The sequence below is a fragment of the Chrysemys picta genome, chromosome 6, assembly GCF_011386835.1.
Source record: "Chrysemys picta bellii isolate R12L10 chromosome 6, ASM1138683v2, whole genome shotgun sequence".
NCBI classification, from domain to species: Eukaryota; Metazoa; Chordata; order Testudines; family Emydidae; genus Chrysemys; species Chrysemys picta.
The window spans coordinates 127,577,075-127,647,828 of NC_088796.1; the positions used below are offsets into that span (position 1 = coordinate 127,577,075).

At 46.9% G+C, this 70,754-nt stretch overlaps 2 protein-coding genes across 3 annotated transcripts; one reads left to right on the top strand and one right to left on the bottom strand.

The window, feature by feature from the left end:
- Positions 1–27,425: 27,425 nt before the first annotated feature.
- On the bottom strand, positions 27,426–36,879 carry THAP1 (THAP domain containing 1). 2 transcript variants are annotated; one of them, XM_005278886.5, is made up of 3 exons: positions 36,577–36,879; positions 35,392–35,587; positions 27,426–27,994 (listed from the first exon to the last, which is right to left on the bottom strand). In XM_005278886.5, the coding sequence occupies exons 1-3, from the start codon at positions 36,645–36,647 to the stop codon at positions 27,557–27,559; spliced, it is 705 nt and encodes a 234-aa protein (XP_005278943.1). In that variant the 5' UTR covers positions 36,648–36,879; the 3' UTR covers positions 27,426–27,556. The 2 variants fall into 2 exon arrangements, with proteins under 2 accessions (XP_005278943.1, XP_005278942.1); XM_005278885.5 differs by having other exon boundaries at positions 35,386–35,587; positions 36,577–36,872.
- Positions 36,880–41,361: 4,482 nt separating this feature from the next.
- On the top strand, positions 41,362–56,673 carry LOC103306405 (transcription factor JunD-like). The gene has a single exon (XM_008172664.4). The coding sequence runs from the start codon at positions 42,632–42,634 to the stop codon at positions 43,808–43,810; it is 1,179 nt and encodes a 392-aa protein (XP_008170886.3). The 5' UTR covers positions 41,362–42,631; the 3' UTR covers positions 43,811–56,673.
- Positions 56,674–70,754: the final 14,081 nt, after the last annotated feature.

The window sequence follows — 70,754 nt, forward strand, 5'->3', positions numbered from 1 at the left end:
GCCAGCAGCAGGTCTGACTCCTAGGCGGGGGGGCCACGGGGTTCCACAGGCTGCCCCACCCCGAGCACCAGCTCCGCACTCCCATTGGCAAGGAACCGGCCAATGGGAGCGGGCGGGAGGTGCCTGCAGGCGAGAGCTGTGCGGAGCTGCTCGTGTGCCTCCGCTTAGGAGCCGGACCTGCTGCTGGCTGCTTCCAGGGCGCAGCGGGGTCCGCGATGCCAGGACAGGCGGGAAGCCTGCCTCTGCACCCCAGCTGTGCTGCTGACCAGGAGCCGCTGGAGGTAAACCCGAGCCCCAACCCTGCCCCCCAATCCCCTGCCCCAGCCCTGAGCCCCCCTTCAAACTCAGAGCCCCTTCCTGCACCCCAAGCCCCTCATCCCCAGTCCCACCTCAGAGCCTGCACCCCCAGCCCAGAGCCCTGACCCCCTCCCACACTCAACCCCCCCCGCCCCAGCCCAAAGCCCCCTACCACACATTGAACCCCTCATTCCCAGCCCCACCCCGCAGCGCTCATCCCCACACCCAAACCCTCTGCCCCAGCCCAGCGCCCCTCCCACACCCCAACCCCCTCATCCCCAGCTCCATTGGGTCACAGACATCAATAATTTTCTTCAACTGAGTCACCAGAAAAAAAGTTTGAAAATCACTGGTCTAGGTTTACTTGGACCTACCTCAGCATAGGGGGCTGGACTAGATGACCTCTCAAGGTCCCTGCCAGACCTACATTTCTGTGAGTCTAGGATTGTTTCCCCCACTGGCCTCACGGTCTAGTGTTAAATAACGAAACTGATGGGGCTTATAGCAGTTCCATAGGGGAGATTATTGAACAAGTTTCTAAATCTCATTCTGGAAATCAATGACTTCAAATGGGCTTTGGATCAGACCCATTCAGCCTCACTGTTCATTTTCCCAACCCATTCATCCCTCAGGCACCCCGAATGGAAGTCACTTAAACATATATCTACAAAAAGGGAGTTTAAAGTGCAGAGTTTTGCCCTTGCTATAGCAAGATGGACTGGCCAAAACCCTTGGCTTGCATCCAAATTAGAAAATACATTTCCAGTTTGAAATCTAGATATGACTTTCTCAGCGGTTCTCATGGGATACTGATTGTTTTTTGATGGCCACATTAGAATCTTTTGGAGCTACTCAGATCCTCGACTGATTTAGTTGTATGACAGTGACTATCCTGGTATCCCTATAACATCTTAATTTACCATCTGTTCAAGCTCATCTTTTTACTTTTTGATGCTAATGGGGCTTTTCATGGTGTCTGTCTTTTTGGCAGCATGCTCAGATCTATATCAGTGTGATGGGTTATATCCTTTATGTACCCCAGTCTGTTAAACAGCTCACCAAGTTCTTTAAAAACATCTTTTGCATCCCATTCAACAGGCAAGTTATAGCCCCATTTGATTATCTGCATTTGCAGGTTGCTTTTCAACTCAAGAATTCATGGAACTCCCTGTTCCATTACTTCAAACTGGCATCTGTAACAGACTTGCTAGTGTGGCTTCGACACATGGAACGGTGTGGTGACTGCTTTATGAAAGAATCTTAGATTTGGACTTTAACGCTGGGCAGTCACTAACCCTTTTGTACATGCCTGCTGTGATTATTTTACACTCTGCTCCAGTATGTATTCTGAAAGGCATTTTTTGTTGATTTATTGCCAAAGCCACAAGCCCATCTATTGTGGAACCTGGCTTTGTAACGGTATTAGGAGACTCAGCAGTCTTCTGCATCATCATCAGAGCTTTATTCTCATGTCTTATATTCAGGCATCCATTCTGCTTTTGTACTTCTTTGCAACTTGTGCTGCCAGAGATGCACTTTTGCAAAATGGTTGCTTTCACTGCACCTTTATCACACCCGTTTTGCTAGCCATCTTTGAGTTGTTTTGCAATTGCCTCCACATGTGTTGCAAACATATTTGATCGTTGTTATTTGTTTACCCTTGCAGTCTGTCTTTATGCCGTGGACTGCATTTATAATTAGATGCACTTCAGTTCTCTTTCCCTCTTGGTTAACTGGAAGTTGGGAAGCTCGGTTTTCACACGTATCAAATCTTTGCAAATTCAAGTCAATTTCTTGCAATAACTTTACTTTGAACTGGTTATCAGTTATACAAGAAATAATCTGGGTTCTCATTAGCCTTTCTGTTAATCGTTCAGATTCACATGATTTAGCCTTATTACACAGGTTTAAAACATAATGATCAATTATCTTATCTGGCAGTTAGTTTCCTTTAAAGCAAATGTGTCTTTCTTAAGTAACAGTTCTGTGTAGTTCCGTGTTCTTGACATTTTTAATGACCTTTGTCTAGCAGTTTGCAGCCCCATTTATGCTGTCACTGACTTGTACTGTGCGTGCCCCTGGGCTTGCCACGTAGAGTAGTGTGAAGGATCTTACCCTCTCTGGTTTCTCTGTTCTGTTCCTGGTCCAAAAATATTTGCAAGTGCTGCAGCTTCCTCCTCCAGTTCTCTGCTGCAGTCTTCCATGTAGAATAGAGATCGGGAAGCATTAATATCATTGTACAAGGCACAAGAAAGACCTCATCTGGAATACTGCTTACAGTTCTGGTCACTCATGTTCAAGAAAGATTCATTCAAACTGGAATAAGTTCAAAGAAGGGCTACTAGGATGATCAGGGGAATGGAGAGCCTACCTTACAAGAGGAGACTGGGAGAGCTTGGGTTGTGGGCTGGCCCTATGCTACACAAGATTTTGGCACCTGAGGTGGGGAGCTGAAATGACGCCCCCATGCCCCCTTGCTTGGGCCAAAACTTTGAAACTCTGGGTCCTAGTGGTGCCTCCCCCCCTGAGTCTGGCACCTGAGGTGGCCGTCTAAGTTCGCATCATGGTAAGGCCAGCCCTGGTGTAGCATAGCAAAAGCAGGCTCAGAGGGCATATGGTTGCACTCTAAAAATCATGGGGGTAAGCTAAGGGACGATGTTGGCACAGGAACAAATAGGTATAAAGTGGTCATGAATAGATTTAGACTGGATATCAGAAGAAGGTTTCTAATCAACAGAGGAGTGTGTTTCTGGAACAGCCTCCCCATAGGAAAAGTGGGTGCAAACAGCCTAACTAGTTTTAAATTCAGTTTGGTACATTTATGAAGGGGATTAGATGATGGGGTTGCCTGCCATAGCAGAGGATTGGACTTGATGACCCTGGAGGTCTCATCCATCCCTATGTTCCTTAATCACCACGGATGAGGTTGAGAAGTTTTGAGGACAGGAAATGAGAGACTCAGTTGGAGAAGAAGCTAGACAGAGAGAGAGGACAGTAGGTGACAGCTACAAGAAGAGGGAGAGAGCAGTTGGCTGCAGGATGCTCTGGCAGAAGGGGGATAAGCAAAGCAGGTCCAGGTCTAGGTAACACAGGAACAGAGTTATTCAGGTCTAACACTCAGAGCAGGAGACTCTCTGCCTCACTCATGTAGGGAAGGGACTCCCTGTAGGCCCAGAGCCAGAGAGCGAGGCCCTCAGAGTGGCGTTTGGGCTCAGCTGCCATTTCAGGATGGTATTTGACTCCCCAGGGCTTTTGATGCAGTTTGATCATGACGTCGTTTTGGGAACAATCTCAGGATGGTCATAGTGAAATGGGTAAATGTAACGGAGCTCTGGGCCTTGCTGCTCTCCCACACCATGCAGGGAGCACTTAGAGGAAGAGCCAGTAAGAGAGTGGCAGCTCCTGTAATGAAGTTTGGAGGCTGAAGTTTGATCCCCCTGCCAATGCCCACTCATCACCAGAAGAGACTGAGAAGAATCCAGTTCAACAGACTCCCCCTTTATCACAACACCTGCCCCAGGGACATCCATGGTAGCCCCTCAGAATCAGGGCTGTTCTGGGCCATTACCAGTCAGCAAAGGACTGTAGGGCACCTCTGGACTAAGTGCAGCTTCCTGGAACCTATCTCAATTCCACAGCAGTATTTCCAACTGCCCCCCATCAGCTCCTGTAGAGACAATGAGGTGAGAGTAGCTTTCCCACCCCACAGCACACACGATATTTTCAAAGCAGGGGCCCCTTCCTCCTCCCTCAACTCCCTTCCATAGCGTGAAGGCACTGTGGACTACTGTTCAATAGTGTCTCACTCCTGCATCCCCCCCCAGACCCCTCCCTCCCTCTCTCTCTGCTTCTCCCCTCCCCTATCCTCACACGCTGCCCCTCCTTCCCATACACACTATCTGTTCCTTCTTCCACATGCACTCACCCAAGCCCCCAGCTCTGTCTCCTTGTCCCTTCCCAGAGACATCCCATGATCACCACCATCCCTGTGCTTTTTTCCTTTCTCTCCTGACACTGCCATTCTTCCTCCGTTATTTTCTCTGTTTCCTTTTCTATTTTCCCTTTCTGTGCCTTCCCTTCCCTTCTATTGCTTCTTTGGTGCAGCTGCACCACCACTTGATGGCAGGGTTGGGACACTGCTGGCAGCAGCTCCTGGAGGCCAACTGTAGTAGCTTTGGGGCACGTCTACACTACAAAATTATGTCAACCTAAGTTACATCTGCATACAGCCAGCACAGTAATTCAATCGTTTTGTGTGTCCACGCTACGCTGCTTGTGTCAGCAGTGCCCGTTCTCACTAGCAGCAATTGCATCGATGCAGAATGCCCTGCACCATGAGTAGCTATCCCACTGTGCAACTTGCTACCATCTAGCGCAGGGTGTTTTGGGAAGGTTTGCAATGTCTCATGGGGCCAAAATGAGTTAAACTTCCCATCATGCAGTGTTCTCCATCCCATAATTTCACCTGCATCCCACAATGTTTTGCGCCTCTTTTCAAAATCCCTGCAAACCTGTACGTCCCCCCTCAATGTCCGCAATCTGTGTCAGAAGCCTGGATCCTGGACATCTCACAACTATTGTGATGAGCGTTGCAAGCCTGGGGAGCCTGATCCTAGAGTATTTGCAGAGCCGCAAGAGGAGCCCTGGGGAACATGGCGATTCCTTGGAGGCTAGATTGCTGTGGGACACAAACAATTCAAAGCTGTTGGCGGCATTCACAGAGCAGCTGCAGATGGTGGAGCACTGGTTCTGGGCCCAAGAAACGAGCACTGACTGGTGAATCTCATTGTCATGCAGTTTCAGGATGATGAGCAGTGGCTGCAGAACTTTCGGATGCACAAGGCCACATCCTGGATCTGTGTTCAGAGCTCGTCCCAGCCCTCCAGTGCAGCAAGACCAAAATGACCTCTGCACTGACAGTGGAGAAGAGAGTGGCGATTGCTCTGTGGAAACTGGCAACGCCCAATTGCTACCACTGGGGGCTATTGTGATACAAGTGTGCAGGGCCATTAATTTATGTCCTGCTATGAAGGACTGTGACTCTGGGCAATGTGCAGGACATTGTGGATGATTTTGTAGCACATGGGTTCCCAAACTGCAGTGGAGCGATAGACAGCACGCAGATCCCATTTTGGCACCAGACCACCTTGCCATAGAGTACATCAACAGAAAGGGCAACTTTTCTATGGTAATGCAAATGCTGATGGATCACTGGGGATGCTTTACCAACATCAATGTGGGGTGGTCTGGAAAGGTGCATGATGCACGCACGTTTAAGAACACAGGCCTGTTCAGAAAGCTGCAAGCAGGGACTTTCTTTCCAGACCAGTGGATTACCATTGGGGATGTTGAAATGCCAACAGTGATCCTGGGAGACCCAGCCTACTCCTTGCTCCCACCTCAGCACCACCAAGGAGCACTTTAACTAAAGGCTCAGCAGATGCTGAATGACAGTTGAATGTGCCTTTGGTCATTTGAAAGGTCGCTGGCGCTGTCTGCTCTTGAGATTGGACCTCAGTGAGAAAAATATCCCAATGGTTATAGCTCCTGCTGTGCCTTGTATAATACCTGTGAAGCAAAGGGGAGAAAGTTTCTCCTGGGATGGACAGCGGAGGTGGAATGGCCGTCTGCTGATTTTGAGCAGCCGGAGCTGTAAGAAGAGCTCAGTAAAGAGCTATTCAGCTCAGGGAGGCTTTGAAAGACCATTTCAATAGTGAGTCACAGTAATGTGTGTTGCTGCAGTGTGTTCTACCTGGCATTGCTCTTTTCCACCCCAGGATGAAGCTTGTAATGAGTGCTGTGTGTAGTAGTAATATAACATTGCAAATGCACCCCTAACTATTATCTGTGAATGATGTCAGCCCCAGCCAGCATACACTGTGAACTAGTAAGATGAATTACATTTTCATAACTAGACTTTTCTTCCATACCCATGGGAAAAAACAGTTATTCACCTTCTCGTAACTGTTGTTCTTCGAGATGTGTTGTTCGTGTCCATTCCAATCAGGTGAGCCACCACAGGAGGGAGTCGAGGACTGGGTGAGGCAGGGTCACGCTCCTGTCCAAGCTGTCCCAGGCTGAGCGATACACTGACGCGAGCCACGACTGAAGAGGTCGAAGTCTGAGTCTGGCATGCTGCACCACGTAGGATCAGGCAGCCATGTGTCTGATAAGCAGTTCCTTGCTGAGGTGGTGGGAAACAATCTGATGCCTCAAATGATATCGGTCGGGGCCTGAAACCTTGCTTCCACCAGGTATGCCCCGGCTCGGGTCGAGTACAGTACTGCCCCTATAAACTCTATCCTCTGGATGGGGGACAGAGTCAATTTTGCTTCATTTAGAAGGAGAACCAGGTTGTCGAAGGTGGCTCTGATTAATCTGACCTGAGCTTCCACTTGGGTCCTGGAGCGGCCCCGATCAGCCAGTCGTCGAGGTATGGAAACACCTGTACTTGGTGCCTGCGCAAGAACTCAGCAACGACTGCCATGCACTTGGTGGAGACTCGAGGTGCTGCTGACAGGCTGAATGGAAGAACGGTAAATTGGTAGTGGGTACTGTTGACCACAAACCTGAAGTACTTCCTGTGGGGCTGAGTGATTGTGATATGAAAATATGCGTCCTTCAAGTCAAGGGCAGCATACCAGTCCCCTGGATCCAAGGAAGGGATGATGGAGGCCAAAGAGACCATGCAGAACTTGAGTTTCTTCACAAACTTGTTGAGTTCTTGCAGGTCCAAGATAGGCCTGAGGCCGCCTTTAGCTTTCGGTATTAGGAAATACCGGGAATAAAAGCCCTCACCCCTTTGCTCCTGAGAAACCTCCTCCACTGCCCCTAAAGATAGGAGTGACTGCACCTCCTGGATAAGGAGATGCTTGTGAGAAGCGTCCCTGAAGAAGGAAGGTGGGTGGAAGGGTGGGAGGGCACAGAATTGGATGGAGTACCCCTTGTCTATCATGTGGAGCACCCAGCAGTCCAAAGTGATTTGGGACCATGCCTGGTAGGAGGACAGTCGGGAGGAAAAGGTAAGGTGGGGTAGATCCAGTTTTTGTTCTGGTGAACTGTCCTGGACTACACCTTCAAACGGCCAGTTTGGGGCTGGAAGGTGGTTTGGGTTGGCCAGAGCCCTGGTCTGAGGACGGGTGTTGTCTTTTCCTGCTGCTCCTGTTCCTCCTCCGAGAACCGTCCTGGCGGTTCTGCTGATAGAACCTCAGAGGAGGTTGTGGCCTGAAGTGTTCCTGCTGTATGCAGGCCCAAAGACCTGAGGGTGGCTCGTAAGTCTTTCAGGCTATGCAGCCTCTTGTCTGTCTTTTCAGAGAAAAGAGTCACACCCTCAAATGGGAGGCCCTGAATGGTCTGTTGGACCTCATAAGGGAGCCCTGAGACTTGGAGCCAGGAGCCCCTTCTCATGGCCCCCCCAGTAGCCATGACACTAGTGGCAGCATCAGCACCATCCAACGCAGCCTGGAGGGAAGCCTGGGAGACTAGCTTTCCCTTCTCCACCAGGGCTGAGAACTCTGCTCGAGAGTCTGAAGGGAGGAGCTCCGAAAATTTGGCCATCACTGCACAGGGGTTATAAGAGTACCTGCTGACGATGGCTTGCTGGTTCGAAATATGGAGCTGCAGATCCCCTGTAGAGTAGACCTTTCTCCCGACAAGGTCGAGTCGCTTAGCCTCCGTGGTTTTTGGGGAGGGTGGAGCTGGTGCCAAACCAGCTGCCTGAGCCAACGAAGGTGGCGGAGCCATTGTCTGTGCCGCTGTCGGTGCTGCAGTGCCGAAAATGCTGTTGGTACCGGCACAGTAGTCGGTGCCAAGAACGCAGTGAGCGCCGAGGTTGAAAGAGTCGTTGGTGCTGAGGCCAGTACCAGCAATGGTGCCCCAGCCAATGGAGTTGGCGTGTGGGTAGGCCCCAAGGTGGGCTGCGTGGTTGACGGCGGGACGAATGTGGCTGAGGCCACTGAAGATGCTGTGGAGAGGTGCCCTTGGATCCCTCCCTGGCTCTGGTGAAAGGCCCAGGGGGTCCAGAATGGCCACTGTGGTGGATTTTGCCACTGCGGTGGCCATGCCAGTGGCTCTCACCTGTCTCGCCTTGACCTTGATTGCCGGCTCCTGCTCCTCCGAGAGCAGTAGGAGTCAGACTCTGACTCCGAGGTCTCCAAGACTGAAGACCACAGAGGAGCGGAGCTTTGGTGCCTTGGGCATTAAAAGCTTGGAGAGCGACTAGGCTCTCTGTCCAAGTGAGCCGGTGCCAAAGGATGTGGAGATGGGGAATGCCTGGACATCATTGCCAGCTTCCTTCCTGACTTCACCTGGTTCCTCCCTTGTAGGGGGCGAGAACGGCGCCATAAGGTGCAGCAGATCCCGAGCAGCTTCAAAAGCTTCCAGCATCGAAGGAAGTGGCAGCTGCTGGCCTGTAGGGACTAGTGAACATGGGGGGCCCGGACTCAACTGCCTCGGCTGGGCAGGAGTCGACACGGCGCTAATGGGGGATCCCGAGCTGTGGCCCACCTGGGGTCTCCCTTCCTTAGATTTAGCAGGTGCTGACCACCTGTCCAACTTCTTTTTCTTCTGAGACACTGGCAAGTGAGACCAGTGCCTGCTCTCCGCTGTGCCTCGGGAGGTGCCGTGCCAGTGCCCAGTGTCCCAGGACGAGTCCTTTCTCAGCACCGAACTCGATGACAGTGCCGGAGCGCTCCATATCGACGAGGAAGTGCTAGGAGCCATGTCCTCTGAGCCCGGGTCCAAATGGGGGTGTAGAGCTGCCTCCATGAGGATCACTTTTAGCAACTGCTCCCTTTTTTAAAGAGTTCTAGGGAGGAACTCGCGGCAGATCTTACAGCGATCCTTTTGGTCACCCTCCCCTAGGCACCGTAAACATGAGGAGTGTGGATTGCTCTTTGACATGCACTTCGCGCAGACCACACCATTTTTAAACCCCGGGGACCATGGCATACCACGGCTCCAGGGAGTCGAAAGGGGGGTAGAGACCCCCAACAACGCTAATCACTAACTACTAAGATAAACTAATTAGGTACAAACAACTGGAGTTGAACATGCTTACTAAAGCCAGGGCTACGGGAAGTTCCAGCTAACCGTCACTGGTGGTAAGAAGGAACTGAGGGGGTGGCGTGTCGGCCGGGCTCTATATTTAGGCGCCATGAAGGTGTGACTCCAGGGGGCGCCCAGACTGACCCGACGGATGCGTCTATGGGAAAAATCTTCCACCTACTGGGCACGTGCGCGTGCACGCACCTGATTGGAATCGACATGAACAAACACTCAAAGAAGAACAGATACATTTGTAACTGAATAAAACGCAATAAATACAGGGAAAAGAACTTTTAAAGGGGAAAGAACAGTCGTTTCCATTTCAGAAACACACCAGGCGTGTCTTTCACAGGTCAGTGTATGAGCAGCTGTGATAGCCTGTACTCTCCCTTGGGGAGGCATGGTAGGGGTAGTGCAGTGGCCCTGGATGCCACATGGAATGTGTGTGTTGTGGGGGAGGTAGGGAGGTCCCAGAGGCAGTTCTCTATGGGCTGCAGAGGGAGGCGAGCACAGGACTGTTGAACCTGAGGGTCAGCAAGAGTCTCCAGCATGTCTGTTTGCTGCCTGAGAAGCACTACCATCTCCTGCTGCATGTCCCTCTCCTTTTCCTGCGCCTTTCTCCTCTCCGCTCTATCCCTGGCCAGGCTGTCCGCGAGGGTGATGCTCCAAGCCCTGTGCTCGGTATCCGAAGCAGCAGAGGGTTGCAGGATCTCTTGGAGCACGTCATCCCACATCTTCTTCCTTCTCCTCCTTATCTGGCTGAGCCGCTCCGCTGGTGTGGATGGAGAGACCCTCCAGGGCACATTTCCAGCTGCTAAAAATGCAATGAACAAAGGTACTATAGTGAGTGTAGTCACAAGATAAAAGGAAATTTGGTATACTTAACTCATTCCCTTTGATCCACACAAGTTACCAGCACTACATTCTCACTTCTCCTTGGGATTTATAGAGCACAGTGGTAGTCCCAGCCATGGTGAGTATGGCCCAGAGGGGAGTAGGCGGCGAGTTGGGACGATAAGGCAGGGGGTAGCTCACAGGCATGAGTTATGCAGATAGGGCAACTGAACTAAATACTGGCACCGTTTTCCACAGGCGGTGGTGATTTTAGCCAATATCTCACTCCTGAGGGCAATGGAGGCTGAAAGGGAACAGCTTCTTCAGGCTGGACTGCCTCCGACTCGGGTTCCTCCGAAGTATCCAGTAGCCCCCTGGATGTGGTGGTGGTGAGGTCTTCACGTAGGATGGCATGCAGCTCTTTGTAAAAGAAGCAGGTCTGCAGCTCTGCACCTGAATGCTTATTAGTCTCCCTTGTCTTCTGGTACACCTGCTGCAGCTGCTTGGCTTTCAAGCAGCACTGCAGCTGGTCCCTAGTCTTGTAGCCTTTCTCCCCTGTGCCCCGAGCAATCTGCTTGTAGATGTCAACGTTTCTACGACTGGATCGGAGCTGTGCGTGCACGGCATAGACTCTTCTCCCCACAGACCCAGGAGATCCAACACCTCCTGTGCTCTCCGGCCAAGAGCGTGTCTGCAGCGCGGAGCTGGCGTGGTCAGCTGGGCAGTTGCTAGATGTACTCAAGAGTTGCTAGGTGAGCTCTCCAAGCCGAGCAAACAGGAAATGCAATTTCACAAATTTGCGGGGCTTTAAAATGGAGGGGTGGCTTCCTGTGTACCTGGCCGCTGGGCAGCAGAGTTCAAAACATTGACCACAGCAGTAAGGTGGGGTATTGTGGGACAGCTCCTGGATGTCACTAACAGCCAATGTAAGTAACGCAGTATCTACACTGACACTGCGTCAACCGAATTACGTCAGTCTAAACTCTATGCCGCTCATGGAGGTGGAGTATTTATATCAGCGTAGCAGGTGAGTTACATCAGTGGGAGTGAAATTTTAGTGTAGACAGTAACATAGTTAGTACCTTGCATCGACCTAACTCTGCAGTGTAGACCAGGCCTTGATCCTTAAAAGATCAGGACACTTTTGCTTAGGAGACTAAGGCCCTGCGTCTGCAAACCTGGATGTGTTTAACTTCCTGCACCTGACAGATCCCATCAACTCCATGTGAATATTCACATGAAGTGTAATTTAGGAATCTAACTTTAGGCACCTAGGTTTGAAAATCTGGGCCTAGGATGATCATTTTGTGCAACTTTTCCACGGTGCTGATGGATCCCACAAAACCTGCTAAAAATTTATTCCGCGGGTATCCTCCATTTTGTCAAAGCTTGAGAACTCTGCACAAATGTTTGGCCCTGGTTATGTCAGCAATTCCAGCTGTAATGAACAGATTTTTCATGGCTTGTATATTGGTGAGAAAAGCAAACTACTGGACTCCGCAGGGAGGTGAACATGTAGACTAGCTCAGCAAGATCTGCAAGGGGAAATGGGGACACCTAATGGATTTGAGATGAAATTACATTGACTGTCAAATGATCATTAATACACGTTTAAAATGGGATGCTCCTTCAAGTTGCTCTATTATTTGCCACACATATAGTATATAATATGGCCCATATTATATGATTATTAAATTAAAGGCCGCATTATAAGGCAGACATGTAGAAGCACAAATAACTCAAAATTAGTTGACTTCTTGGGGAGCAAAAATGTAAGGTTGCAGTAGCATTATTTTTACAAGGATTATTAAATAATGTACCCCAAAATTACATGTAAATCCAGACCAACATTTTCAAACATGAGAGACCAAATCTAGGCACCTACACTGGGATTTCGAATAAAATTCAATGGTATTTCGCTGTCTTACTCCCTTAATCTCCTTTGAAAATCCCATCCCCAAAAAATGCTTATTTAGGAAAGTGGCCTGATTTTCAGAAGTACTGAGCATGCACAGTTCCCAGGATGCTTAGCACCTCTGAAAATCAGCTGCTTAACTTTAGGCCTCCGGGTTTGAAAATTTAGCTTAAATCCTATATTCTCTTTTTAAATTCTGATGACATTAGTAAATCACTTAAAGTTCATGTTGATTGAATTATAGCTATAGGGTCTGATTCAAAGGCCTTCCATTGTCTTCTGCTGACTTTGGATCAGGCCTGTATGCCCTTCCTCTCTGAAAAGGTTTACCATTTTTAAAATGCAATTCAATTTTCCTCAAAAATGGTTGAAATCTGGAAAGAAGCTGCAAAGGTTTGTGTAAGAGAGTGGCAGGTCACCCAAAAAATCACTTATGTTAAGGAGATTTTTAAGAGCAGGTTAGACAAACACCTGTCAGCAATGGTCTAGATCAGCAGGTCTCAAACTTTAGCTACCCGAGAAACCCCATTTTGATTTAAAACTTTTTGCAGACCCCAAAGCCCCCCGCTCAGCCTCAGGCCCCACCCCTATTCCAGCCCTTCACCCAAGGCCTTATCCCCACCCCTTTTTACCCCCGCTCCACCCCTGCCCCTCCTCTTTCCGCCCTTCCCCCAAGTGCACCCCATCCCTGCTCCTCCCTCCCAGCACCTCCTGCATGCTGGGGAACCAAGGGTACTCCAGGTGGTCCGCTGGCCCCCCGATCAACTCCTCCCACTCCCTCCAGCACCTCCTGAACAGCTGTTCCCTGGCATGCAGGAGGCACTGGGAGGGAGCAGGAGGAGTTGATCAGCGGGTCCAGTGGACCCCCTTGGAGAACCCTCACGGAGCCCCCAGGTGTCCGCAGACCCCAGTTTGAGAAACACTGCTCTAGATAATACTTAGTCTTGCCCTTAGTACAGGGCACTGGACTAGATGACCTCTCGAGGTCCCTTCCAGTCCTACAATTCTATGATTCTATGTTTGTTTATTAAAGGGTTTTACCCCCAAAATCTATCTGGTTTAAATTTTAAAATACATATCTTAAGAGAAAGGTGGGCCTGGGACTCAGGTGACCTGGATTCACTCCTCGCCTCTGCTACAGACTTACTGAGTGACGTTGATCAAATCACTTAATCTTTCTGTGCCTTTTCAGGGCTACAGTCTCAGTTGGGACCTATAGATATTACTGTAATAACATCAATGAGATAACTGTCTAAAAGGCAGTGTAACTGACTCCACTTGGGCTAACAATGGGGCTTGAGCCCACAGACCTTGGAGCTAAAAGCATGAGATGCTCTCACTTAAGCTAAAGCACATAGTTAATTAGCTAGAAGCAATAATAGATTCATAAGCCTCTGATGTGGGCCAGCCACTAGTAGAGGGAGCAGACATTTGTCTTGGGGTTAATGGTAGGGTGTGACAGCTGGGAGTGTCTGAGACGGAGCAGAGGAATTAGAGAGGGATGCTTTTCTATGATGAAGTGAGCAGGTATTTGTCAGGAGACGTAGCAGGAGGGTTCAGCAGCTGGGATGCTGGTTGGGACAACTGGTAGAGGAAATTAGCAGAAAGGAATGGTAGCTTCCCAGAAGTCATTCAACAACCAGACCTTCACATTCCAAGAAACTCACAGTGTGAGTCAGGTGCCAGCTTTTATTTCCTCTTTACCATTCTTAAGAAGGAGTGCTTGGATTATCTTCCTTCTCCACCATGTGTATTTGAACAATGATTTGAGAAGGCCTTGGATCACGGTGATTTTTGACAGTGTAGAGCCCCTGCGTCCCTCTGCTCATGTCTCGGTGATATCCCTGCACTATTGCATTAGGACTGGACACTCGTATGGTGATGGGGGGTCTTCTGGAAGCTGGCACACCCTTCACAACAGTGTATATGTTAATATTTCTAACAGATGGCACACTGCCCTCTGTATTAGTGCCTTTGCTTTCCTTACTAGGTTCCTCCTTTACAGAGGAATCCTGTTCAGGTTCCTGCACTGGGTCTTTTTGCTCAGGAGTCAAAGACTGAATTTCTGCAACAGCTCCTGACATTTCTGCTCCTGACGTAGGCTGTGTCTCACAGCTGTCAGGACTGTTTTTACAACCATTAGAAAAGGGCTGGCTCTCCTCTGCCTTTATCTTAGCTTGCCTTTCTATTTCCCTCATCTGCTTTCTGGCTTGATACCCCCTCCATGCAGCTTGGATTTGAATTGCAGCATGACAGATCCTGTGTCTCTGTGTCCTGCTTTCAAAGACATTTAGTGTAGGTAAGCCACTAGGCAACACAAAACCTTTCCTCTTGGTCTTGAGTGAAGACTCTACTTTTGGGAAGATTGCTATGGGGATAAAGAAGGTGCCTTCTCTTTTGTTAGTCTTGTGCTGGCTTCTTAAACTGTCACTTTTAGTGATGTTGCTTGGTGTCCTGGAGTCCCAATCCCACTGCTGATCCAACCTTAGAATGAGTGGGAATAGCTTTTTCTTGCTTTTTGCTCTCCTTTTTTTTTTTAATTGTAGGCCTTCATCCTTGCCATATGTGTTAAATCCAAGAGGCAATTCCCGTCGTGTCCTGTAGCCTCGAAAAACAGCCTGAATTTTGGCAGCAGCTTTATTCATCCTGTCAATCTCCCTTCTGACCTGATAACCTCGCCAGGCGGACTGAATGATTGTTGCTGACTGGTTTTCTTTTTGAAGTTGCTGTCGTGTTTTCCTTTGTCTGATTCTGCGCTGCTGGGATGGTGCCTCACTTTGGCACACAGCGTCGGAATGGAAAAACTTGGCATAACTTAGAAACTCTGGCTTATGAGCAGCATGGCTAGTTTTACAATCTTCACTTCTCCTTGTTGTCAATAGCCTGTGCCTTGCAGCATCTTTATCCACTTTCTCAAAGATAGCTGAGCGGGGTCTGTGCGTTTGCACAGTACACCTGCCTGGCAGTGTTGTGTTAATTCCTTGTATCCCTTTTGGAACATTGGCTGTTGTGTATGGAACATATTGCTCCCCTTGTCTGTAATGTGAAAACGTAACATATTTGTTAGAGACGTCTGAAGGCTCGTATTCGGGTGTCTCATCCCTCTTTACATGACTGGATGTTTTGTTGGCATTTAGGACTTTTTTCATGATCTTTTAGCAACAAGAAATCCAAGTGCTGTTACATCTGTTCCTTTCATGTTCCATGCCACCTTGCAACCTGCTTGGATTACAGAAAGAGAATCATGTTCAGCAACATGCTTTACCCCTACAGAGGAATCTCTCCATCAAGTGCAGTGTGCTCTCCAATGAGTGTATCAGTAACCCCAGCACTTGTGGCTACACGACTGGAGAAGCAAGATTTCTGTGCTCAAATCCAGATGCATAGCCTAACCCCAAACAGTTCTGCTTTCTGACCGCTACCGCCTTCTGTTTCTTTTACTAATGTTGCAGTCAATGTGGGCTTCCTTCTCCTGCTACTTAAAAATAACTTCGCCAACAAACTATCTTCTACTTGAGCAAGCAATGAGTATACCCGAACCAGCAGTGCATGCCTCAGGTACATTCAGCATTATGGGCACTAGTGACCAAGGAAGACACATCCTGCTGCAGTTCATTGCTTTCAGACCAGCTCCTCAATCAGAAATTTCAGACTCTTGGCGGGATGTTCTGTGCCATCTCCTTCGGTGGTATGAAGTGGATTGTACCAGAAAAATAAGAGTTAAGGTGATAAAACTCCTCTTAGCCACAACTGAGAGGCCAAGTGTTTCAATTCTTATTTCTTTCGACTATTTGCTACTGTGGTCTTTGGGTTCATCGCGCTGGCCAGACTCTCCATCCCCTCCTATTCCCATCACCCTTTCAGCAGCACTGTATGACCCAATGCCTCTTTCCATTTCAAAATGGAGCCAGGAGTGTTAAGCAGCTCCCAGTTTGGCTCGTATGATAGAAAACGAGATTTCATGCTCTCTAGAGAGCAATGAAGCATCGCTACCAGGCTAGCTGGGAATTCTTCTCAGTATCCTGAAAGGCAGGGCCGCCCAGAGGGGGGGGCAAGTGGGGCAATTTGCCCCAGGCCCCGCAGAAGCCCCCACAAGAGTTTGCAGGGGCCCCCACGAGAATTTTCGGCGGGTCTTTGGTGGCAGGTCCTTCCGTGCCGCCAAACACACCCAGAGCGAAGAACCGGAGCTTCTTCCGCTCCGGGTCTTCGGCGGCAATTCTGCGGTGGCTCCTTCATTCACTCCAGGATCCGCCGCCAAAGTGCCCCGAAGACCCGGAGTGGAAGGACCCCCGCTGCCAAAGACCCCAGGCCCCCTGAATCCTCTGGGCGGCCCTGCTGAAAGGGCAGCTGGGTACTCTCTTCCTGTCTGTTTCCTTCTTGTTCTGCACAACAATGTGAACTCCGGAACAGGTTATAGCTCTCCCCCGCTCCCGTGATATAGAGACACAAGGGCCTTCTGTACATGGCTGTCCACAGCCCCCTCAGCCCTGACACCCCTTCCCATGACTCTACAGAAGTCTGTCTGTGAGATCAGGATCTGTGTCGGCAGCTGGGGATTAGGAGGGCAAGAGTGGGCAGTGCGCAAGCCCACCATGGGACAGGTGGGCGGGAGGATGCCCATCTTACCCCCAGCACAGACTGCTCATAAAGAGAAACTTGGGGCTTTATAAATAAATAAAATAAATAAATAAATAATGGAGATATCCCATCTCCTAGAACTGGAAGGGACCTTGAAAGGTCATCGAGTCCAGCCCCCTGCCTTCACTACCAGGACCAAGTACTGATTTTGCCCCAGATCCCCAAGTGGCCTCCTCAAGGATTGAACTCACAACCCTGGGTTTAGCAGGCCAATGCTCAAACCACTGAGCTATCCCTCCCTTACCCCTTCTAACACAGACTCTCTAAAGCTGGGAACCATCTTTAAAGAGGGTCCTGGAGCAGCCCCTGGGGGTTCATTGTAGCCATGGGAGTTGCTGAGTTGGGGAGAGTCTTAGATACATCTTCACAACAGGAACAACTTGGGGGAAGCTCCACAAGAGATTCCTCAAAAGTGTTCCTCTCTCCTCTCCATTTCCCTGTAGGAGGGCTCGATCTGGTCTATCGCTGTTTGAAAGACAATGAGATGGCTTGGGATAGGACTTGGTCCTTCTTTCTGGAAGTGTCAGATAACGGTATCAAGCTAGGAGCCAAATTTTAGTTTGGCTTATTCCATTTAACATGTACATGGATATTATTTATTCCTACTGGAGAATCCTTTAAGATTAGACATGTGTTAGTGTTGACTGCTAAGCCTCTAGCTACTGGCCAGTGGCCTTGGGTTTTTAAACACCAAAAAACACCTTCCTTTGTGCTTGTAGTACACATGCCATGCCAGCAGGCCCATGGGAGAGCATGGTGGATCATGGCACTCGGTAGAGGAGTTGGCTCCTTTCAGCAGCTTCCACGGAAATCAATGCAGGCTACTGATTTAGGTGCTTAACTATAAACTTCAGCACCTAACTACACTTTCATATGTTTTGACAATTAGTATTTTTCATACATGAGCTACCATATTTGACAGTGCCATAGGTACCAATTCAGCAAGGGAGGAATCCCATTGACTTCAATGGGCCTACTCATGTGATTAAGGTAAGGCACATGCTTACGTGTGTCGCAACCCCACTTGTGTATTTGAGCTCAAAGAGGAGAGTGGAGGGAGCCAGACAACCCTGTGCACAAGAGGGGCCAAGGAGGTGTCAGAACTGGCAGTAGCCCTAGCTCCCCTGGCCGACAGAAGTTTTACTGACAAAAGTGCAGTGTAGATGTAGCCTCAGACCCTCTCTGGCAACCTGCTGCAGCACCCCTCCATGAACATGGCAACAATTTCTAAAGCCTCTACCCAGCCCTTATTTTCTAGTTTACTTGGGCTGAAGAACGTAACTACAGTAACTCTACGGTTACTTTCAATATAACCAGCCCATCTGAAACAATTTTTCAATCAACAAGTAGATCAGTGTTTCAAACAGGCCCGAAGAAGGCTACACCAGGGGCCAAGATAAATTCACCCCACTGTTTAATAAATAATCAATCAAACCATAAACAACAACAACAACTGGGTATTCAATATAGAAAATCCTCTAGCATTAAATTCTGCACTCCTGTGCTGCTAGAGGGATGATCATCTATGTATCAATATTATTCTATACATTATTTGATTCTTTAAATAATTTAAAATTATAACTTGATTTTAGTTTACCATAGATCTGCTATGGACACATTTCCATTTCCATTCAGTCACCGGAGACTGACATGCATGTACTGAAAACTGAGCTCCCATTATGACATCATCCGTACTATGACTTAGGCAGTCGGAGCTGAAAGCACATGTGGTTCCAAGCCCTTGTTACAGGAAAATAAGCATTGTTAGATTCATTTCAAGCGATGCTATTACCTTTATCTTACCCTTCTTAAGGCCTTATTCTGCACTACTCTGACAAGTGGGGCTGGGAGGTCTGCTGATGTGGGATTTGCTATAGCCCTCAGGGGGAAATCCTGGCCCCATTGAAGTCAATGGGAGTTTTGTTATTGACTTCAATGGTGTCACGATTTCACCCTTGGTGTTGGCTTAACTCAGCTCCCGGGGAAGTCAACAGGAGTTTTAATCATTGACAGAACTCTGTTTCCATGAAAGTCTATGTTGAAAATTCCACCGAGTGCCCTCAAACAACCCTTTGACTCCCAGTGGGAAGTGAGAGTGCTCAGAACCTGACAAGACCCAGCTCTTAATCTGTCCCATTATTTTATACATAAGAACAGCAAGATTCAAGTAGGATACAAAGACCCAAAACCCTGCCTTATAATTTTTAGTTACAAGATGAACAACCCTGCATTCCCTAAATAGGTATTTCCATTTGTGAAAACAGCAGAGGGTATTCTCATTTATAAGTCTACACAGATAGTAAAAATATTTCTATTTTCTTACACAAATTCAAGACCAATATGGTAGGAGTAAATATATTGAAATTATAAACAACTTTCTCACCTAGAGTACATTCCTTAGTCATGGTCTGATTATGTCTGTATGGTCTAAGAAATATAATATTGTCTGGTGAAATCTACATTTTATTTTGTTTCTATGTTTCACAGTTTTTTTCCCCACCACCTCTGGCACGTTTAAAAACAAATGATATAGCATTAATAGTCATCAGAATACAGCAGATCATAGAATTCTATGATTCTATGATCTGCTGTATTCTGATTCTATGATCTGCTGTATTCTGATGACTATGATCTGCTGTATTCTGATGACTATTAATGCTGTATCATTTGTTTTTAAACGTGCCAGAGGTGGTGGGGAAAAAAACTGTGAAACATAGAAACAAAATAAAATGTAGATTTCACCAGACAATATTAGTAAATGCGTATTGACCCCGCATGCACCTCCCAGAGCCAGTACATCTGAAACAAATGCAATGAATTGTGCACGGTTTTGTTTCTAAAGTACAGAAGAACAGAGAGGGAAATAAACAAGGAGTTTGAGGAGGGGGAAAGGGTAGATAATTTGGGAGCTTAAACCCTGACAAATTATTAATTCAATGAGTGAACAGAATTGTGAGGGAAATAGAGGAAAGGCAAGGTATTTTAAAAGGATAAGGCTAAGCACAAAAGGGAAAAGAGAAGAGATCAGAAGCAGCATTTAAGCCTAGAAAGGCTATATGAATAAGCAGAGAAGTCCCACCATATCTTGTTACATAGAAGATGGCATCAGTAGGTAGTATGTGGTGGAGACTGAATTCTGACCTAAGGACCAGCACATCATCATCTGCTGCAAGTATAAACTGAGTGTTCTTCTGAACGATAAGAATACTGGATGCAGAGATTTTTGTTTTGTATATGAATCCAGCTTGTCAGAAGGTATTTGGAATAACTTGGGAAAAGCACCGGTTACAGACAATAATTCAATATTCTTACTTATTATCGTTTTATATGCTGATGTCAATTACCTGACAGCTGTTATTTGGTATATGCATGGATCCAAAACATGAAGTCATCACTTCCTTAATACCAAGGCCATCTGATGAGGGTTCAAGTCATCAGGGAAGCAGAAAAGCCCTACAAGAGTTCTCAGCAAAGAACCAAACCAGAATGTCAAGAACCATGTCAAATTTTAGCTCGCTTGCAAATGAAACGTGTGATGGTGAAATTCTTTGGATAAGAATTAGAAATTGGACAAAACTAAAATCTCAGATCCACACAACTTCCTGACTTTCCTCCTCCCACACCAGTTAAAAATGAGTTTCACTTAGCCTTAGATACAACCAATCTCTTTCAAAGCCAAAACTGCTGGAGTGGGGAGACACCATTATTTATGTGGGCTTGGACAGAGACAGATGAAATTCCAGCAAGGTAAGATGATTTCCTAGACCTTGGCTTAATGAAGTCTGCTGTGATGACAGAAAGGGCTATGCTAGTGGGAGCAGCATGAGCGGACGGCAGACAGAGGACTGGGCAGGAAAGCAGAAAGAAGGGTAAAGCTAGAGGATTCCCTTCATTCAATGGGACAGTGACCCAGCATTTAATTAAAAAAAAAAAAAAAAAAAGTTCCATTGTGGTAACTGAGACGACAAATTTACCCTAATTGTAAGCTCAACTGTGAAATCTCAGGAGTGAAAGTTCCTAAGATGTCACAACCTATAACAACAAATGTTGATGGGAAAAGGTGCAAAAAGAGACAGACTGAATTGGTCCAAACAAAAAGGCTTACTGATAAAATTCAAGGACTTTATTACGATCATGCCTGCTAAACGAGAACAGAGTGAGACCGGAAATCAATGAACCAAAATGGAGTGTCAGAAATTAAGCCTAATTGAAGAGGGGAAAAGAGCCATCACTCTCTTTTGAGGTTCTTATAAAACAAAGACTTTGTGGAGGAAATGGACAGAGGCAACCATGACACTGGCTGACTGAAAGAAGGGGAAGGTGTGAGCTTCACCATCATGGCAGACATCCCCTCTGTCTTCTAGGTCCCCAGACCTTCTTCATCCAAAGCCTGAGATGTCCTGACCAGATCAGGCCACAAAAAGGGACCCAGATCACACCGCTATTTCCATGGTCCTCCCCATCCACCATGGGTCCTTTTCCTTCCCAGTGTTATTTCTTCTCTTTCTCCTTCCAGCTAATAAGAGTCTGGCTAGCTGGCCAAAACTGCATTTTTTGTAGCACTGCTGTGACCAGAAAGGCAGCTAAATGCAATGTCCTAAACAGCCTGATGGTGGTACAAGTTTGTCAGGTCTCTGAGGGGCTGATAAGACTGTGTGCTGTGTCTGTGTTTTTCCAGCAGCAAGACTGCAAGTGAAAGTCAACACCCGAGACAGAAGCTGCATTTTCTATCTTTGCTGTTCTTTTCTTTTCTCTTTTGTATGTGTGTTTGTTCTGTCTTCTAAGAAACAGAATCGGATTTAACAGCAGCAGGTCCAGGCCATCTCGACTAACTTATTCTCTCTTCCCCCAGACAGGCAGTTCTTTCCCTCTGTAATACCATCTAAGAGACTGTCAAATAATGGTGGGAGGTAGGAACTTTCTTCTTAAAACTCTCTCCGGCTGAAAGGGAAAAGGGGTGTTGTTACAATGAAAGCCATCTTTAACACCTTACATTTCAAATGCTTTAACTGTTCTCCCTTCTTTTCTGTATCTTTAATAAAAGGTTAAAGGATTTTTAATGATGTGTTTGCTATGGTACTAAGCAGGCTAAGGTCTCCGATACCAAACCTTGTTTAAAACAGTTTCATGCTGGATGGTTTCAGGGTCATGTTAACACCTTTGACTCTTTGAGCCCATATATTCCACCTAGTTAATACAACATTCCCCACCTTCACAGAATATTTGCTACTGAGGCAGGAATTCCTCTTTATTAAGCCACTACATACCCCAATAACATATGGACTCCTACCACTTCACAGAGCTCTAAGATGAAGTGAGAATTAGCCATTTACACAGGGAATCCTGCACTGAGCTAGAACCTCCTACACTAGCAAAAGGGAAATTGGGGGCAGCAGGAAGACATTTTTTGTTTAAAGGGGTGACAGTACAACAAGCAGAGCAGTGAAGCCAATTGTAAAAAGAAAGCTTTAGGAAGTAATCTATGACTCCAGATTCTCAGCTTTTTATTTTCACTCATTTTTGCCTATTTTAACAACTCGTAACTTCCCTGAATTTTCTTCTTCGTCGTCAAGGTTTTGAATTGCAGCTACATGTATTTGAGCAGAAATCACTTGTTTCATTAGCAATCAGAGAAACAACACTATTAAAAGCCTTCTCACAGAGCCTACATTCCCACACTATTTTCAGCCCCAAACATTTTTTCAGGAGGTGTTTGAGGCTGCTGCTACGTGCACACAGGAGACTTGCAGCCAGCAAAAACAGGAAGTCACACAGGCTGTTAGTTACAGCAGACCGTGTGAACGGTATGTGCATTCCATTCAAAGCCCCTTTAAAAGGAACTTTCCCAGTTTGTTTTACTCAGGTTTTCTTTTTTTAAATGAAGGGATGCTTGGAAAACTGGTCCATATGTTGACTGGTTTTACTTCAAGGTCCAGTAGTAGGCAGCCTCCACCTCTTCTTCACATACTGCATCGACTGCAGCATGCAAGTACCTTGGTGGTGGAGGAAATTCCAGTGAGGCAAGAATCACCTCTAGCAGGATGAGCTCTGGTTTTTGAATGTTAGGTTTTACTAAAAGCCTTGCCATAGACATCAGTGCTGCATGGTAAAGTGACAGCTGCTAGGGGCCTGGCAAAGATCATCATCTACTGCATTAGCTGCTGTAAGGAAGGAATCAAAGCAGGGAGTGAAGAGAAGCTTCCAATGGGAATAAAAATGCTTCAGGAGCATGACAGGCTGCCTCTCTAATGAGAAAACTCATTACTCACTATGGTACGAGGAGAAGTGAAAGCAGTTGGGAGCACAGTTCCTTCTCTACCTCTGTACTGGAGGTCAGATTGCATAAGGCAGCACACAGAATAGCAGTCACTGCGTTCTGGATCCAAAAATCACAGTACTCATTTGGGCCCTGTAGCAAGGCAGTGGGATACCCACAGCCCCGCTGAGGGCCAAACCTCCCCTAACACCAACGTGGGCAGAGCCATCGGGTCCGGCACCCACCCCTCAGAGGTCACGGCGCTGATCCGGAAGTATAAAAGCACCCCTGCAGAGTTCAGTGGAGAACAAGCCGGCGGAGAGAGCAGATGTCTGTGGCCGAGGTCCTGCTTGAGAGACAGCAGCAGGCCGCAACCGGCTTGCTGACTCACCAGGCCAGCCGAGCCTACCTCTCGCCCGTTACCTCGAGGAGGACTGGCCAAGCCTGCCCCTTTCCAGCTGTCCCGAGGAGGAGCCGAGCCTGCCCCTTTCCCGAGGAGGAGCCAAACCTACCCTTCGCTACCTACCCGGAGGAACCGATGCTGGTGGAGATCACCGAGGACACTAGTACGGCCCAGGTACCCTACGAGGGGGAGTGTGGAAGTAGCCCGGGGGCAGCTGACCCCAGTCTGGCTGCAGCACTGCCAGAGCCTATGTCAGTGTGTTGCAGCCAGGATCCCCACTGACAGCAGTGAGTTTCCGTCGCTGCTAGGGCCCTGGGCTGGGACGCAGTGGAGTGGGAGGGCCTGGGTCCCCCCTGCCACCCACTCCTTGGTGGCAGACTCCCCCTTTTCCCTGGCCTAGGGAGGCTGGGACCTCTTGCTCCTTGACTCAGCTCCTGCTTAAGGGCCTGGGTTCCTGAACTATTGGCTCAGCCCCTGCTTGAGGGCCTGAGCTCCAGACTGCGTGGTTGCTGCCCCGCCCTGATCGAGGGCCCGGGGCTTTTCCTGACCTATTGGCTCAGCCCCTGCTTAAGGGCCTGAGCCCCTAACCGTGTGTTTGCTGTCCCACACTACCGCTGGACCAGGACTGACGGCGGACCAGAGCGAGGCGGTGGGATACCCCACAGCCCCGCTGAGGGTCGAACCTTGGCCGAGACTTGTACAGGCCCCGACTCAGCAAGGTACTTACATGTTTAAAGTTAGGCAGGTGCTTGAGTACTTTGCTGAGTTGGGGACTTGAAGAGCAGGAATCTACAGAAAAATTCTTGTAAAAGGAACAAGAACAAGTTGATGTACTGTACCCCCCCTCCCCCCATCACCATACATGGTATCAGTAGGTGAACATTAACAATTCTTTAGAACGGACTATGCTTTTGTATTAGCCATTTTTGAACCTATATATTTCCCAGATTATTTTAAGTACTTAAGGGTAATAGCAAAAAACCTCAAGTATTGGTTTGCACACTTTTGTTTTATATTTTCCGATGCTTTTTTCCCTGCATCTGAAACCACAAAAACATCCTTTATAAAACTATTAAAATGACAAACAATTTGGCAAAGGGGGTGGGGGAGAATAGAAGTACCCCAAAGCTAAGTTTGCTTTAGCAAACTGTTTGCTAAGTTTCCACCTGGAACAGATATTGAATGTACACAATTAAGTTGAGACCTTAAAAAACTGAGTTTAACAAAAATGCTCTCAGATACTTAAATACAGGAACACTACCAAACAGTAATGAAAGCAGATACAGAATGGTTGATGCCAGAGTATCAAACTGTTTCTAAATACTATTTCTCATTTTGAAATGCCATGCTCAAAAGAGCAGCGGTAAGGAGAAAATGAAACATGTATTTTTAAAACCCCTCTTGAATTAGAACTGCTAATCAGAGCTAGAATTCACACTGCATAAATGTGGACACAAAAAAAAATCACTCTCTTAATCTCTAATAGATTTGAGCCGTGGAGAGGGTGTGTGTGTGTGTGTTTATTCCACTAAATCAAGGTCAGCACCAGCTGCTTCTCATTAAAAACGAAGATGATGAACCTAAATGATGTGATTTCCAAGTCTTATTAGACATAATCAAAGTTGTACTAAATGTGTCATTCTAAGGGGCCCCCCCAACCCCAATCCTGATTCTGCACTGATTTCAGAAGTCACAGTCGGATGCAATGAAAGTTGTGAGTGCTTAGCACCCTTGAAAAAAAATCAAGCCATTTATTTGGTGCCTGGTGTTCGGCACCTGAGTTTGAAAGTTTTAGTCGAAACCTGTCTCAGATTACCCGTTTGTAAAAAGGGGATAATACCGAGATCTGTGCTCCCCTCTGTTTTAGACCATATGGGAGCAAAGCACCCGACACCTCCACCACAGGAGGGAACAGAGACAACATGGTATAGTCCCACCTTCCACAAAGCGCTCTCACCCCTCTGCACCTGGCTCCCTGCATTAGAGACTGTGGCTTATCAGAGGCAGTGCTGAGAAACAGCCACTCTCAGCAGCCTGCTGCCCTTCCTGACCCCATTCTTAGCAGAAACCCAGCCTAACAGGGGTTGGATGGAACTTCCAATGCAGCGCTCCACCTGCTTCCTCTCCCAATAGCTACAGCTTCAGAGTCGGATATTTTGACATATTTCCATCCTCCCCTGAGGCTTTCCAAAGGAAGAGATGTACATACCTGGGGTGCATTTCATGGGGCGAACTATACACTTTCTCTACCTCACTGGAGTGATGTTCGATTGGTGTTTATACAATGCTCTGACAATAGAACGTGCAGAGGATCATTAGTTTGAGGTTAGAAAGTTATCCCACCCTGCAATACGCACAGAATAAAAGACAGGTGGGATTTTCAAAAGTGCCTCTGTTCCCACTGAAGACTCTGGAAGTGGGAACAAAGTGAGGCAGATAAGAAATGTTTTTGAAAATCTTGCCCCCCAATAGTCTTCACTCTCAGCTGAGATACTCTTTGCCCACCCAACTCCCAGGCCAAAACTCTGTTATACATTTTATACTTGTTTAACCTGCATCCTCCCCCTATTAAAAGCATGGCAGATTTAAAAAACCAAATGTAGATTCTAATTGTGAGATGTATTTGTAAAACATTTTTCCAGTTTATTAAAACTAAACATGGAAGGATTAGATTTTCATTGGTAAATGTCAGTAAATGACAATTTCATATAAATGAATGCAAAAATATTTCCGTCAATCAAAATTACTGCTTGAGAATTTATTAGTGATTTAAGGACATTTACTTTGTATATTTTGACATGTAATGTTGACAATTTGTGTTTTAACAGTTCTACTGCAACTCAAAAAAAATTAAAGCTTTATCTACTGTCATTAAACAATTATCTGACTCCGCCCCATAAGTTTGCACAGGAGTGAACATTTAAATCAGGCCTGCACAACACGCAGCCCACGTGGGCTCACTGTGCGGCCCGCGGGGGTTGAGTAGGTGGGCTCACTGTGTGGCCCGTGGGGGAGGTGAGTAGGTAAGCGGCGGGTGAAGGAGGGGGTTCCTCTACCCCCGTTACTTCCTGTACCCCCCGACCTTAGCTCACCTCCTCTCTGCCTGCTTCCCGGAACGCGCCGCTGCTCCGCTTCTCCGCCCTCCCTCGTCTGAGAGGGAGGGGGGAGAAAGCGGAGCGGCAGCACGCCTGGGGAGGAGGCGGAGCGGAGGTGAGCTAGGGTGGGAGGTCGCGGGGGGCCCGCAGGAAGCAATGGTGAGGGAGAAATGCGGCACGCCGGGGGAGGAGGCGGGGCTGGGGATTTGGGGAAGGAGTTCAGAAGGGGTGGAGTTGGGGCAGGGCCAGAGGCAGACGGGCATGGAAAAAAAAGGGGGAGAGGGGCGGCCAAAAATTTTTTTGCTTGGGGCGGCAAAAATCCTAGAGCTGGCCCTGCCCTCTCCAAGGGTTGCAGCTGTCTGGAGGTGCCTGCCTTCCACACCTTCCTCATTCACACCTCATTCATTCAACAGGGCAATTGATTACAAAGTGGGGGGAAGATCTTATTCTACTTCTAGCAAAAAGACATTTTTCTTTTACCTTAATTATACTACCTTAGGGGCCCGCTATAACAAATTACCGAGGTTCAATACTGTTTCGGTGGGGTGGCGCTGGGGAAGGAGGGTTTGTTTCCGCAGGGCAGGTGGCGCTGGGGGGGGGGGCAGGGGTGTTGTGTTTCGGCAGTGCTGGGGGGGTTGTTTCCGTGGGGCGGGTGGCATAGGGTGTGTGTGTTGTTTCGGGGGGGGGAGGCTGGGTGGTGCTGGGGGGGGTTGGCAGTGCTCGGGGGTTTCGGCCCTCAGCTGTTTTCTTTGGAGCAATATGGCCCTCGCCGCTTTACGAGTTGTGCAGGCCTGATTTAAATTATCAACAAAAAACCTTAAAAACAAACAAACATTGATATTTTCCATCAATATTACCAAAAAAGTCGAATTCTGCCAAGCCTAATTAAAAGTGTTAACAGTTGCAATGACAATGAACAAACAAACTGTGCTCTATTGAGTATTTTATAGCTTCTTTATTATTTTTAGAATGGTTTTACACACAATTAGAGAGCATTCGTTTTTAAACTGAACTTCTGTGTTAATCTGAAGAGGCTATTTGGCACTGCCCCTTTAAAATGAACGTCAATGTTTTTATGCAGGTACTTCCACGATTTCAAAATAGTCATTAGGTAGAATCACATAGCCTTTTCCTGCCACTATGTCTTTTTCCTTCTGAAACTGAACGATCTCTCGCAGTTTTTCAATCTGTCTTTCCTGACGTCTGCATCGCTGCTGCGCTGTCTTGAGCTTCTTTCGCAGTTTTTCAACTTGTTCCTCCAGCTGCTGAATTCTCTTTCTTTGATGTACTGTATCCTCTACAGTATAGTTGTGATCACAGAAAACGGCAAGATTATTAGGGGTCTGGAGAGGAGGCATTAATAATCCAATACTTGGATCTACCAATCTTGCATCTATTTGAGACAAAGGAAAGGAAGGCTGCGGTGGGGCAGGTGGTAGCAGAGTAGGGGGTGGTGGAGGGGGTGGTGGTGCGGCAGACAGATCTTCGGGTTGCTCTGTAAATTCTTCAGTCTAAAACAGCAAGACAGAAAGTACATTTTAATCTGTTTTGTGAACAGCATTCTAATTGCCACATTAATCTGTATGCGACAGTTGCAGCACCCAGCTGACAATGCACTACGCATGGCTGAAATTAGTAAATGAAGGTGATAAGCACCCCCCTTTTTAGCATTAATTCTGTTCGTGAAGTTTGATGGCCTACATTTTCAAAAGCGATTGGGATTTGGGGGACCTCAGTTTTCAATGCTTCGTTTGAGCCACCCTAAAAGCTTTCAGAAATGCTGAACACCCACCTGCTTAAAAGTCTCAAGTTGGACACCTAGAAATTGAGGCAACCAAAATCTCTAGTCACTTCTGAAGACTTTGTCAAAACACTTATAAAATTATGAACTGTCCAGTCTTTAACTCCACCACACGGTTGAAGGGTTATCAGCTGCAAGAACTCATTCACCCACTTTGACCTAGATACACTTAGTGTACTTACCTAGCCCAAGTCCCCCCAAAACAGGTAATGAACAGAGGGAAGACTTAAATCCTTTCTGCCCCAAAGATATAGAGAGCATTCAGAATTGCATCTGCTTGGACTCACATGAAACAGTGCTCTTGAAACACAACAGTAAGCATATCCAGTATCTAGCAAAAACAGCTAAGAACTTCTCGGTGAAAGATGCATTGACCTAGAAGTCAATTTTGTAACTGTCTGCTTTGATGGTCTCAATGCATTTAATGGCATTAACAGTGTCAGAGACAGAGATGCTATATTCTTCACCCAAGTACTTGTAGATTACATAACCTGTTACCCCTAGAACCTTGTGCTCTGAGGATTTGGCATGTTTATACTACATAAGTAGCGTAGATGCTTCCTACATCGACAGAAGAGGTTTTGCCATCGATGTAGATAATCCACCCCTCCAAGAAGTAATAGCCACAAAGAATTCTTCTGCCAACCTAGCTCTGTCTACAGTGAGGATCAGATTTACCTGTCAGGGTGCAAAATGTTTCACAGCCCTGAGCGATCGAGCTAGATCTAATATATAGGTGTAAAAGACCATGGAAATACAGCACTATCCAAGACATCCTAGCCAAGCAATTTAGTATCTGTTTTTAATCTACTGCCTAGACATTGCTCCTGCATAGACTATGATACTAAGCAGAGTAACTGGAAAGTCAGTTTTGCTTCCAGTGTTGATTTAAAGTTTCTTGTAGGTGCCCATGTATAATCGATCCGTATACATTAGCACAACCTCAATCTGACAATCCCAGTTGTGTGCCTCAGATAAAATGAACCTATGTTTTTGTCACAATGTATCTTTTAGCCTCACACATGAAGATGTCAAACATTTTGACCAGGTCAAACTTGTACTAGTCAACCGTAATTCTCAGAGCCCCCTTTGTGGGGAAGATGGCAAGGGAAAGAGGAAGGGGAAAGCATGTCTCTCAGTGAGCAATTCACCCTCCTTAGGAGCACTCGGGACAATCGCCAGACAACTAGACTTGCAGAAATTGGTATCCTCCAATTCTAGTCTTCCCCCTTTTGGCTGATGGCACATGGCATCTTTCATAAAAGATCTCCCTCTCAGTATACGTGGCCTTCTCCCTTGGTAATCCATCACTGACGTATTATGGGCGAATTCAAAGCATTTCTTATACCCAATTAAGTTTTTGTTCCAAAGATCCTACCAGGAAAAACGGCAACAGGTATTAAAATAAACAGTATTACACAGCTTTTTACATCAAGATAATCAATCTGAACCCTGCTCTGGGAGTAAGTTACCACTATCTATGGTCATTTTAAAACTGCTGCAAATGAGCTGGTAATATCAAAACAGCTCGGAGTGAACAGCTGTGCACATCGCCAAATCCACCTCCACAACTGACACTAACAGGCATCCTTACTAACAGTACAAAAAGAGGGGGCAAGGAACGAATGAGCAGAGAGAGAATTACACTCTGCTCCCTAGAAGTGATCCATCCACATGGGTTGAGGCACAGTGGCCAGATGCAGGAATCTGAACTGCCACTGATCCTAATATATTTGTCCTGTGGCATGGGCAGCAACTTGGTTAGAATATTCTCCATCTCACCCTTTCTCTTGTGTCTAATTTGGCTCCCACCATACTCATCTTTTCTATCAGGGAAACACAATCAAAGAAGAAAGTATAAATAAAGAGTATTTACCTGAAAGTTGCTCATCTTTTCTTGCACATGCTGTGTCTGTCTGTCTTTCTTACTAGCTGCCTTCCATTTTCCACTTACATTCCCTCTTTATTTCCAGGCTATTTTCTTTAATTTTCCTACTCTCCTGTGTGCCTCTCTCCCCATCTTTTTCCCCTCTGTCATCCCCCCATATCTCTTTGAGCTTTTTCTGCTGTTCTTCTGCTATTCTCACCATCCTTTCTGTTCCCTTCTCAAAGGAGCAAGAAAAAAGAGACTTATTGGTGCATGTTTTATCTCCCTTATAGAAGCTAGGAATCCTCCAAATCACTCCTGTTCCGTGCACTCAGTGTGCCGAAGGGGAAGAATTGAATAACCCGCTCTAGTCCCAAGGGTAGAGCCTGGATATGTCACGCGGTGGTGCAATGAAGAAAAAACACATGTGCTCTGTCAGGAGGAGCTACATTTGATGTTTGGAGGCAGTAACACTGCGTATGTAACAGACAAGGTGTGTGAGGGGTGGGGAGTAGGAAATGCAGAGGTAATATTATGTATACTTCTATTACACTCCACTTTTTCTTGCACTTCATTTTACCTCTCTGCTAAAGCATAGGCCAGCATAGGCTCATCTTTTCTGAAAAGATAGAAGAGTTCAACCTTAGAGCTATGGGATCAAAAACCCTGAATGTAGGAATTAATAAACAGTAGAGCTATCAATAATCACACTGTTAAAGAATAATAGAATACCATTTATTTAAATATTTTTGGCTGTTTTCTACATTTTCAAATATATTGATTTCAATTACAGCACACAATATAAAATGTACAGTGCTCACTTTATTTTTTTATTAAATATTTGCACCGTAAAAACAAAAGAAATAGTATTTTTCAATTTGCCTAATACAAGTACTGTAGTGCAATCTCTTTATCATGAAAGTTGAATTTACAAATGTAGAATTATGTCCAAAAAATTACTGCGTTCAAAAGTAAAACAATCTAAAAGTTTAGAGCCTATAAGTCGGAGTGTTGCTCTTTTAAGACGTCTGAATGAACGCTCCACATCTCATCCCTCTCAGATTTTGGATGGCACTTCGGATTCTTAAACCTTGGGTCGAGTGCTGTAGCTAGCTTTAGAAATCTCACATTGGTAGCTTCTTTGTGTTTTGTGAAATCTGCAGTGAAAGTGTTCTTAAAACAAACATGTGCTGGGTCATCATCCGAGACTGCTATTACATGAAATATATGGCAGAATGTGGGTAAAATAGAGCAGGAGGCATACAATTCTCCCGCACCAAGTTCACTCACAAATTTAGTTAACGCACTTTTTTTAATGAGATCCAACAGCATGGAAGCATGTCCTCTGGCACGGTGGCCGAAGCATAGGAATGTTTACTATATCTGACACACAAATACCTTGCAATGCGGGCTACAAAAGTGCCATGCGAACGCCTGTTCTCACTTTCTGGTGACATTGCAAATAAGAAGCGGGCAGCACTATCTCCCATAAACGTAAACAAACTTGTTCATCTTAGCGGAACAAGAAGTAGGACTGAATGGACTTGTAAGCTATAAAGTTTTACATTGTTTTGTTTTTGAGTGCAGTTATACAACCAAAAAAACCAAACTACATTTGTAAGTTGCACTTTCACGATAAAGAGATTGAACTACAGTACTTGTATGAGGTGAATTGAAATAGTATTTCTTTATCATTTTTACAGTACAAATATTTGTAATAAAAATATAAAGTGAGCACTGTACACTTTGTATTCTGTGTTGAAAGTGAAATCAATATATTTGAAACTGTAGAAAAACAGCCAAAAACTTAATACATTTCAATTGGTATTCTATTGTTTAACAGTGCGATTAAAACTGTGATTAATTGAGATAAATTTTTTTTTTAGTTAATCACGCGAGTTAACTTGATTAATCGACAGCCCTAATAAACAGCAGAGAGTGCTCTACAATTCCTTAGAGAACAATTAATATGCATACAGACATTTGCAAAAAGTATTAGGAATACTTTTGAAGAACTTATTAAATAAACTATTAGGCAGTAAACCTTTTGGTGATCCTTATATAGACTTCCTCACTTAAAAACATAAGAACAGCCACACTGGGTCAGGTCAATGCCATCTACCCCAGTATGCTGTCTCCAACAGTGGCCAGTACCAGAGCTTCTGGGGGAGTGTACAGAACAGTTAGAGGGATCCATCTCTGTCTTTCCCTCCCAGCTTCTGGCAATCTGAGGGTTAGGGTCATCTCAAGCATGGGGTTGCTTCCCCAGCCATCTTGGCTAGTTCTTTTTGAACCCAGTTATACTTTTGGCCATCACAACATCCCATGGCAATGAGTTCCACAGGTTAATTATGTGTTGTGTGAAAAAGTACTTCCCCTTGTTTGTATTAAACCTGCTACCTATTAATTTAATCGGGTAACCCCCGGTTTTTGTATTGTGGGAAAGGGTAAATAAAACCTCTCTATTCATTTTTCCACACCATTCATGATTATACCGACCTCTGTCACATCACCCCTTAGTCATCTCTTTTCTAAACTGAACAGCCTTAATCTTTTTAGTATCTCCTTGTATGTAAGCTGTTCCATACCCTTGATCATTTTTGTTGCCCTTCTCTGAACCTTTTTCATTCCACTATATCCTTTTTGAGATGGGGAATCCAAAACTGGACACAGAATTCAAGGTGCAGATAAACCAGGGATTTAATATAGTGACATCCTATTTTCTGTCTTATTTTCTATCCCCTTCCAAATATTTACTAACATTCTGTTACCCTTTTTGACTGCTGCTGCACGTTGAGCTGAAGTTTTCAGAGGTTTTCCAAGGTCTCTTTCTCCAGTGCTAACAGCTCAATTAGATATCCCATTATATATGTGTAGATGGAATTATTTTTCCAGTGTGCATTACTTTGCACTTATCAGTGTTGAATTTCATCTGCCTGTTTGTTGTTCAGTTTTGTGAGATCCCTTTGTAACTGCAGTCAGCTTCGGACTTAGCTATTTTGAATGAATACGTAGCAATTGCAAATGTTGCCATTTCACTGTTCACTCCATTTTCCACATCATTAATGAATATGTTGAACAGGACCGCTCCTGGCAGAACCTCTCGCCACGGTGAAAATGGACCCTTTATTTCTTATCTTTTAACCAGTTATTGATCCATAAGAGTCCTGTTATTCCAGGACTATTGTGTTTCCTTAAGGTCCCTCACTAAAGGCTCTTGTCAAAGACTTTCTGAAAATACAAGTACTCTACATCACCTGGATCACCCTTATACAGATGCTGGTTGACACCCTCAAACAATTCTAATAGATTGGTGAAGCATAACTTCCCTCTACAAAAGCCATATGGACTGTTCCCCAACAAAACATGTTTATCTGTGCACCTGATAATTCTGTTCTTTACTATAGTTTCTACCAATTTGCCTGTTACTGAAGTTAGGCTCACCAGCCTATAATTGCCAGGATTGTCTTTGGAGAGTGTTTTAAAAATTGGTCTTACATTAGCTATCCTCCGGTCATCTAGTACAGAGGCTTGTTTCAGCAATCAGTTACATACTATAGTTAGTAGTTCTGTAATTTTGTATTACTTCCTTCAGAACTTTTGGGTGAATACCATCTGGTCCTGGTGACGTATTACTGTTTAATTTATCAATTTGTTCTAAAATCCTATTGATGCATCAATGTGGGACAGTACTTCAGATCTGTCACCTAAAAAGGATACCTATCGAGAGTTATCTCCCCCACACCTTGGTTTCTTCACATACATTTCAGTGTAAGTCTGCAACAGAACATACACTCTTGTACACTTTAACACATATACACACTGCCTTCACATCTTCTCACTTTCTAATATGGCTTCAAAATATGCCTGTGTCACCTGGATTCTCCAGAGCGTGAGAAGGGCAGCCTCTCTCAGTTCCCTCCAAAACACATGAGAATCTCCTAAGCAAAAACAGCAGTTCCAAGATTCTTGCAGTCAGCAGCTAATTCCAGTCCCTGAGCTAATAGTTGACTGCTTAATTGGTATCTATGTAGAGTTGTTGTAGCCACATTGGTCCCGGGATATTAGAGAGACAAGGTGGGTGAGGTAATATCTTTTATTGGACCTACTTCAGTTGATGAAAGAGACTAGGTTTTGAGCTTACACGGAGCTCTTCTTCAGGTCTGGGAAATGTACTCATTCCCTGTCACAGCTAAATACAAGGTGGAACAGATCGTTTAGCTTAAGTAGTTAACACATACACCTCTACCCTGATATAACGCTGTCCTCGGGAGCCAAAAAATCTTACTGCCTTATAGGTGAAACCGTGTTATTTCGAACTTGCTTTGATCCACCGGACTGCGCAGCCCTGCCCGCCCTGGAGCACTGCTTTACCACATTATATCCAAATTCATATTTATCGGGTCGCATTATATCGGGTCGAGGTGTATTTTCAAGGGACCATTGAGGATGGGGACCGAGAGGTCAGATATAAAGTGATCTCTTTGTGAAAAGTGTTACAGGTGATACGGTGTTTTTGTCATTTATCAGTTTTCTGTATGGGTTCATTCAAGTGTGCAGTGATTGTCTCATTTCACCCACATAGTTGTTATTGGGACATTTAGCGCACTGGAGACATGTTAACAGGCTACTTCACCTTAAATGGTCTCTTGAAATATAGGTTAACTACTTATGCTAAACTACCTGTTCCACCTTGAAAGCTTGTCTCTCTCACCAACTGAAGTTGGTCCAATAAAAGATAGTACCTCACCCACCTTGACGCATTGGTTTCTAGCAAGATAGGGAACCTATACCTGTATCCGAAGTGAGACAAGTATTGGAACACAGCCTTCATATCAGAAACAGCTCTTTGGCCCTGTATCAATCAGCTAATGACTCCAATTCACATATTTATAACCCTTTCCCGAGTGCCAACTGGCTCAGCTCTCAGGTGGTGATTGTGTGGAACCACAAGACCACTTGCTCTTAATGGAAACTTTCCATATAGCTTCATAAAAACAGCTGAGCATTTCTAGTTGTTACCATACCTCTCTTCTATATGTCTCGGGACCCTTCTAAGTTCTCCGTCTATTTCTGCACATGTGCAGAGAGCAGATCAGACTTAAATCCCTATCTCCTTAACACTGCTTCTCTCCCTTCTTTGCATTTTAAAAAAATATATACTTATACTGCAGTATTTGACAATGTATACATAAATTAAAGTATGTATTATAAGAAAGAGTTTTCATGTTTACCTTTACCTTCTCACTGGGTTCAGTGTAACAAAATATTGTGGGCACAGCATTTTCTTTCAGTAGCTTGTTGTTGCACTCTCTTTTAAAGCAATCTGGAGTAAAGTGTTCTGAACAAATGCTGCTATACTTTGTTGGTTTGAAGTTTTTTCTTTTAACAGCAGCTTCCCATTTTTTGCAGAGATCAGGTCTCGTGAGAGGAAACCTGCAAATGAAATGGACCTTCAGCTCCATTTCAAGGCTTTCTAAAAAAAGCAATAGCACTGTAGACATTTATAAGCCACTTAAGACAAGGTATTGGTGTAGCATCTAGAAACACTAGTCACGGACCAGGACCCCCAGTGTTAGCTGCAATATAAACAAGGAACAAAAAGCCTCCCCCCCCCCCCCCATACTGCTATGTTCAGCACCATTGCTTAGGGCCTGATTTTGCAAGCTGATAAACACAGTCATCTCCTTGCTGGGCATAGGGGGGGCAATGGGGAGGCACAAGGGGTCACCTTCATGGATCAGCTGACAGGGCAGAGCCCAGGGGCAGGTTTTTGCTTTATTCGGGGGAAACTGAAAAAGCCAGGCCACCCTCAGGCCGCCCAACGAGCAAGTGGCAATGAGGATTTCAATACAGAGCGCGAGGCCTCAACCAGGCATGTTCACAGGACACCTGCAAAGTGTGAAGAAGCCTCCGGCTCCTTTGCAAGCTCTCCTACGAAGCTCCACCCAAGTGGTGCAGATGCCTGGAGCCAGACCCGGTGATGGGCGGGCTGGCGCAGCCCCTCACTTGCCCAGTGTTTACATCCCCCTGTGGGCTAGGCCGTGCCACTGAGCTGGCCGGCCCACGCCAGGCACCAGGGCTGCCTGCTCCAGGCACCAAACAGGCACGTGGCCCAGGGTGCCAGGGCAGATCCGTCCCGCTCCCCAGGAGGAATGGGGCAGGCTGTCTGTACAGCGCCGGGCACAGCCGGCCTCCCCTCAGGAACCCCTCCCCCCACGCGGGAGGAGTAACTGGGACAGGCCCACTTGCGCAGGACTCCCCCTGGGTGAGCGCGCTCCCCCAACGGCCGGTGCGCACGCGCTCTGGGCTGCTCGCCAATGACGGTTACTCCCCGCGCCCCCAGCGCGCACCCTGGGCATGGCCCCTCCCCCCGCCGTGGCGCGCCCCCGCCCCGCGCAGGCGCGCTCCTGCCCCGTCCTCACTTGTGGAAGGAGATAGGCTTCTCTTTGTCGTATCGGTTCCGGCAGCGGTAGGCGGAGCAGGACTGCACCATTCTCCCCCGCCGGCGGCCACCTGCTCCGCTCCAGCACCCACAGAAGAGGAGCGCAGGGACCCAGCTAACTCAGTCACTGCCCGGCCCCCATCCCCTTTGCTATTAGCCCCTAGGAGCAGAAAAGGGACACGGCCTCTCCCGACTTCAAGATGGCGCTGCCAGCTTCAGCTCAACTCTCGCGAGAACAGCGCATCGCTCTCCTCTATTGGCCGTTCCCCTACGCGTGGGTGGAGTCTTTCCGATCAGCCCACCAATAGGCGCAGAGACCCTGAGCGCGGCGCGGGCCCCAATCGCCCCGCCCTTCCCTGTTCTTTGCCCTTGCTCCGCCCCCTTTGTTCACACATCTGGACAGGAGCCCAGCAGTACCTCCCTGCACTCCTTCCAGCTTGAGGCTACCAGACCGATTCATTTGCCGATAGGGTGACCAGACATCAAGTGTGAAAAATCGGGACGGGGGTGGGGGGTAATAGGAGCCCATATAAAAAAAAGCCCCAAATATCAGGACTGTCCCTATAAAATTGAGACATCTGGTCACCCTATTGGCTGAGTCCCACTCTCCTGCCTTTGGCCAGCAATTCTGTCCCCTCTAGCTGCTGAGGGCTGCTCTCCTGGGTGAGGTGGGAAACATCAGGCGGGCCAGGGCTCCTTCCCTCCTGGGGCTGCTTCCTGCCTCCTAGCTTCTCTCCTGCCTGCTGTTTTTTGGGACAGAACAGCGGCATAGGCCACTGCCAGAGCGGTGTTCCTGGAAGTGTAACTAAGGCTGTGTCTACACTGTAGGGCAGTGGTTTCCAAACTTTAACAATCCGGGGACCCCTTTGTGAAATCTCGTGAACGCCCTCCTAAAAATGAATATTTCCAGGGATTTAAGTTTAAATCTCCTCAGTGTGATGCTAACATTCATTCACCTCTCACTGAAGCAAAACAGCACTCTAGAGAAAATGACTTAGTATCGAATTAGTGAGGCACCTGAACACTGCTACATTGACTACTACCAGGTTCCGGCTGGTTTGGTGCGCAAACACCTTTTCTTCCACCACCAGGGCCATCCCTAGGAGGGTGCCCCGCGAGGGACAAATTAGCCTGGACCCCCCCCTCCATGTGCAGCGTGGCCCCTGCTCAATCTGTCCCTCATGCCACCCAACTTCCTGTCTGCCAAGGGGTCCCAGCTGCCTCCCTGCCCGCGATGGGGCTGAGGCTGCTAGCCCCACACTGGGGTCTGGGCTGCCAGCTCCACACTCCACGGGGCTCGGGCTGCTGGCCCGTGCTGACTGCTGGGGCTTGGGTTGCCAGCCCCAACTGCCCGGCCCCACGCTGACTGGAGCTCGGCTACCCACTCAGCGCTCCACAGGGCTCGGCTGTCTGCTCTGCAACTGGGTCACACCTGCTGCGTCCCATGCCTGGGGTCCTCTGGCCACCATTAAGGAAAATTTTCTGTCAATCCCCCTGTAACATTGTGCGAACCCAAGTTTGGGAACCACTGCTGTAGGGTGACCAGATAGTAAGTGTGAAAAATCGGGACAAGGGATGGGGGGTAGTAGGAGCCCATATTAAAAAAAAGCCCCAAATATTGGGACTGTCCTTATAAAATCAAGACATCTGGTCACCCTACTACACTGCCACTTTCAGCGCTAAAACTTTAGTCGTTAGGGGGTGTGAAAAAACACACTCCTGAGCGACAAAAGTGTTAGCGCTGAAAAGCACCAGTACAGACAGCACTTGATAAAGCTACCACTGCTCATTTGGGGTGGGGGTTTTTTTAATCACCGGGAGAGCTCTTTCCTGGCAATAAAGCGTGTCTACACTGCCCACATCACAGTGCAGCTGCAGCCGCACTGTAATGTGGGCAGTGTAGATATACCCTAAGCCATTTGGATAGGGAGAAGCTGAACAGGCCAGCGTCCTATAGAGGCCCTGGGGGAAAAGGAGCTTGGTTTGGAGGTGCAGGGATAGAAGCACTGAAATGTGCCAGGAAGCCGGCTGAGTAGCTGAAATGTGATGGGGAACAGGGACAGAGGAATTCCTTGGCTGGGGGGACAACTGGTGGATAATAGGGGCAGGGGGAGAATTGATATATTAATGGATCGGTCACTAAGACCTGAGGTTCATTCATTCAGCAAGCTCAAGACGGCAAGCACTGAGTGGCTCAAAAGGAGCTATCATCAGCTTGGTCAGGGCCACATTAATACCCCTGACCCAAGGAATTTTAAATAGAGATTTTAAAAAATTGTAAATCCCCCCCATCCTGTTAACCGATGACATAGTTCTCTAACAGCTCAAAAATACAATACATAATTTTCCCCCTACAACCTTGAACACATTTAGCATTTTCTATTTTGTTGTTTTGATGCTCTGTACCTCAAGGGGAACACCCTACAACCCCATCTTCATCTTTATAAAATGATGATGTGGTATCCAATGCAAAGTTTGTCATGTTGGGTGTCTTCAAAAGGCTCATGATGCACTGAGCATGGTTGTTATAGTAATTGTCACAGTAATGTTATAGGTTATAATTTCATGTAGATAGTTATGAGACTGAAAATGTGTCCTCGTGGCTTAAAGCAAGCCCATGCAAATACTCTCCAAGAATAGAGAGGCCGTTTACACCTCATCAGGGCATGGATGGGACAAACCCAGCCCAACCTCACAGGAACAATGAACACTGGCTTGGGCACCAACAAAATAATCTGTTAGACCCTCGAGGGAGTCACCCCCTTCCTTTGGGCAGTTTGGGACTGCGATGAGGTAACGCTCACCTGTCACTGAGGAGGGGGGCAAAGCCAAGAGGGAAGAAAGAACATGATAAAAGGGAGAGACATCTGCCATGCTCTCTCTCCTTCACCTACATCTACAGACACCACCACCAAGCGACTGAAACGCTGATCAAAGAGGAGAGCCTGACTGAAAAGTAACCAGCCAGCCTGTGGTGAGAAGCAACTAAGTTTGTAAGGACATTGAGTGTTAAGATCAGCTTAGAATGTGTTTTGCTTTTATTTCATTTGACCAAATCTGACTTGTTGTGCTTTGACTTATAATCACTTAAAATCTACCTTTATAGTTAATACATCTGTTTGATTATTCTACCTGAAGGAGTACGTTTGGTTTGAAGTGTGTCAGAGGCTCCCCTTGGGATAACAAGCCTGGTACATATCAATTTCATTGTTAAATTGACAAACCTATATAAGCTTGCAGAGTCCGGCGGGCATTAACTGGCACTGCAAAACAGAGGTTCCTAGGGTTGTGTCTGGGACCGGCGATATTGGCTAGTGTCATTCGCTTGCAAGTAGCTGGGAGCAGCTTACGTGCCAGAGGCTGTGTGTGAACAGCCCAGGAGTGGGGGTTCTCACAGCAGAGCAGGGTAAGTCTGGCTCCCAGAGTCAAGGATTGGAGCAGCCTAGAAGATCACTGGTCCAGACAACACCTGAGGGAAACGTCACAGTTGTACCCTGCGTATAGTAGATAAAGAATTCATGAGTCAGTTGTATACAAGATACACATTGACTAAGGCAAGCTATTCTGCAAAGCCCTAGCCCAGAGGTTTTCCAACTGTGGGTCCGCGAGCTCCATTCAAGTGGTCCACAGATAGTTCCCTCTAAGACAATGGTTTTCAAACTTTTTTTCTAGGGCCCAGTTGAAGAAAATTGTTGATGCTCACAATCCAACAGAGCTGGGGATGAGGGGCTTGGGGCATGGGAGGGGCTCAGGGCTGGGACAGAGGGTTGGGGTGAGGGCTGTGGGGTGAGGCTAGGAATGAGGGGTTCAGGGAGGGGGCTCTGGGCTGGGGCAGGGGATTGGAGTGCGGGAGGGGGTCTGGGCTGGGGATGCAGGCTCTGGGGGCACTGGGAATGAGGGGTTCAAGGTGTGGGAGGGGGCTCTGGGCTGGGGCAGGGGTGCAGGAGGGGGTCAGGGCTCTGGACTAGGGGTGCAGGCTCGGGCTGGGGGTGCATGGCACTCAGCCACAGGCACTGCCCCCCCCCCAGCTCCCATTGGCCAGGAACCAGCCAATGGGAATGCGGAGCCAGTGCTCGGGGTGGGGGCAGTGCATGGAGCCCCGTGGCCCCCCGACCTAGGAGCCAGACCTGCTGCTGCCCTCTTCTGGGGCGCAGGGCAGTATCAGAACAGGTAGGCACTAGACTAGGCTGCCTTAGCCGGGCAGCACCGCCGATGGAACTTTTAACGGCCCAGTCGGCGATGCTGACCAGAGCCACCACGACCCAGTACTGGGTCGCGACCCACGGTTTGAAAACCACCGCGCTAAGGTGCGCGCCTGGGTGGCCGCACATGAGAGACTGAAGGGCCACCCACCTAAGTAGTGGAGCCGTGCAGGACCCTGGAGAGAGATGCACATGCAAGGGGACGTGATGGCCTTGGGGGGGAATAGGGGGCAGGTGGGAGGAGGCAGTGGGGTGAAAAGAGGGAGTGGGGGGAATTTGGGACGTGCAGGGCTGCAGTGGCCAGAGAAAAGAGGCAACTTTCTCCAGCTCCAGGGCTGCGGCTGCTGGGGAGAGACCCCCGTCCTTCCCAGTCCAAGCTCAGGGGCGGCCGTCGCGGGGGGAGACCCAGAGGTGCCCCCCCTCCTTCCCAGCCCCAGTTCGGGGGCTGCCGCGGCCGGGGAGAGAAGGCACATCCGTCGCATTAGAAAGGTAAGACTACTGATATTAAAATATGAAGTGTGTGATTTTATTTGTAGAACAAAAAATGTTAATTTTTTATATATATATATTGTGCTTTTATCCGAAGTGCTTTACAGTACTTAGCTAACAGTACAAACAACATTTGGAAAGATCATTAAGTGGTCCGCCGAGAGCCTCAGCAATTGAAAAATAAAGTTTGAGAACCCCTGCCCTAGCCTATGTTACTGTGCACCGTGTACTAGCACTGCACTTTCCAAGATGCCCTTTACAAGGTCATTAGAAAACGGTAAGGCTGTTCTGCTGTGTTATCGGAGACACAATAAACCAGGTAATTAAAGACTGTGTCAGAAGGCAGGGTAATGAGGCACAGTTAGGGTTGCAGGTGGAACTTTCAATTCGGCACTTCCTGATTTTTCAGGGCTTAATTATGCAACCTGCGCATTCCCTTCGCCTACTTTCTGCGTAGTAGTCTGCAACGAGAAAGTCAGATTACGGGGTGATGATTTCATCCCTTGTGGTCCTCGCCCAGAAACGCTGCACTTGTATGCAATCCCCTCCACTGCGTTATTGGGTCAGTCTGTTCCCTGTGCCTCTCCCTAGTACTTCAGTCTAGAGGGATGCGAACAGGTCAGGTTTAGACTAGGTTGGGCAGCTGTGCGTTACAGGCAGTGGAATAACGCGAAGAGCAGAACAAGCCCCTGCTTCTGTGTGCAAGGAAGGCGATGAAGAGCGATCGTTAATAAATGACCCCCTCCCTCCCCACAGCTCTCACCAAGGGGCAGCGCTCTGCCCATTGCCCAAGCCCCTTTCCCGGCTGACAGCGCTGTTCAGCCCGCAGCAAGGGAGCGTGTGTGGGCGGCTGTGTGGGCAGCTGCCAGCGCGGAGCTGTGTGCGCTCCCATGCCCAGGCGGGCGGGAGAGAGCCGCGGCCGCCGGAGGGGCGGAGAGAGCGGGCGCGAAGGCGGCGCTGCTGCTGGGAGGGGGTTTGACATCAGTTCCCCTGTAGGAGTTTCAGTAAATGCCACAAGCCGAAGGCGCGGAGCCCTGGGCGGCGGAGGAGGCTGCAGCTGCCCCCGGTGGGAGCCGACCCGCCTGCCAGGGGTGAGCCCGGCCCCCGCCTCCCCCATCGCGGACACCGCGCGGAGCAGAGCCTGGGCGCCCCGGGCGCAGGCAGCCCACCTCCCGGCCGTGCATGCGGCTCTGGATCTCCTTCCCCTGGGTGCCGGGCTGAGGCGGGCGGGGGCCCCCCGACCTCCCGGGCGAGCGACCAGTCCCCGCAGTCCCCGCGGGGGGTCCCCTTGCTCCCGCTCCGGCCGGAGGCGGGGCGGCCCCCCTGGCCGGCCGGGCGGGCAGGATGAGCGGCGGCCGCAGCGGCCGGGCGGCGGTGAAGATGGAGGCCCCGTTCTACCCCGAGGAGGGGCTGGAGCTGCTGCCCGACTTCGTGCCGCTGCCCGGCTTCGGCAGCGGCCCCGGGGCAGGGGTGGAGGCGGCGGGGCACAAGCTGCTGCTCGGGGCCGGTAAGAAGCGAGAGATGGCGGCGGGGGCGGCCGCCTCCCCCTCGGCGCTGCCGGGGTCCTACACCCTGCGGCCGCCCGGCGGCACCCGGAGCGGCGCGGCGCTGAGGCTCATCCCCGCCGCGGCGCCCCCGGGCTCGGCAGCGGGGGGAGGAGCCGGCGGCAGGGGCGGCCCGGAGGCGGCTCTGTTGGCGGCCGGGTCCCCCGCGGAGCTGCCGCTGCTGAAGCTGCCGCCCGCGGCGGACCTGGAGCAGCTGCTGATCCAAGGCAGCGCCGGCCTGGGCCCCGCCAGCCCCTGCCCCGCCGCCGCCCCGCCCCCCGCGGCCGGGCCCTTCCTCTACCGCCAGCAGGTGACGCAGGAGCAGGAGGGATTCGCCGACGGCTTCGTCAAGGCCCTGGCCGACCTGCACAAGCAGAACCAGCTGCTGGGGGCGCCGCTCTCCCCGGGGCCCTGCCGGCCCGCCGCCGCCGACCCGCCCGCCGTCTACACCACCCTCGGCAGCTTCAACCCGGCCGGGCCGCTCAGCCCCGCGGGCGGCGCCTACTCCGCCGCCCCGCCGGGCCTGCCCTTCCCCGCCCCCGCCCCGCCGGGGCTGGGCGGCGGCCGCCTGCCCGCTCCCGGCGCCGCCAGGGCCCTGGAGGAGCCGCAGACCGTGCCCGAGGCGCCCCCGCCGGGCGAGGCCGGCAGCAGCGCCCCGACGCCGCCCGCGCTGTCGCCGCTGGACGCGGAGAGCCAGGAGCGGCTGAAGGCCGAGCGGAAGCGGCTGCGGAACCGCATCGCGGCCTCCAAGTGCCGGCGGCGGAAGCTGGAGCGGATCGCGCGGCTGGAGGAGAAGGTGAAGGCGCTGAAGGGGCAGAACGCGGAGCTGGCCGCCACCGCCAGCCTGCTGCGGGCCCAGGTCACCCAGCTGCAGGGCCGCGTCCGCAGCCACCTCTCCAGCGGCTGCCACATCAGCGCCGCCGGCCCGCCCGCCCCGCCGCCGGAGGGCCCCGCCGAGCCGGAGACCAGCGCCTGCTGAAGCCGCGGGCCGGAGCGGGACAGACACTGCCCGGGAGACGGGCCCAGCACCGTGCAATCGGCGCTGCTCGGAGACGGACAGCGGGGCCGGGCGAGTCTCGCGTCCGCCTGTCCCCCAGCCCCGCCGGGCGCTTTGCCGGGGAGGCGCCGCGGCGGCGAAGGAAAGAACTTCGCCTTTCCAGAGTCGTCTTCAAACAGTCCGGAGTCGGCGGGGGATTTGATTGTGAGGGCAGCCCTAGGGCCTAGCAGGGGGGAAATAGGGAGTCAAAGGTTAGAGGTTATTGACCAATAGAGAATTTTAACTGAAGGTCCGTCTTTATTTATTGATGCCTGGGAAGGAAGCACAGTACAGAAGTTGGGTGTTCAATGTCTCGTCAGGTCTATTTATGTGGCAGTGAGTACACAAGATTTTTATATTGGGTATTTAAACTTTTAAAGCTGACTTCAAGAGAAATTCCTACGCTTCAAAGTGAAGGGGGTTTGGGGGTTGTTTTCCAAAGTTCCCGTGAAGAACGTGAGAGTTCAGAACTAAAATAACCCCCGTTTACAGAAAGTCAACTTTATTTTTCTGCAAAAGGCATAATTCCTAATACACCTTAATATAGTGTGTAGTGATGGTTCAATATGTCTATTCAGAGCTTGAAAAGAAGCTAAAATTGTACATTTTTTTTTTTAAAGTGTGTGTATATATATAAAACAAAATGTGGCAATGGTATTTCTTGGTATTGAAAGGAATTTTTTTTAAAAGATTGTTTTGCTGCAGAGTAGTTTTTAATTTGCAGCTGGCAATTAAGACATGCAAGTAAAGCACTTGAATGGGTCTGGTTTTAAAATCTAGCTTTAGCTGATAGAGATTCTGCCAGGTAACAGGTTAGAATGAACCATATTTAATTACAGATTCAACTGTAAGAAAATACTCTTATAGATCATAAGCTCCATATTATTTCTTGTGCTAGTGCAAACTTGGAGCGTTGGTATATATATTTATTTATTGAAACTTGAAACTTTTTGGATGTCACCTAAACCTTATTTTTATAGCAAACGCATAGTAGTGGAAGAAATTAATTTGGCAGAAGAGCGTCATTTATGCCTTTTCTTTCACTGTGCACATTCCAGTTCTGCTTGCTCTTTATGGGGTATAGTAGCAATTCAGTGCTACCCAGAAAAGGGCTCAGATTTGTTTTTTAGCTCTAACAGTTATTATGGTAACTCCATTGTATTATGTTTGAATAAATCATAGAAACATAATGGAGAACTAGATTTATTTTTTCAGAAGAAATATGTAAATAATATTTTCTTGTTCTATTTTATTCTAAAGACATTTTTCTAGTTGCCTAGGGAGGAGAAGAGTCAAAAGTCAGAATGTGAGATGAGTTTCTGGGCAGAAGAGTCTGGTGTGATTTATTTATTTTTGCCTAGAATTTACTAATAAGGGATAGAAAAGGAACGGTTTTCTCTGCTTAGACTTAATCCTTGCTTTTTGGGATTCTCTGGATAAATAGCAAAGACCATGTTATGGGCCGATTTGCTTTTTTACTACCCTTTGATATGCATGTTCTGAGCACTTCTGCAAATCAAGGTTTATTCAGTCTTGTGGCTCGGTACAATTAAATGTTCACTTTCAGCACGAACTCTTAAGGTTCACTCAACAAGAAACCCTGTCTTCACTTAGGCCCTGATCCTGGATCTGCCCATACTCCAAACCACTGAAGTCAGTGGGGTTCAGCATGAGCAGATCCAGTTGCAGGATCGGGCCCAGCATAGTCTTTTAAAATATCTTAACTAATATAGTTTGTTTTATAAGCATGATCAATTAAACCAATTCCGTAACTGTTTTATATCATCCATGTCCTCTTCTGAAAGCTACTTCAGCTATGCTTTCAAAGGCATGAAGGGGAATTGATATGCATACAATGTTTTTTACTTGTAAAGAGAGACTTGTGAGCGGGTTAATTTAAAATAGCATAGCTGGAAATGTAAACTGTGTGAGGGTTCCCCATGTCAGGCCTGGGACACACTTAGCACAGATGAGTTCAATGAGTCGTGGAGATGCAAGCCATGTTAATCATTTAAAAACTGAGTAAAGTTATAGCATAGCCAGAGCCAAAATGAATGATTTCAACGATAGTCTAAAACTCCCTTCTTCTGTCCTAAGAATTGTGTATTAGAAATACTAGCGAACAAATGCAATGCTGCTTAATTCTTACGAAGTAAATACAACGTAAAGATCTTTTACTAAGCATTCAGTCAGTTTCACCACACTAATAGAATTCAACCAGTAATAATGGGCCATATCTGGCAAATGTGTTTAAAAAATGAACCAGTGCTTAGTACATGGAAAAAACTGTGTTTGCAAAGGTGATGGTGCGGAAGTAGAGAATCAATTAATTTTTCACACTTAAACACAAGCTTTACATAATGAGGGAAGGAGATAACCCTACTTAATAAACAAATTTGAATTGAGTGCTCTGCACTGGCAATGTTCCTACTTCATGGAAAATATACTAAGTATTTTGATGATACAGCACAGTGGTCAGCTCCTGTAATTTCAAATGAAAGTGGGGGAGGTGGTTAAAGACCTTCTAGTAGTACCCGAGGAAAAGGCTGAAAAACACCTGACACTTGCTGCAATCTAGTCCATTTTGTAGGTGCTCTTTGCTCATCAGAAGTATTTAAAGATATAGCTTTAAATAAAGGCACTGTCCATCATTTCCGATAGGGATAATTCACCAATATCTAGAGAAGGATGAGCTCCATGAAGAGAAATCACCACAACCTTGCTTCCAAAATGGTGGCAGAATTATAATATGGGGCCGGTGAGGAGCATAGCACTATTAGGGCTACAAAACATCACTTGGTTTCTCCAGTGATACCTCCACAATTGCTACATGGCACGTTATTCTCACCAAAGTCTTATCCGACCTCATCTTGGATGTCTGCAATGTTGTTTTTATGACTACCTTCTTAAGTCTGTTCTACCATTCTTTTTAGCTTGTAATATTAAGCCTGAGCTTTCTTTACTTCAGTCCATTGTTGCTTGTCGGACCATCTTTTAAAATATTATAATACCCTGTTTATTTCCCTCAGTCTTTTATGTCATCTGATCCTTTATCATTTTTGTTGCTTTTTGTATTTCTCCTAGTTTTTCTTCATTGTTCCTGAATTTTCAGAACCAATAAAGTACACAACAAATGCACCAAGTATGGTCTCATTAGGCCATTTTAGACCCTGATATCTGGTAAAAATTTCAAAACCACTTAAGTGACTTGGATGCTTACATCCTGTTTTCAAAAGTGACAGGTACTTAGAAGCCTAACTCTCATTAAAAGTTGACTTTTAATGAGACTTTAGGACTTTGAACATTTTACCCATTCTCGTAGACTTATATCTGATCTCTTCACACTCATTCCTGATGCTGACTGTTCAAGCAAAAGATTCTCATATCTGCAATTTATCATCACTACCAGTCAGTCTTGCACTGTTTTCCAGACAGGTCCAATCTCTCGTGGTCACTCTACCTGTGTGTTACTATTTTGTGTTTCTCATCAGCAAAGTTGATTGCAGTTGAATTGAAACCTTCCTTTAGATCTAGAATATAAAAATATTACTCTGTGCTAAAAAACATTGGTCCATAGTATTTAATTGGTACTTATGTTTGGGATGTCTTTGTGTCTAGGTGCTGCAGGAAGGTGGTGGTGGTTCATTAGATGACATTTATTCTTCTGATTTAGTGTTAAACCCAACATCCCATGGATGGTGGGAGGAGTACTTGTGGTCTCCTCGAGCACTGGGGTGGGAGCTATTGGTAACTGATCTACTGCCCACGCTGACTTGGAGTATGGAAAACATGTTCCGCTGCTAGTAATTTGTGGTTCCATTCCTAGAAGAGCTGTTTAATTCACTCCTCGCTCAGAATGTGTAGTGACATCGCCCAATTTCATCAGCTGGCCTGACCCATCAGCATGGTTGTTACAGGATTCCCATAATGGGTTTTCCCCTCCACTTCTGGATATAAACTGCGTCAAGCTCAGATGTGGAATCCAAACACCATTGGTATTCTAATAAATGTGTTTTGTTCTAGTTCTGTTTCCCCTGTTCTTTAGTTAAAAAGGAAAAGAGTGACAAGACTAACTGAATTGTGATGTTGGTAAATAAGTAGATGGCACTCTTCTCTCTTAGTTCAGTACTGAACTAATGTCACAGTGCGTTGTTGGGATGCGCTGTTCTGTTGGAGGTCCTATCTGCCAGAAGAGGCATAAAGACAATGTCCTGAGTGGAACTTATAATTTAGGTGGCATAGATATGGTGCTCCTAGTTAGGCCAACCAAACCTCTGGTGTAGATGCAACTAGGCTAATGGAAGAATCCTTCCGTCAGCCTAGTTTCTGTCACTCAGGGAGGTAGAGTTCGGACCTAGAGCATCAGGAAAAACCCCTTTCAGTGCTGTAGGCTCCATCTACACTATGGGTTATGCCAGCATAGCTTCAGGGCCGTAGCTATGCCGCACTGTAGTCCCTTTTGTGTAGCTATGGCCTATGTCAGTAAAGATCTCATGGCACTTTCCCCAGAGTATGGGGTGTCTTGTCAAGGCACAGATGTCGAATTACAGCTTGAGCAATTACATTCTGCATACCTAAAATTCCTACTCCATTTTCAATGATACAGACTATCCTGTCATATACCAACATTGACTAGAGAAGAGCAATGCTACAGCACTCTCATTTCACCTCTGTGGTGGCTGCATTTGAGTGTTTGGATGGAGTAGTCTCTAAATATCACTTCTATATCTTGGATTAAATGATCCTGTCTTATCGTAAAATGCTGTTTGAATAGGTCCCAATATTAAACCCTGAATTATCCTGCATGATGTGATTGTCAACATAGCAATCTTGCTATGAACGGCTACTTCTCTTATTTGGCAACCAATTTCTAATCTATGGTATGGGATTTTTAACTAATGGTATTTATTCATTTATCCTATAAGATTATTCTGGCCATTGATATTCAAATATACATCTCCTTTATGTCCTAATCATTAGTGACACTGCAGATGATAGTTGGATTGCCATGACGTAACTAAATTTTATATATTGATTCCTGCCTGAATGTATTGTATGGATGCCTGCCTAATAAGCCAACGGTTTCTTGGTTTTTACTTCATATTCTTAAAGTTAAGTGACAAATTTAACTTTTTCTTGAAGGTTATTTTCAGAGTTCCTGAAACTTCCTGGGGTGGGGGAGGGAGAAGTACCAAAAAATAATTACATACAATTACATAAAATAATTATAGTGAAATTGCTAGAGACAGTAGTTGGAGGGGTAAACAAAGATGATGAAAAAAGTATTACATAATTATTGTTTGTAATACTTTTTTCATCATCTCTGTTTACCCCTCCAACTACTGTTTCTAGCAATTTCACTGTTTCCTTCACCGGGTTTTCTGATTTCCTTCCTCTTATCCCTTTTTCATTGATGTGAAGTACACATTTGACAAATACTCGATTTGTGTGCTAACATTACCGTTTTCCCCAGTATTTTTATTTGGTTAAATAGTGATGTGACCAAGAACAAAATCACCTGGCTTTTACTCTCCTTCTTGGTGATCAGATTCTGTTTGTCGTCAGTGTTGAGCACAGTGACTTTATAGGCTATTCAGATATACAGAATCTGGCAGGCAGCCTCCCTTATGAAAACATGTAGGAAGATGAGCAAGGGAAAGTGAAGTCTTGACCGGGCAGCTTTCAGTGTGTGAAGATAAACCTGCAAATTCTGATTGCAAAGCCCCAATCTCTTGCTGCAATGCAACCTTGGGTACAATAAGTCCTAATTCTGTGGTACTAATTACATGACAGCTACTCCTGTGATTCACTGAAGAAACTTCTCGAGTTGAATTAAATCTTCTCGAAACTAGAGTATTTCAGCAAACTTTGTTCCAATTACCTCTTCGAAGAAGGTTGTCAACAAAATCAGAGTTTATGGAGAGTCTCAATGCTCTGGGTGAGAAATGTTGCATTTAATATGGAAACCATATTCTATTGTGGAGGGCAAAGTGTGTTAAACTGCTAAGCAATCTTGTGCCACTCAAATGTTTTCTATTATGCTATGCATCCCTTTTGTGAAGTGACTTGCAACCTGTTCATGCTGTTAGACTTATCAGACATAAAGAAGAGAGAGATGTTGGCTCAGAGCAGGAACATAATTTACTTTTGCACTGTGGGATCTTCGATGGCAAGTGCTGATAATACAGTTTTCAGAAAACAGGAGGAAAAAAGAGCCTGAAAAAGATCCTGTGTAGTGTGTACTAATGGGACAAACATCTAAATAGCTTTAACTGAAATTTTACAGTTTGGACTGTCTTCCAAAACAACTTTGGATTGACCTTGTTTAGCCACTGGTCCCTGTTTGACTTTATGGCTACTGGCTAGACGCTCTTTCTAAACTGCTTCTGAAGTTTGTTGCAGACAGAAAAGAGGCCTAAGATGGAACTCCACTTATATGTTGAAACAACTCATACAAACAGGGCGTGCATGTCAAGGAATCAAAATCCACATCCCCAATGGCTTTCCAGTGGGATATTGCTAATGAGAATTGGTACACTGGAAGCAACCCAAGCTGGCATCTATGTTTTGGTACTAGCTATGTCCTTTGAAAATGTACGTATGCTTAAGTCAATGATTCTCAACCCGTGTACACAGAGGTCTTCCAGGGTGTACATAACTCACCTAGATCAGTCTCTCAACCTGGGGGTTAGGATGGTCGCAAGTGCAGGGCCCGCATTGGGGGTAGCAAGGAGGGCAATTGCCCACGCCCCAGGGGGCCCTGTGAAGCTAAGATACATGCTTAACCCCCAGGCAGCGAGGCTTGGACTTCAGATAAGGCTTGCAAGTGAAACACTGGTTCAAGTATCACACTGTAATGTAAATACAATATGTATATTCCAGTCAATTTTATTATATGATAAAAATGAGAAAGTCAGCAATTTTTCAGTCGTAGTGTGGCTGTGACACTTTTGTAGTTTTAGGTCTGATTTTGTAACCAAGTAGTTAAGTGAGGTGAAACTTGGGGGGGACACAAGGCAAATCAGACTCTTGAAAGGGGTACAGTAGTCGGGAAAGGCTGAGAACCCACTGCACTAAGTTGTTGACAAAAGCATAAATACTACGAATGCAGAAATACTGAATTTTGTCTCTTTGTGGTTCCAGCTGTAACTAATGCTAAAGTCAGGCCGCTTCTTGTGCCAGATATGTGCGTTTAAGTATTATCCCTTCAGCTCAGATATCCTCTATCAATGCCAGAGTAGCCAACAAATCAAAGCTTTGCTGAACAAATCTGATTAAAGCATGCAAATATCTATGAATTCAAAGCAAGAACTAAATACTTCCCTTTATCTAATCTAGCCATCCAGGGATACAAAATTAAAGGAACTGCAGTTTCTTCATCTGTAATGAACATGACAGAGAAGTATGTAACAGAACTGTACATTCCATATTCCAGCAATCAAATAGTAGGGTGAAAGCCCTGCATAATTATGCTAAATCTTGTTGTGATTGCAAGGTCACTTTTAGAAGTTCTGCCAAACAGCATTTCTGCCAAGAGGCAGTTCAGAACTGATGATGCAGAGAACATGGTTATTTTATAATACCATTTATCACTGATACATTTTAAACATTACAGGTCATGGCTGCAAACTGAATGGAAGGTCACCGTACATAATAGCTGCTCTGAATTAGCATTGAAATTATTACCTCCCAGTGTTTGGTTTTTTAAATACAATGAACAAAAATCCATATTCCCAGCATGCATAGTTGTGAATTCAGTTGAACAGCTATTTGTCAGTTACTAATACTGCATGTTACACCGCTAAAGAAGTAGCTAATAAAATAACCTAATTAGTACATACACTTCTGGAGAAATCATAGTGGTTGCTATAGATATACTTTGGCGCGGTTCACTGTGTGGCTCTGATAAAAAACAGTCTGTAAAAGACTGAGAGATTTACCCAGACCGCCTTACCTGTGCAAAGTGGATTGCCAAGTGTTTGCACTGTCTGATACCTGGCTGAATGGCTGTTTGTCAGATCTCTAAAGCTGAGCAAACAATAACTGTAGTATTTTAAGATTTTGTCTCTTTAGACTAGTTCTTGATTATCTTGCTCATCCTTCCCTAATTTGAGTGTATTTAAGTTAATGAAGATTTTATTTATATATATATAAAGCTTCTCAGTGCAACTGTGAGGTAGGCACTGGTAAGTGTTCTGGCTCTCAAATGAAGAAAGCTGGAAGATGCTAAAAGCCAGATTTTTTTCAATAGAGCTCATGTCGGCACCAAAATGGAGTGGCCCAATTTTTCAGATATTCAGCAACCAGCAAGTGAGACTTTGCAGAACTATGTGAAATTCCTGCCCCCCTCCCCACCCCCCCAATCACCTTTAGGCTTGAGGCCCAGCAAGGGCAATATCCATTCTGGAACCAGGGATAATTTTTGTATACATCAAAATGGTATGACTGTAAAGTCCGTTTATCTTGCAGCGCTGTAGAGCTAGAAATAGAAGCTTACCTGTGGAAAGAGGAGATTCCCTAATGGGGAACACAGCACTCCTGTCTGACCTGTGAAAGCTGGAGATATTGAAGCATAAGCTTGGGATTTTAGGTACAACGTAGATTTCATGGCTGTTTCTAAGCCCTGTAGAGTTCGTCTAAGGAGCCTGGCTTCACAGGTAAAAGGATATAAAAGTCCTGGTTTAAAAAAACCTTCCATGTTTCAGTAGCAGAGACTATATAGAACATACGATGGTGTGGTATGTAGTAAATGCTTCCTGGCACTTACTTGGGATAGCCTACTTAATTCACAGGGGTAATAGTTCAGAATCGTGCTGATCACATAGGGCAATCTGTGCAAAAAGAACTGAAACAGAGGAGACTCAGAAATGAGGTTCCAGACTCTCACTGTGCCACTTTTCCTATTTAATATCCATCACAAGAGGAAGACTCTTCAAAATGGTGGGTAGGTAATGACTCCGGTAGGGTTGTTTAACACGACCAGAGTCATTACCTATCCACCGTTCTCGAGCCAATGTCATGAAATCTCGTGACCACAAGCAGACAGGACCTCTGTCTTACATACACTCTGCAAGATTGCAGCTGTACAGTGCCCTCAAACACTCCTGGGGCATTAGATTGTTACTAACTTGGATCATTTGGTGCTAGTTCCTGAATCATCATTACTACTACAGCACCCAAGGGTACTTCTGGGCTCCCAAAAGTTGACCTGGCCCAGTTTCTGAGATGGCAACAGAAGCCTATATGCCTGTGGTAAGCAATATGGTGCCATTTGTCCTCGCAGGTCGGGAAAATATAATGCAACCAATTTTTTAAATCACTTTGGGGAAGAAAGTCTAAAACAATAGCCTTGAAATCTTTTTGACCAGTTTTGTAGTCTTTCCACAGATACATTTAGTAAAAGTTTTCTATACTGAATACAAACTTTCTACAAATATTTAGTCAAGACTAGATTGTGTTACTCATTTAAATGTTTCCCAAACTTGTATTCTGGAAATTCTGCCTCTCCCAGCCTTGTGACTGGTAACTTCACAATCTTTTTATCTGTAGCCATGGTAACCATCACGCACATGTGCTCAAGTAAGGTTCCTGAGTTTTGAATGTGACCCAGATGATGCAGAGCTTTGATCTGTAGTTAAGCAAAATCTGCAGTAAGGACAAACTCCAAAAGGCAGCTACTTTCCTAACTTTAAAAAAAAAAAAGGGCAAATCTCTAGTTCAGTGGTTCTTAACCAGGGGTCCGGGGCCCACTAGGGGCCTCGAGCAGGTTTCGGGGGGTCTCCAAGCAGGGCCAGGATTAGACTTGCTAGAGCCCAGGGCAGAAAGCTGAAGCCCAGGTCCCTGAACCCCACCACCCAGGGCTGAAGCTGAAGCCTGAGCAATGTAGCTTCATGGGGGGCCCTGTGGCACGGGGCCCCAGGCAAGTGTCCTGCTTGCTAGCCCCCAATGCTAGCGCTGGCTTTTATATGCAAAAAAACTAGTTGTGGCACAGGTGAGCCGTGGAGTTTTTATAGCATGCTGGGGGGGCCTCAGAAAGAAAAAGGTTGAGAACCCCTGCTCTAGTTGAAGATTGGCTGTAGAAGGAAACAAGTTTTTGCTGGTCCCTTGGGTGTTCCCTTGTATTTAAAAGATTAGAGGTATTTGGCCTATTAATACCGCCCGTTGAAAAATCAGCTCTGGGGAACAGTGCTACTTAGTTGCAAATACTGTGTATTATGAAGACCCGTTGAGGGTAGTTCTGGCATACGAACAACCAGTTTCAATGTACTAAGTACTGTATTTACACTGGAATAGCTTTACCACTCACATTTTTGAACTACGTTGGTGGGGGGAAGAATAACTTAGGGGTTTTTTTTAAAGATGCAGTATAGGGTTAGTGCAGTTATTGGCTTTCCTGTTTAAAAGTGAGCTAGTTTGCATAGTGTGACACGAGAGATGAAATTTAAGGGACTATTCAGCTGAAATTCTGCCTCCCATCACACCCTGTATTCTGAATGCACAGTTGACTCAATTGAGAAACAGGCCCACCAGCTTTGAGGCCAAAAAGGGAGGGGAGAAATCCATACCAGGCAGGTGTAGGGCTGTGTGGGAATGCAGAGCTTATGTGATTGAGCATCTCTCTCTGTTGGGTCTGAGCATTTCCAATGCTCGAGTTTTCTGAATTACGGCAACTGGGAGTTTGCAGTAACTCCCCACACGGGTTCATCAGGGGAGTGAGAAAGCTTGTTGGAGTGGGAACTCTCCCAGCTCTGCAGGTTTTTTGGGCTGTGATGAGGAGCTGGGGGAGGAAGGAACCGGCTGCTTCTCCTGGACAAGCTCTGTTTTTAGAGGTGTCCATCCAAGGTTGGTGGTTGTGCTCTTGCTGAAATTTCTTCCTGGGCTGACAAAGCTTCCTGTGTTAGAATGTGGTGTCCTGCTGTCATCCCAAGAGTCATGCCTACGGCGGCTGAGCTGGGTGGAGTCTGTGTGACTCTATACAGAAGGGAACAGGTTTGGGCAGGCACATACCAACAACACTGATGTATAATGCCAGTTTCTTCAGGGGGAGGGGAAGTACTTTGAGTTGTGTGTGTGTGTGGCTGCCTAAGCCTAGTAGACTGGCCTAGCTGCTACAGAAGTGATGGGAGGCTGGATAGAGCCCTGAAAGTTCTCACCTATAGTTGTCATCATTCGTAGTTCTCATTAAGTTTATTACCTTTCTTAATAGTATGGAAAAAAATCTATTCTTACCCCCAAACTTTTCAACTTGGAGCTCTGTTAGCCACCACTTGAGTTCTATGGGTCCGATTCTCCATTCCAAGGAGCAGTATCGCTTTACCTGCAAGCAAAGGGGATCACATTGGCTCTCTCAGAAGGGAGAGGTAATTACTGTCATTCTCTCCCCCCCCCCCCATTCATATAACCACCAGCAGCCCCACCACCGCAATGTTGCTCAAAAGCAGAACTGTGTACAAAAACCAGTCATTTAGAAACTAGAATCCCCCATTATATTCCTCCAGGGGTTTCAGACAGGTAACTAGAATGACCAGGCATTCAAGACCGAACGTAAAGAAAAGTAGCTAGTAAACCTAAGCAACTCATCCCAGATTCCACTTTGCTGCTGCAACAATGGTGATCGATTTTTCCCAATTATTCTAAATTGTGTTTTTGTCCCTCCCTACTTGCCTCGTTAACTTAACAGGTTGAGAAGAGGCAACCTCCCTGAACCTCCCCGGCAGGAGGGATTTTGAAATTTGAGCAGGTCCTTTTTGGAGTTGGTTGAATGAGAAATTTGGGATTTATTCCTACAAACAGCCCGCTCACATTGTAAAAACGAATTTGCTGGGTTCAGTATTACTTCAGGGTTTCTGTTTCTAGTGAGTTTTGGAATTCTGTGTGCATATGTGTAACTTTCTGTTCTGGCTAGTGCATCATACTCACACAGAGCTAACGGATTAATTCTGTTGCATCCTGATTCCAAATTCTCTATTTTTGTCAGAACAGCCTTTCCAAGATCATTTTCGAAAGATTGGCTTTCAAACATGGTAACGTTCTATACTTAAACCGGAGACTACAGGGCTTAATAAAAATGCAGCTGTGGATTGTGTCTATTGGATTTTTTTTACATTGCTATTGCAGACTGTAATATTAGAATCAAAATTATTAGTCAACGTGGAAAATATTGGTTGATAACTTGCACTTGATTAAATGTAAAACAGTTGATCTTAATTTAGTGGTGTGTAGGAGATACTGTATCTTTTTTAATTGACTTGAGTGGAAAATCCATGTTTACAAGTATACTCCTGGTTCCTACCAATTAATTGTAGCCAATTTAACAAAACCTGGAGGTTAAAACATACTGCAATCCGCTATCTTGGAATAGTGATCTCACTCCTGCAGCCACTGATGGCACTGGGGGCCTTGTTAGGGACTCAACGGGAGCAAGATTGGATTCTAAGTCTTTGTTTTACATGCTTAAGAGAGAAAGGCGACTTGCCTTGTGCTCTGGTTTGTGTCCCTGTGTGTCATATATAATTTAGAAATCCACTGATCAATTTGCAATACTAGCACCTCTATGGAGATTGCAGTTTGTTTGGGTTTTTTTCCATGGAGGGTTAGACATTTTGGAATGTATAACATTCATCCCTGTGCTGGAATTGTTTACATGCAAAGAGATTACGTGTTTGATTTTTGTAATGTGCAATTTTGTACATGCATTTTAAACTAAAAGAAGAGTTTATGAGGGAGATATGGTCTCTACTGGACTTGGCCATGAGTATTATTGCTTTGATATAAATATCTGAAAAAATAAAATTTCTTTATATTCATCTTTGTGTTATGTTACTTTGAAAATTCAGAAACTTAAGCAAGTTAAATTGTTTAGCTAAACACATTGGACATTGCCTAGATAGTCTGTATTCCTAACACAAAAGCCTAGCTTGATCTCTTGGATTAAATAGGTTGTACTCCTGCTTGGGACTTGCTAGTTGTTCCTTCTTCCAGTGCTAGCCACTTCCTTTGTTCTTCGTCTCTTAGCATTCCAAGTTAGTGATGATTGGGGAAAAGTCACTTGTAAAAACGTTGTGGAATTCCATCTCTCTGAATAACTTCCCACTGACCACTCAGTTCACAACTCAAAATGTAAGTCTTCTGAAAAGGCTCCAGCCCTTATTTAACTTGATTGTTCTGTCTCTTACCGCTAGCTTGGAATCTGAACAAGTATTGTGAATCCGTCTCAGACTAGGGCTGACAATAGCTGACTGGAATCTAGCTCGCTATTTAGGTTCGTATTGTCTCAGAGCTAACTAGTAAAAACGTGTTTTGTCACAGACTAGTCTGACCTGAAGATGACCATGGAGCAGATCTGTTGAATAAAGCATGTTTTTTTTTTTCCTCCATAGTCACTCTGACCATTAACTACATTTTAATACTGGGTGGTATGTAATAGTTTAGAAGTGTCCAACTGCATAGTACATTTGCCAAGCTGGGCACAACCGTTTTCCTACCCTCCAAAAATCCCAGAAAAATTCCCATTGTGCATTGAGGTGAAAGATACAAACCAACTCACCTTGGGCTTGCTAATAACCCGGGGGTTAGAGCTCTCGCCTGGGACGTGGGAATCGTTGTTTGAGTCCCTGCTCTGCCTTATTTGAAAGAGGGCCTTGAAGCGGAAGTTTCCCATTCCCAGAACGGGCTCTACCCATCAGGCTTGACTAATTCAGGGGGATTTTTCTCTCTCTGGTTTTGACCAGCAATTCACCTTGGACTAGAAAACGTCCTATGAAAAGCTTGTTTCGTTTCAGCTAATCTGCATTTTCTGATAAAACAGTTTTGAAAAATTCCCAGCCAGCTCTGCCCAGTAGTGACCGGCTATAGTAGTATGGCACAACTGATCAGCGTCACTCAGCCATTGCTTCTGTTGTTTGCGTACTAGTTGTAAGCACTCGGAGAGAACCCAGTGCATGCTCTCTAGAAGAAAGCTGTTCAATGAAGACAGACATAAGTCCCACGTGGAGAACTTTTTTCGTAACCAACCCCACCCTACTGCCAGGCTCCCCGTGGAATTAAGATGGTAGGAGAATAATAAAATCTCCAAGCCGTTAAGAAAGCCAATAACATGCCTTGAAGGCAAATATAGATGCTTCAAGTATTGGGTCTTTAGGCTCTCAGGTCCCTGGAGGATTCCCAACAAACATTCACACATGCATGTAACTGAACATGGATCTTCAGTAGGTCTGTCAGAGAAAGTGTAAATACTCTCCACACACTGATTTCTCATGTGTATATATGAACTTTAAGAACTATTCACCGTCAAAGTTGCAAAGTCGAGCACTCTAAAGGTAGAAAATGCCACAATTAAGGTTTAGTGTAGCCTTAATTCAGCCCTCTTGTGCATCTGTATTATATGATAGTCTTTTTAATTACATGATCAAACATTTTCCCCCCTACAGGACCCTTTGCGTTGCCATTGGGCAAGTTTTATTGTGGGATTTCCTAAATTGAGTGCTTGACTTTGCAACCTTCAGTTCATTTGAAAGAGGTGGTGTAAAACAAAATGAAGGAACAAACATTCCATCATAGAGAACTATGTTGATCCTCTATGGTGGGTGTCGAGCAGGGTTCAAACTTTAGAGAGAATCATAGCATATCAGGGTTGGAAGGGACCTCAGGAGGTCATCCAGTCCAACCCCCTGCTCAAAGCAGGGCCAATCCCAACAAAATCATCCCAGCCAGGGCTTTGTCAGCATGCACGTTTACCATTTAAGATTGCTGTCAATTACACAGTTATCTTCTCTTTGAACCTGCCACAGGAGTGGGAGCGGGGGGCGGGGAAAACACGGGGAGGAGAGCTTTAAAACCCACTGGCAAAGTATATTAGTTGGCAGCAGAGGAATGTAGAGACACTACTCCCAGCTTCAATTCCAGGCTCTGGAGGGAAGTGGTTAGTCCCCTGCCCCTAGCCTGTTTGTACCCCCCTTGACATCAGCTCCTGTTCCCTTCCCCTTCTGCTGCCCCCACACCCTCTGGTAGCTGCAGTCCCCCTCTTTCCCTCCCTTCTCCCAAACACGCACCCTTCCCTGCTTTGCATTCCAGTGTGGCTGCTGCTTCCTCACTGCCTGGACACCAGCAGACAGCCTCCTTGCTCTCAGGTTTGGTGCCCAGTGCCATAGCACCTCCTGGGGGGCCAGGAGCAATAATTGCATTGAAAGCCCTTCTCCGCCCAGTGATGGAGCACGCCCAGCATCAATGGAGTCTCCAGAGAATTTAGCTTCAGAACAAGTCTATTGAACATGGGCGGGTTGAGGGGCTTTTTTGGAAGCTTATAACTTAATCAACTTTGGGCAAGTTTTCACATGGATGCCAAAAAGCACATCCCTAACACCAGATGTTCCCGCTCTAAAGCACGGGGGCCCAAGAGCTCCTCAACTAAGCGGTTATAAGAATTAGCGGGCAAAATCTTTCCCTAATCTCGTTTCTAAAAGCAGCTCAACCATTTTAGCTACAACTTTATCCAGAAATTCAGCCTGAAGGAGGCACCTGCCATGGGAAATTTTTGCCTAGATGGTGGAAGTTTTGCAAAGTTAGAAGCAACTGAAAGCAGCGTCTAATTCAAAATGTTGGGCAACCTTACCTATAGGTGTTGCTACCAGTTCCACCTATAATGGGTGAGTATACATATAGGTGTACTGTACACTTACCATTAACGGTCATTCGAAGGCATTTAGTTGAGAAGGGTAATTATCTTCTGGGCAAATGAAGGTTGATCATCTACATATGCCTCTTTAGGTCTGTCAGATTCGCTCTGCCAACTCCCACGAACAATAGCCTTATGTTTACTTTTGAGGGTTGACTACCTGTCCCAACAGATGTCAAATGGGTCTTGTTGTGCTCCTTCAGAATCTCTTCCAAACCCCAAGGCTCATGTCAGTGGTCACACAGGTTCTGCATCAGATATCTTCCTGGTGACAGCCCACATGTTCTTCTTGGCCTAATCCCTACCAGTTCACATCATGGTGGGTGGTCCATCTCTCATTCCCGCCCTGAACTGGAGATTGTTTCCTAAAGAACAGACGTTTCCACAGCTGTAGCCTCTTTAAAAATGCCTTTCTTCCCCTCCCCGTGAGTCAATCACATATTACCAAGCTGAGCCGTCTCCCTTACCTGCGCTCCTGGTTGATTCCCAAGTTCTGGGCCACTACTTTGAGAAATAGTAGTGGGTGCTAGCATCCGTTTGTAAAACAGGGTGGACAGCTCTTGTCCGAGAGTAGCATTTCACTAACTTGCAACATGAGGCTAGTGTTTAGCTTGCTTAGGTACATTTCATAGACCTATTGCTTTCACTGTGGGTAGGGAAGAGAGGATGGTGAAAGGAATTCTCCAGCCCCCTCCCTCGCCCCCAGCAGCTTGATACTGTTCCCAGTATGTGAACTGATCTGTCTTCTGCTCAGGGAGTGGTGGGCGACAGCCTTCTCGCAGGTTAGCTGGGGAGGAGATGGCCATTGTGGAATGGTGCTCCGGGTCTGGCAATAGGTCAGTTAGCAGGAGATAAACTGAACAGATTAGTTCCCAACTTGAGGATGTGTATAAAGCCTGTTCTGAGGAGAATGTACCTGTGTTCTGGCTTGGGTCAGTTACCTTCCCAATGGTATCGATGTGGGAGAGAACGGATACCTTGAAACTAAACTGCAAGCCATGTCAATGTTTATTTAAAAAAAAAACAAAAAACTTCTCTGTACCACAAGGTGGTGTCCAGTATACAATACTGAAGCTGTAATGGTGTTCTCCATGCCACACACACACCAGGTGGGGAAGTACACATAAGTCTCATCAAGAGATCAGAGCCACCTGAGACAAACTGCTGAAATTCCTATTTTTTCCCCTCAAAGTTAGCAAATCTTAAAATTCAGTCCCAGAGGGACCATGGCAAAGACGAGACTTTTTTCTGTTAATGGATTGCCACTCTAAATTCAGGAAAGTGTCAGCACGAAGTGTGGGGATTACCCGTATCAAATCTGGCCAGTCCTGATTAGTACCAGACTCCAGTTTGCAAGGATCACATTTCAGTGCTTGAGACCTACCCTGCTGAGCATGCCACCCCCTTGTCAAAAATCAGAGGGACTGAACATTTACAGAAAATGGGACTATCCCGTTATAACAGTTAACAACAGTTCTGGAAGGGATATAAAAGCTTCAGGGCTCAGCCATTCTAATGATCAGAGAGCAGGATGAAACCATGGTGGAAAGTAGATTACCCCACAGCTGGCTGCTGGCAGAGACCGCATATTGGGCTACACGGACCACTGGTTTGATCTGCTCTGGCAGTTCTAATCACCACAGAACACCATGATTACGAGGGCTACAGAGAGTGAAAAAACTCTCACAGCTAAGCATGGCACTGGACAGCCAGACCTTGCCGAGTTCGATCTTTAGAAAAAAGCTGCTCTCGGTTAGTCACTTAGGTATCCAAAGTATGCTAAATGCTAATTTGTAGAAGACTTTACATCCTGCATAACTGTATCTTACGCAAACGTAAGCAAATAGCAGGGTTACAAATACAACTGACAGTAGAATGAAACCCTGCTACTCGCAACCTACAAAGCACTGGCTGTTGCAACCCCATTGGGCTGGGTGAGGATGGCTGAGAGCAGTCGTATAATTGTACCCCAAATCGTATAATTGTACCCCAAAAGCTGGGGAGAGGGGAAGGAGCTAGTTCCACACACCAGTTCTACCTCCCCGCCTCTCCCCCCCACCCACAGGCCTCTAGTAGCACCTTGCCCTACACTTAAGCCACACATGATAAAGAGACACAAACCCAACCATGTGTATTTCACTGTACCACAATTTTAAATATTAACTTGCCGTCTCCCTTGGGTTGTTTCTCCACCCTTCTCTCCCCACCCCCTTTTTTTCTGTTTTTTCTTTCTTTCATTTCCTCCTGCTGCAATCTGCAACTCACCATTCTCCTGACCCTAACATGGCTCCCCCATCTGCTCCCTCCCACTGCAACTGGTTCCCTCCCCAACTGGTGTGTCTTCCTTACCGGGCATGGGGGTCCCCTTCTTTACCCTCCAGCTCTAGCTCCCATTGTCCACATCCCTCTGCTCTCCCCTTTGCTGAGTCCAGGCTCCCAAATCATGGGGGGCTTTCCAGCCTCATAGCCTATCCCCCTTTTCTTAAATTGTAATTTAAAAATTACCATGAACCCTAGATACCTGAGCCAGTAAGTCAATTACAGATTGGTCAGGTTCACCAGTAAGTCTCTGCTAGCTAGCACTACTCCAGTCATGCAAAGCAGGTGTAAGATATGGAAATTCACAGTTCGGGCACTTAAACTACTTTCACTCTGCCCTGTGGCAGTGCCAGACAATAACCATATTAAGACATTTTGGTGGTTATGGTCCTTGAGTAAACTCTTTTTTTTAAACGATAAATGAGAGGTCTTCATTTATCTTCATTGCATTAGTCCAGGGAACAAGATGGAGACTCTAAGTCCAGCCATTGCCTGGCTGGGCTGCTCTCATGAGACCTGGAATCCTCTCAAGCCGTCAGGTTTTGGTGCGGGTTGTCCCGAGTATGTGGCAGCCATTACTTTGAAATCTTTGCCTTGCCAAACACACCCAAGATTATTGCTGTACTGCAGAGGAGAACTCAGGTTTGTCAGTCTGACAGAGCGCCCGCTGGGAACAGGGCAAGGTCAACTCCAGCAAGTAGCGCTGCAGGAGAGGGATCTAACTCTGCAGATGCTGATGGACAATAAACCTGCTTCTTAAACGGTTCTTCTGTCTTGTTTGTGTCCCTTCTCCAAGTGACTCACGCCAAGCTTCTCCCGAACGCTTAAAAGCGCTGAAAGGATTCAGTGTGTAAACAAGGCAAATGTGACTCACTTTCATTTCCAGAAACGAGAAGGTAAGTGGCGGGACCTGCTCCCACTGTCAAACCCAAAGGTTTTGGGGTGGCAGAAGAGCACACGGTGTGCACGAAAGCTCCCCCTGTGTACCCTACGGGTATGACCTCAAAGAGGAAATCGCTGGGGTGGATTCGAACTAGGTCTGTACTGGTTTATGACATGTGTATGAGGTTTGGGTACTGCAAGAATCTTGGAATTGGCTGGTAGCTCACTAATAAGGGCAAGGGAGGAATTTGCCTGGACATGTGTTGCTGACCTTTGTGTTTTCGTTACAGGACGCAGCCCAGTGAGGGTCTGCCCTAAGCAGCACTGAAGGGGTAAATATGCAGGTTTCTTTGGCTGAAACCCTGCACAGCTCTTTATCCTCTACTTTTAAAATGCACTGTCATAAATACCCCTCTACAGCTGAAACCCCTTCTGATTGTCTTAGGGCTTGGCTACACTTGCAAGTTAGAGCGCATTAAATCAGCCCTGGGCACCCTAACTCCTGAGGTGTCCACACTGGCAAGCCACGTAGAGCGCCCGGACTCCGCGGCTGGAGCGCTCCTGGTAATCCACCTCCACGAGAAGCATAACGCTTGCTGCGCCCCGGCTGAAATGCCCGGGTGTCAGTGTGGACGAGGTGTTGCATTACTGCGCTTTGATTGGCCTCTGGAAACATCCCATAATCCCCTGAAGTCAAGTGGCCACTCTTGTCATTGTTTTGAACTCAGCTGCAGGCATGCGGATATCCCCTGTCAAAGCTCTGTTTCGGACAGCCGGCTGCTTATCTGCTTCGGGACAAAGCAATCATTACTGTGGAATGCTGCTGCTGTGAGTGTGTGTGTGAGAGAGAGAGGCGGGGGTGGGGGTCTGCAGCTGTCTGAACTTACAAGACAGCATGCTGACACTGTCTGCCCTCCAAAACACGCTGTCTCTCTCCCCACATAGACACAACACACTCCCTGTCACACTCCCATTTGAAAAGCACGCTGCAGCCACTTGCACACTGGGATAGCTACCACAATGCACTGCTCTCTGTGGCGTTGCAAGAGCTGCTGATGTGGCCACGCCCCTGCGCTTGCAGCTGACAGTGTGAACATACGGCAGCGCTTTCCCTGCTGCGGTCTCCGAAGGCTGGTTTCACTCCCAGCGCTCTACATCTGCAAGTGTAGCCAAGCCCTTCGTCGCTGCACTGCCCCAAAGGAGATGAGCTAGAAAGAGAGACGATTGACATGTTGTAGTAACACACTTCACTTAAACACATGCTGGCTTTATTAAACCATGTAGCTTAATCCCCCACTTGCAGCACTCCACCCACATGCCTTGCCAGCAACCCTGCGAGATGCAGGGCCCGCCTTCACAAACACAGCCCTTGTTGATATAGCTGGAGCTGCGCCTTCATGGAGGCTGATGTCAAACTCCTGCCCGGGGGCTTTTGCCTAATGTTTACTGCTGTGTGCTGATGCCCGGCCCAGAGTTCTTTTCAGCCCCAGTGCTGGTTTCCCCCAAAAGGGGGGGGGGGGGGAATTGTGCAGCAAACCCCGTTCCTAGTGAAGTCTTTTCACTGAAAGCTGCATCAATGTAGCTGGAGCATAGCTTTTTGGTGACTCTGGTCTTCTCCGCAGGCAAGTGGCATTCTCTGAAAATTCACACAGAGAACGGGGACCCTTCTCCAGCTGAAAGGGAAAAAAATTAGTTTTCATTGGCTACCAGCAGCATGAAGCCCCGGGAAGTTGGACTGAAGCAATTTAAGGTTTCCATTCAGTGATGTAGCTACACAGAGACTCTCTATAAGCAGGTTCCTGTGTATCCATCTTCAGCAGAAGCAGCTTAGTGCTGTATTTCCTGCTGTTAATTGTTGGAACTTTTCAGACAAGGCTGCACTTATTAGAAAAAAAAATCTCAAAACTCTGACAGACAGAAGTACCTCAGAACCGAGCCAGGGCTAATGGCTCAGCCATCGCCTGCCCCTTCCTGCCCCTCACTCCCCCATCTTTGCAAAGACTGCTAGAGGTAAGAACATGAACCAAATATATAGACGGCGAGGTCTGTAGTTTTATTTCCACCTCAGGGTGAGAATGGGATAAGCACAATATTCAAAGTACTAAATTAAGAGCCTGTTCAAACAGGCATGAGGTAGCGTCTGAGACCACAGGACAGATATTTGTCTGCCACGCACTCTGGCAGATAACCGAAAGGCAGCCAAAAGAGGGTGGAGAAGGAGTCCACCAGAGACAAGGCGCAGTCTGTTTGCTCATCCCAGTGGAGAGAATTAACCCAGTACTGCAAGAGTCCTTTGCTAGACAGAGTTCCTTCAGAACCCAGCAGAACCATCCCACTTAGATAATTCGAGCCCCAGCTGCAGGCCTGCTTGGTGATGTCCTACTTGTGTGTAAGTCACCCTAAGAATACAGGTGACCCTCTCACAGCAGGTGTGCTTATGCCATCTGCCTGTGATCAACATACATTGGAAGACGTGGAATATTGTGAGATTGTGGCAGCAGAGGAAGCTTCCTTGCTTCTCCTTATCCCCCTCCTGTTGCTACACAAACAGCACGTTGCCGAGTGAAGGGATTGTGACATCAGATACAAGTCATGCTCCCCCTTCTCTCCTCATCCCCAAAATCAGCTATTTGCACAGTGCAATCCTATTGGCTGAAATGAAGCATGTCAGTGGATTCATGTGCGTAAGGTGACCGTGTTAGACCAGTGGGTCTCCATATTTTCCCATCCTGTCTAGCTGGGAACCTCTCTCATTTAGTGGAATGGGAAGGGCAGGTAGGTTGCAGCCTGCAAGTCGAGAACCCCTTTATTAATGGAACAAGTCAGACATGGCGTCACTTTAGGAGGGTACAGACAAAGTGAGACGGCAACTTACTATTCTTGTCCCTTTGCTGAGTGGTAGAGGAATTTGGGGCCCTGTATGTCAGGGATGTGGATTCCGGTATTTTCTTAGTGTAATTTGTCCATTTATGAAATGTGCACACATGCTGTGTCCTAGAACAGGGGTGGTGACGAAGAGCATGTACGTATCTCCCTCTTACAGAAACCTCAGCTCGGGCACTGCTGCCTTGTCTGCAGAAGCAACTGCCTTGTGGCCTCTGTCTCTCTCCAGGGCTTCATGCAAATCTCATTGCTTAAACTCTGCCTCTTTTCCTCCCTCAGTCCCTGTACTTTTCAGCTGGGAAAACCCTAACCCAAGGTTGAGGCCACATGGCCAGGCTAGATAATCCTGGTCACGCCCCTCGCCCCTTTTGTTCCACGCAAGAGGCAGCTTGGAAAAGGCTAGAGGCCAGAACAAGGAAGAGTGCTCCCCCACCAGACCCTTCAGACTCTGGCTGTCATTAGTAGAGTTCCATCCTGGGGGCTTATATGTCAATGACCAAATAATGGACAAGCCATTAGCTCCTTATGATATTATATGTTTCTATTCCCTCCCCCAGAAACCTCTTAACATAGAGAGAAGGTTGAGAGCACATACCAGTAAGGCAAGGATCACACCTGTTCCAGGGATGTTGTAATTATCTCTTTCCCCTGCCCCCCGCCCTATAAAACCAGCTCTACAAATGGAGCAATTTCATAGCTAAGGTGAAAATCAAAGGGAAGGAAGCCATGTTAGAGAATGGAGCACACAGTTTGGCCCAGATACACCCATCTGCGGGACGATCATACTTCCAGAGTGAAAACTGGGACACACGACAGCCAAAGGCCATGTGCAAGAACACAATATTTATCCTTCTAGGACCCTTTCAGTATCTTCTCCTGGGCCAAGCCTCTCGCTTCCGAGATGCTCTTGCCTGGCTTGTTTTGAGAGACGACGACAGCATCCCTGTGATGTTTTTATCCTGATGTATCTGACGTGCACTATAACGTGCCCCGACTGCATCTCAGAGTTCTTCTATGTTGGAAGACCTAATGCACTGAAAGGTTGAATCCCTGCTTCAAGTGCAAGACTCAGCCTACCTATGGAGTCACCTCCATAACAAAGGACACAGGTTAAAACAAAGGCACGGAAGGGTGGGCCTTGGTTGGCACTAGTAGAACAATATTCCTCCCACAATGCAAGCCAGTTGTCTCATGGCAAAGCTGGTATTTCTCCTCCTGCCTCCCTCGACACCACTGAGGCCTCTGGCTCCCCAGTTCAAATACAATGGTGGGGTTTCCAAGTGGCTCACCCAATCCCCTTGCCACACTCCATCAGGCCCGTCTCTCTCCATCCATCCTATTGTTCCGCATCACCCCCGTACGATTCTCACGTTGTGGTCCTCTCTGACACCAACAGCTGGCACTCTCCCTCCGTCCTCATGCTCCCTCCCTCTTGGTTCTAGGAAAGCCTAAAGCCCGGCTCTCCCTATTGGCTCTAGGCAAATCTAGTGTTCAGACATCAATATAGAAATGTGGCCGGGTAAGATCTTGACTTTCAGGTGCTTCCTTCTAGATTTTTCTGCACCGTCTAAAAATCGAGCCACACAAACTCTCATCACCCTGTTCCTTTAGAACTGCAAAATCTTCCGGTCGGCAAAAACTCACAGTCCCATAGAACAGGGGCAGGTCTGGTTACTGCATCTAAAACGGTATCGCTAGGCTGGTGTGCTCAGAAACAGGTGCGATTTCTTCAGTCTGAATGATAAGCCAGCGTGGATGCAGGATACAGCCAGCAATGGTTCCTGTCCAGGAGCGCATGTAAGCACCCGCTTATAGTTAATCACATGGCTAAGTCCTATTGAAATCAATGGGACTTAAGCATGTGCTTAAATGTTGTCCTGAACATGGATGGCCTTAAGCATGTGCTTAAATGCTTTCCTGAATTAGTGCCCAAGTGAGGTGGCCCTCCGTTATAGTATGGCTCAGGCACAAGGAAGATGCCCACCTATCTGAACCCACCGTTTGGAATGAGGCGTGCTTCCAGCATGGTCTCTAGACTGGACACTTCATTGTTATAGAATAATTACCACCTCAGACAGAGATTTAACTGCAAATAACGTACTTGGGTCCTTTTAGCAGCTTCACACACAACATGGCCTTTCTGATAAAGTAGCTTACAAATTCGACATTGCAAAGCTGTCTGCCATGCCAGGATCCCCACTAACGCCCACGCCAAGACCGCTTTATACACTCTGGTCAGGACACTCCTACAGGGCCAGGTTTTGCTCTCAGTCACACCAGTGTAAATACAGATCGTCCCCTTTAAAAAGCAAAGAATGATTCTAACGTCATGCCGGTGGGACAGTGTGGAATTTGGACCACGCGCGCTGGTTATCGAGCTCCAGCACTGTGCTTAGACGCCAACCCTGCACAGGCTGGTGCGCAGACCAACCGAGGGCTGTGCCGAAGCCGAGGCTTGCTGACATGGATAGCACTCTGAATAGGGGGAGCAGTGTGCCACCAGTGGCAGGATTGGAGGGTTAATACTTAGAGACACTGCCATCCTTTACTGCCCCTAATATCGGAAAACCGCACCGAGGCATGTTAGAGATTACTCACTGCAGTATATACAGAGAGAAAGCCCCCCCAACCCCCCAGCTTTTTGGACAACTCAAAAATTCCTAGACATAAACCCACACAAATTAAAATAAGCCCCCCCAAACAGAGGCCCGAGTTATGTTGCACTGACACATGGACACAACAGCTGGACAGGAATCCATACAAATCTTCACCCAGCGTTGCTGCCGTGCATTGGAGGAGCTGGTGCGGTGCTGTGCAAGGCAGTGGGGAGCTCCCATGCCGCTGCAGCAGGCAGTGTGCACAGGCTGCATTTCACGAGACGCGGCAATGGACTTCCTTCTCTGTTCTGCTGGCCGCTGGAGCGGGAGGAAGTGGCCCCTCTTCTGCTTCCCCCCGTAGCATGGGGTCTATCCCCAGGAGTGCTAGGGGGGAACAAGCTCTCTGCCCATGAGAGTTTAGGGACAGAAACTTTACCCGATATCAGGCGGGAAGTGTCTTGCACCCGCCTGTCCCCTGCACTAGCTAGGGCTGCCAGTTTTGGTTGGACATATTCCTGGAGGTTTCATTACATGACAATTTTTAATTAAAGAGAGACCTTTAATTCCTGGAGACTCCAGGACAACCCTAGCACTAGCCCAGGTAAGCCACAGTCTGGCCACTTGCTTTGAACTGAAGTGGCCTCTTTCCACACACCCCCAAAGACATAACCCTCCCTCTTCCCCCCAGTCCCTCAGTTCAGTGGCTCTCAACCTTTCCAGACTACGGTACCCCTTGAGGGAGTCTGATTTGTCTTGGGTACCCCCAAGTTTCACCTCACTTCAAAACAACTTACTTACAAAATCAGACATAAAAATACAAGTGTCACAGCGCACTGTTACTGACAAATGGCTGATTCTCATTTTTACCATATACTTATAAAATAAAATCACAACCCTCAGGTTGAGAAACACTGATACAGTGCACAGAGCAGTATAAACAAGTCACTGTAATGTACTCATTTCGCTAGTGCTTTTTACATAGCCTGTTGTAAAACTAAGCAACCATCTAGATGAGTTGATGTATCCCTGGAAGACCTCTGCATACCCCTGGTTGAGAACCACTGCCTTAGTCCGCCAGTTGTGATCCTTTAAACTACTCACCTTTGTTACGAGAGGCTGAATTGGGAGCTCCCTAGTCCATATATTTCAGGTAAATTCAGTCCAGCTCCTTCTCAGCTATCCTGTGAGGCGACTTTCAAAGGTATTCAAGGAATGGCACGTGTCCCTTTTTTCTGATTTATGTTTCGCAAAGAAAGCCTGAAATGATTTTAACCACTTTTTTCCTGCTTAACTTTTACTTTAGGGCTTGTCTACATATGGGGTTACTCAGAAATAGCTACTGTGCTTTAAATTCACACACACTTCATCCAAATTAATTTTCAACTACAGACAAGCTCTTAGAAATACTGCATTAGGAATGTTGAATCGGGTCTCACTTTGTTTTGCTGGAGGAGCTCTGGGAGGGGCCAGAGATACATATTGAACTCTGAAATCTTAATAGAAAGGCTTTAACAAAAGCTTCACTTATCCAATGTGTTAGTTAAGCCTTGGAGTTAAATCAATATTAGAAAAAAAATCAGAGATTTAAGCATCATTCCTCAATATCCCTTCTCCTCACACTTATTCAGGTCTTTTTTCCAGTCTCTTGTGAGGTCCCCATTTCACTAGTTCTCCAGACACTTAAGGACTTGTCTGCACCACAAAAATGACCCACTGCTGACAACAGGTGTTCAGCTACACCCCATGCTGGCACATGTTAGCTGCAAATAGTGTAGGCAAGGATGAATCATGTTTGGCGCAGTTTCAGAAACTGGGTTTAAAACTGGAACAGGTTTTAACTAAGGTTCCTTATACAGCACTGAGCACGGTTTGTCCTTGTCTCCCCTTGCAGAGGAACTGTGTCCCCCCTTTGCCAGCAATGGGTAGGTTTTTTATGGTGTGAATCAGGCTAGAGAGGATTTTGACAGATCCCGAATTTCAAATGTAAAGAAAAAGCAGAACCTACGCACTTTTCTGCTTTAACCTTCTCAGTCCTTCTTCATACACAAAATGAAGGAGCAACACAAGACAGAAACCTCAGCTTTATTCCCTCTCCAACCCGCCAGGTTGTCTTTAGCACTAAGGCCAGACTACAAGGACAAGCGCCAATTTCCTTTTGCAAGCACTGACATGAACACTACTCCAGGCAGCGCATCAAAGGAAAAGGCCCCTTCAGTGCACCTGAACAATATTTAGTCATCCTAACTGAACTGGGCAGAGTTGGCAGTTGGTTGTGAGCCTTTCCTAAGATAATTACTTTTAAGGTCCCTGGCTGCCGTCAAAAGAGGTAGCTTGGAGGTGGGGAGGGGAAGATCGAGGATAAAAGGCAGCTAGAGAAGGAGGAGGAGCAGCAGTTTGGAGGTCCCCCATGAATTTGCTGCAGTTTGTGGCCTGCTGGCTTCTTTCAATTCTCACTCTCTTTTATAAAGTCAGCTTGAGGTTTTACTCCATTGTAAGTCACCCCTTACCCCGGCTGACTGCCATAGACCTCACC

Excerpts from the sequence above, each read along its gene's own strand:
- THAP1 (XM_005278885.5), bottom strand. The coding sequence starts at position 36,647 with ATGGTGCAGTCCTGCTCCGCCTACCGCTGCCGGAACCGATACGACAAA. Across the intron at positions 35,588-36,576 it reads AAGCCTATCTCCTTCCACAA|GTTTCCTCTCACGAGACCTG; the intron begins GTGAGGACGGGG and ends TTTCATTTGCAG. Across the intron at positions 27,995-35,385 it reads AACCCAGTGAGAAGGTAAAG|ACTGAAGAATTTACAGAGCA; the intron begins GTAAACATGAAA and ends TTGCTGTTTTAG.
- LOC103306405 (XM_008172664.4), top strand. The coding sequence starts at position 42,632 with ATGAGCGGCGGCCGCAGCGGCCGGGCGGCGGTGAAGATGGAGGCCCCG.